The sequence below is a fragment of the Sinocyclocheilus anshuiensis genome, unplaced genomic scaffold (assembly GCF_001515605.1).
Source record: "Sinocyclocheilus anshuiensis isolate Anshui unplaced genomic scaffold, SAMN03320099.WGS_v1.1 scaffold1552, whole genome shotgun sequence".
In the NCBI taxonomy this organism is placed as follows: Eukaryota; Metazoa; Chordata; class Actinopteri; order Cypriniformes; family Cyprinidae; genus Sinocyclocheilus; species Sinocyclocheilus anshuiensis.
The window spans coordinates 61619-126137 of NW_015554178.1; the positions used below are offsets into that span (position 1 = coordinate 61619).

General features: G+C 37.1%; 5 protein-coding genes across 5 annotated transcripts in view; 1 reads left to right on the plus strand and 4 right to left on the minus strand.

Moving 5' to 3' along the window:
• Window positions 1-4185: 4185 nt before the first annotated feature.
• LOC107670954 (D(2)-like dopamine receptor) lies at window positions 4186-18009 on the plus strand. The gene is made up of 8 exons (XM_016463769.1): window positions 4186-4452; window positions 6936-7240; window positions 11307-11416; window positions 11886-12022; window positions 13929-14128; window positions 15152-15235; window positions 15554-15902; window positions 16845-18009. Exons 2-8 carry the CDS (start codon window positions 6962-6964, stop codon window positions 17030-17032), a joined length of 1347 nt encoding a protein of 448 aa, XP_016319255.1. The 5' UTR covers window positions 4186-4452; window positions 6936-6961; the 3' UTR covers window positions 17033-18009.
• A 2159-nt stretch (window positions 18010-20168) lies between these two features.
• On the minus strand, window positions 20169-26613 carry LOC107670957 (ankyrin repeat and protein kinase domain-containing protein 1-like). The gene is made up of 8 exons (XM_016463772.1): window positions 25984-26613; window positions 25441-25720; window positions 25057-25208; window positions 24899-24948; window positions 24163-24318; window positions 23471-23562; window positions 21927-21951; window positions 20169-21797 (listed from the first exon to the last, which is right to left on the minus strand). The coding sequence occupies exons 1-8, from the start codon at window positions 26175-26177 to the stop codon at window positions 20542-20544; spliced, it is 2205 nt and encodes a 734-aa protein (XP_016319258.1). The 5' UTR covers window positions 26178-26613; the 3' UTR covers window positions 20169-20541.
• A 1934-nt stretch (window positions 26614-28547) lies between these two features.
• LOC107670949 (uncharacterized) lies at window positions 28548-39729 on the minus strand. The gene is given in 6 exon segments (XM_074186950.1): window positions 28548-29017; window positions 29112-29241; window positions 29556-29712; window positions 31848-32081; window positions 33368-36554; window positions 39690-39729. Coding segments are annotated over 6 exon segments (3894 nt in total). The 3' UTR covers window positions 28548-28871.
• A 3790-nt stretch (window positions 39730-43519) lies between these two features.
• Window positions 43520-57768, minus strand: ttc12 (tetratricopeptide repeat domain 12). Its single transcript, XM_016463771.1, has 21 exons — window positions 57711-57768; window positions 57365-57528; window positions 57150-57180; window positions 56859-56936; window positions 56640-56761; window positions 56457-56516; window positions 55353-55424; window positions 55173-55233; window positions 54582-54770; window positions 52756-52825; window positions 51628-51716; window positions 51059-51227; window positions 49344-49433; window positions 48570-48633; window positions 47395-47529; window positions 47056-47148; window positions 46794-46862; window positions 46060-46161; window positions 44729-44828; window positions 44406-44631; window positions 43520-43599 (listed from the first exon to the last, which is right to left on the minus strand). Exons 1-21 carry the CDS (start codon window positions 57766-57768, stop codon window positions 43530-43532), a joined length of 2112 nt encoding a protein of 703 aa, XP_016319257.1. The 3' UTR covers window positions 43520-43529.
• Window positions 57769-61690: 3922 nt separating this feature from the next.
• LOC107670965 (uncharacterized) overlaps window positions 61691-64519 on the minus strand; it is a 22952-nt gene continuing 20123 nt past the window's right edge. Inside the window, 4 exon segments of the mRNA XM_016463780.1 lie at window positions 61691-62682; window positions 62843-62992; window positions 63096-63242; window positions 63507-63593. Coding sequence (XP_016319266.1) covers window positions 62524-62682; window positions 62843-62992; window positions 63096-63242; window positions 63507-63593 — 543 coding nt within the window. The 3' untranslated portion in view covers window positions 61691-62523.

Below are 64519 nucleotides of genomic sequence, written 5' to 3' on the forward strand. Positions count from 1 at the left end.
GTGGTTGCCGCAAGCCCGCCGGCCGCTCCTTCGTCGAATCCACTGGCCGCCATTCACTCTAGCCGCAGGCCTCCGCTCACTCTAGCCGCCTGCCTCCGCTCAATCAAGGCCGCCGTGTGTGACGCTGTGTGTTTTGTTGTGAAAGCGATGGGTGAACAAACCCTTTAAATACTGTATATGAATATGTAATAAATTAGATTCATTTAAAGTGCTTTTGCTGGTGTGCTGTTTAGCACAGATTTGTGTGAATCGCATAATAGTGCTTTAAAGTTCCATTCACAGATAAACTAGACGGAGAGTTTGCTCAGACAGGCGGGGAAAGCAATCATGCTTCAGTGCACCTTTTCCAAAGACATCTTGGCCAAAAGCTCATTGCATCAACTTGCCAGATAGACAGCTCTCAAGTTCTGCATGTGCCATTGTCAAGTCTTCACATCCACTGAGTCAGAAAATACAATTTTTTATACCATCTGTTCTGAGAACTCCAGCCTCATGCAGCCAGACTCTCTTCTCGCAGCTTTTCACCATCGAGAACATGCAGCATCAACACAGGTCTGTGTATTAAAGAAGTCTTTTCATAGCGCTCTCTGGTTGTCAATAGTTCGACATAAAGTTTAAAGTCACATTTCATAGTGGCTGCTATTTGAAGTCGGCGTGATTTGTTTTGCATTCTATATAAGCCTGCTCATCAGCAGGAGTTAATAGAGGCCATTCAGTCTGAGCTGGGTTATAATGGTAGCCCTGTGGCTCTCTCTCTCTCCCACGATTTGCCGGAACCCAGGGTCAGTTATTTAAATAGAGAAGTTTCATTGTTATAGTACAGACCTTAAAGTGGAGGAAATGTTCCTGATCAGACTGTACTGTATTCTCCTGAGGGATGGCAGCAAGTCGTTTGGGTAATGTAAGGCCGTCCCTCGTAAACTTTAAAGGACATTAGTCTCTGAAAGTTTTGCTGCTTTGTGTTGTGCATGGTGATTTATCATCATTGTGGGATGGCATTTTCAGATTTGACTCCCCAAAACAATCCACTGGAAAGTTTTTAAACAAGCTGACCTTTAAAAATTACCCAAGAATTCACTGTTACATTTGTGATGGAGCCCTGCATATCCAGGTGATTTTCCTTACATATATCAGCATAAAAACTACCACAAAAAAAAGAAAGAAAAAGAAAACGAGCTATGTTTTCATGAACCAGTGTTTACCCTTGGCAGTATATGCCAAGTAAATTGTATTGCCAAATGACTCCTATTATTTATATTAACTTATTATGAGGATTTTAGGAGTTAGTCAACCAAAAATTTAAATTCTGTGATCATTTATTCTCCCTCATGTTGTTACAAACTCTTTTGTAGAAAAGAAGGTATTTTGAAAAATGTCTAAGCTGCTCTGTTCCGAAAAAAAAGTAGATGGGGGTGAGGCACTGTCTAACTTTTTTTTTTTTAAAAGAAAGAGTATCACAAAGAATCACAAAAGTATCATAAAAGTACCAAGAAAGTAATCCATATAACTTAAGTTTAAATTGACAGGGTGAGAAAATGTTGGCAGTATTCTCCTCATTTTCAGCGAGCTGTTCCTTTAATTTGTACACAAACTTGTGACATTTTGGCCTTACAAGAAGCGTCCTTTCATTTACAACATGAATTTATGCATAGAGTTCCAAGTAAGCCAATCAAAAGAAGGCTTTTCCTTCACACCTACTCTATTTACTTGAATAACGAGAAGGGTCTGGCTGCAGCTGGCGCTTGCACTCTCAGACACTTGCACTTCCGCTAGCGACGTCACTTGCAGTCTTTTTTCTTTTTTATTTTGTTCTATTTATTGATTACTTTTTGTTTGAATCTCTCAACATTTTACAACAGTATAGCCAGGTGGTGAAGACAAGAAAAAAGAAACTAAATTACGAAGTCACTTGCAATCGCCACTTGCACTCTCCGCTACCTGCGACGTCACTTGCAATCGACACAAATCGTGCGTGTTGCCAATGGAGACGAGACGCTGTGGTGGTGATTTAATGATTACAACTAATTTATTACCGTAACCTACAGGGTCCTGCAAGAAAAATACAAGACCCGCAAATCCGTGGCCACAGAACAGCAGAATATGAACGCAATGCACAAAGTCTCTCGTTAAGCGCTTTCCTCCTGAATAACTGACAGATTTTTGGTCTGAATCACCTTGTTGGAAGGAAAGAGCATGCCGACAGCAGAGACAAGAAGTTACTTTAACATTTGACTTTCAGAGCCAAATGAATGCTGACTCCTACATTTTCCACCAGGCTATTTGAGTGCTGAACTTTTCAACTTGAAAGCTGTAAGCCGCTTTCTGAATAGTTTACGATATAGAGCTTTGGTATAAACAAACTGTAACCACAGTGCAGGTTGAACTGTGTTCAACCATGTGTAGTTTTTTTTTTTTTTCAACTGTGCTTAAAGGGATAGTTCACTCAAAAATACCATTCTGTCATTATTTACACACCTTCATGTGATTCCAAACCTGTATGAGCTTATTTCTTCTGCAGAACCCAAAAGGAGATATTTTTTGAGAGTGAATGTTTTTGTTTTTGTCCATATAATGAAAGTCAGTGGAGTCCACAGAGGAAGGAAAGTAAGGGTTGGAACGACATAACAGAATTTTAATTTTTTATGTTTTTGGGTGAATCAATCTGATTTCTGAGAAATATAAAAAAACCAAAGGGCATTTGTTGTTGCTAAGGCAACAGGGTTGTTTGATTTATCCACATCTTATCATCATTCTCTAAGGAGAGTAATATCTTATCCACTGGCTGACTATAAGTGAGGCACTGGCAATGTAGTGCACATACAGTACATGACCTACTACAAATCTGAAACATGATTAAAAATCCATCTTCATTCATGCAAGTATATATTTGTAGTTCCCTATAGTTGTTAAAGCCATATCAGTGCTGCACACAGTATTTGCACTTATAACCTCGCTATGGTTTCATTGCATTGGCCTTATAGTCTCATAGCCCTAACACACATGGTTGAGACCACACATTGGCACCAAATCCATTTTTCTGTCTACCATGTCTAAAGTCCATGCACTCAGATCCAGTCCTCAAATCCGCTTTCTGTTGCTGGAGGGGAAGTGGGGGCTTGGTTTTTTTTGTGTCCAAAGTCTTGAAGACCATTTGAAGGCATCTAATGCAATCCTTGCCCCCAAGACAAGACTCACAACTAATCTTCTGTGGGTACCAGTGATGTTTGCGCATATCTGGCTGTAATGTGCAATGTAATCTAGTTTTAGAACATTTGTCACTAACAGCTGTTAGTAAGAATCAGGAGATTGAGCTATGACAGATAAAGGCCATTTAAAGTCACATGAAATGAAAACTGTGATCATCTTTTCTTCCCTGTTGTGATGTACATTCCAGCGAAATGGCTTCTCAAATGGGAAAAGAATGAGGGCGTGACTTGAATTTGTCCTTTGGGAATTGATTGAATAGTTGTTGTTTGCTAAATGCTGTAATTTTATGAGTGACATGATGCTGGAGCAAAGGTTTGCCTAGACCTTGTGCCAGTTGGCAAAAGAATTGATGCTGCAAGGGATTGTTTTTTTTGTGTTTTTTTTTTTTTTTTTTTTTGGGGGCACATGATTTAAGAACTGACAATTTTGATAATGGTGAAAATAAAAGAAATGTATTGGATTTAAGAACTGACAATTTTGATAATGGTGAAAATAAAAGAAATGTATTGATATAAATCATAATATCTGGAGGTCCATTGGAGATTAAACAAAAAGATAGATCCAAATGCCATCCCTCATCGCCAACCTCAATTAATTATAACCATTTTAATTACAAACAAATATTTAATAAAAACAAAAATATAAAATAAGTAGCCTAATTATATACTAATAGATAAACTTTCCAGTTTGAAATGGGAATCACGTATTATTCATTGCCTTAAAAAAGATACAGGGAAGCAATACTATCAATCACTCAGATCAATTACAGGGTTTTGAAAAGAAGGAGATTGTGATTAAAATACAGCACTTGTATTTTATTCTTGCTGATGTTTATGTAACAGCCCCGCCTCGTTTCCAACCTTCTCAATCTCTGTTGGAGGAATTGAGATTGTCCCTCAGTGGATGCTGAAGGTTACCGCTCAGATGCTGCGCTTGCTCACACTCCGCTTGGACTCGATATGGGTTGCTCATGCTAAGTGTAGTTTAACACCTCCACAAAACCAGGAAAAGCATATTTACATCAAGTTCAGGTTCTTTTAATCGCCAAAATGAAATTTCCTCGTGGAAGTAGTCGTGTTTGCCGGTTTACATCGGTTGTATTCACCCGTGGAGCTGTAATTGAGACAGAAGAGGAATACAGTTACAGTCGCTCGGATGGACAAGTGTATCCGATGGAGAAAAGTGGATTTAAAATCTAAGAAACGGGATACTTCCGGTCTTTGGATGAAAGTTGCGGTTTTGAAGGTACAGCACGGCATTTTCTCTCGTTTGTGAACTAGTTTTTTTCTGCTCATGAATAATTAGAAAGCATAGTAGAGCTGCTAATTAACAGATATTCGCTAATGCTGAGACTTTCAGAGAAACTTTATTCCACTGCGTGAGGAAAAACAAGCATTTGTTTTAGACGAGTGTGTGAACTGCTGGTTGTAATCTTTTCCAATTAATTCAACCGCCTTTCAAAGTGACAAAATTGCTGTAATTTCTCTATGCGCACGATTATGTATGAGCGTGCGTTTGACAGAGAGAGAACGAGAGAGAGGGAAAAAGAGGGTAAGGGAAAGGAAACAGGGTTGTAACCCATGTCTTTTATAGACATTGTCACTGTAGTTTTCAATAAATCTGAACTTTGAATAGTTTAATTTTATAGTTTTAGTCTTGGTGTTTAGGGTCTCACATTATATTAGAATATTAGAATTTAACTACTCTTTGTATAAATTTTTAATTGCATCGGTTATAGGTCAAACTGCACATATGCAATTATGTTAATCAAATGTCTAATTATACATACCTGCGTTAAAGTCTATCACAATATAAATAGTATGCAGTATATAATATACATATACCGTGTAATTGTAAAAGATAGATAGATAGATAGATAGATAGGCCTAGATAGATAGATAGATAGACAGACGTCTGTATTGATGGAGACAGTAAAGACAGGAAACAATGGGGAGAAGAGTGGGACAGTGGGTGGCTGATATTTATACACTACACTGTTTATTTGGAGTCGCGCAGTAACCATAACCATACTGTTAACCCTAACCTTTGCAGCAGATGCAAATCTCAAGTTTCACATAACAGCATGTATGTACACAATAATTACACTGTATCAAATGCTTTACATTTTAATCTAAATAGGACACCTAACAAAATATAAGTTGGGACTTGTGTTTGTTCCTTTAGACATTTTTTTCTTCTAATGAACAAAAACAAACTAATCTAAAGATGCATGCACATCCTGAATTGTTCTGATTGAAAATCCCATTACAAACCCAACAAACAAACACAATCACAAATGATTGATATGAGAAATAATGAAAAGGCATCATTCAGTTGAGCTGTGATGCCTATTTCTTCCTCTGCAGGGAGTGTCCACTCTGAGACAGCTTTCATGATCAAAACTGACACTGAGAAGGCTAAAGAGGCAATTATGTGGAAAAACCAATAAGTGGTGGTCCCTTTACACAAGAGTGGGTTATATCTGTGATGATGGTGTTTTGTATGGGTTTTTTTCCCCAACAGAATGCATTTTACTATCATATTGAACGGTTTAAGTGATGACATATTGCTATTGCAAATTTGTTCATTTATGTGGCACATCTGCCAACAAGGCGCTGCTCAGACCCTGATTGATGTTACATTCGAGGTGCGGCAAGGTTCAAGCGTTCTTGCCTCTGTCTTTTTCCCTTATGTATCTTTCTTATTTACATAACATGAGTCAAAGCAGTGTAAAATAATGTCCAATATGATGTGTTCAAATAGAATTTCCAATTTGATGTATAGTCAGGCATTTATAAAACTTTTATGGTAAATACAGTCCACCCAAAAATGAAAAATTTGTAATCTCTAGGATGTCGTTCCAAACCTGTGTGAATTTCTTTCTTCAGAGGAACACAAAATAAGATATTTTTTCTGTGTAATGTAAGTCCATGGGGTTCAGTGTTGTTTTGGAACTCATTTGCATTTATTGCATGCTGGGGAAAAAACCCCGAAATCCTCTCAAAGCCATAAGAATTGATCTATTCATGACATACAAAATTATTTGAGAAGACAAGTAGACCTTTGCTCTGAGTTTGATATCATTTATATGGCCAGAATGGCTTCATTTGTCATGAAATGCAAATTAATTTTATCCATTTCCACATTAGGGCTATAATAAATGTCGTGCTGAGCTCAGGCAAATTTTTCAAAATCTGCTAAAATATGGAGCGAAAAGCAACTGCTCACTGTGCAGTTTCCTTTTTTCTCAATTTGCAGAGACAGTATATACTACAAGCCAGTTTGTTTTGATATTTTGTGAAACGCTCTCACCTCCCCGCGTCCACTTATTATTTAGCTGATACTGCTTATGTTTCTGTCTGTTTTCTTGAACATCGTACAAGTGAAACAGTAGGGAGGGAGGAGACTTCTGTCCTAGTTAGTCAAGTCACATCCAGAGTTCAAACACAGGCTTTTCAGGACAGCTGTGCGAACAATCACCCATAAATAAAGGATAGACTTTACACAGTGTACCATGCAGCGCAAGGCCACGGCCCTGTGCTTTGTAGTGAAAGCTTCTGCTCAGGTGTTCCAATAAGAAATTGATTTTTCATGCCAAAACTTAGTGGCACATACTGTGCAATCTGGTTGATATGATAAGACACACACTGGGATACAAAACACGTGACTTAAAAAAAAAATTATTCTGGATAAAAAAAAACTAAAAAAACTTTCGTCTTTGGTTGTAGGGTCTCAGCTTGGCTTCAACCATCTGATGGAAGTCTTCACGGAGTATGCCTATAATGAAAGCTTCTTTGAAAATGGATCCCGGGGCTTCAATGACACGGGACAAGGGAGGCGGCACCAGTACAATTATTATGCCATGCTTCTCACACTGCTCATTTTTGTCATTGTCTTTGGCAACGTGCTTGTGTGTATGGCCGTCTCGAGGGAGAAAGCCCTGCAGACCACTACCAACTACTTGATAGTCAGCCTGGCTGTGGCTGATCTGCTAGTTGCCACACTCGTAATGCCATGGGTGGTTTACCTCGAGGTAGGTATCAGCGTGATTGGATGCTAAAATGGTTTAACAACCAGCCATCTGTGCAAGGACAGGTTATTGAATTATTCTCACATGATAAGACTGTAATTTTTTTCGCCATCTTCTTCATAACTCATTAGAGTCAATCTGGGCATGAATTAACTAAGAAAAGCTGCAGGCACCGTCTTAAACCTAATTCTAGCCAATCAATTTGCAGTAGCCACCAGCAAATGTCTAATTCTAGAAAATCTGATCCTAGCCACGGGTTAGTAGTTATTTTCAACCAAGAGAAGCCTCCCTGGTGTATGTCACTGAGCCATACATATTAGCAAAGCTATCAAATATCAAGCAAAATCCATAGGTTTGTAATGTACATGCAGAAAATAATGTTCTTCAGAGAATAATGCAAGCAGGTTGATTGTGTGATTTTAAACTGAGCTCTGAACAATGGGTCAAAAGTGACACTTCAGATGCAACACATCAAATTTACAGCATTATTATAACTCGCTGTATTAAATTAGCCTTTTGATATCTTGTGATGTGTTGTTTTTCTCCTAAAGGGCAGCACCGAGTAACTGCGTTAGCTCAGGTCATCATTTATTTAGTTTGAATCATTTATATGCATGAACAGAACATTAAGGAGCGCTATTGTGAGATGGTTGAAATGTTTATTGGCTAAATAAAAATTGCTGAAAGTCCTCAATATTATTATTAGGGCTGATGAGATCATCATTCCAAATTTCCATAAACAACTTCAAAATATCTTCAGAAGTGAATGAAAATGAGTCATGAATATAACCTAATTATACTAGCAAGAAATGACCAATAAAATCAAGTGCTTTAGCTTAGCTGCAGGGTTGGGCCAAACTGACAATTTAAGAAATGTTCTCCTTTCAGTTCATTAATATGAGTTTGAATTGAATTGTCCATGCCTCACAGTGTGTTGAATTAGAACTGATTCAATGCCACACTCATAAAAACAGTCCTTCATCACCAACTACTGACATAACAATGTAACTGGTAAAAAGAGTCACTGCCACTAACAAAATTCAAGATTTCAAAAATTATTCAAATTCAATTCAAAACTTATTTGTCACATACACAGATAACTGTTCAACTAGAATGAAATGTCAACTTGCATTCTAACATAGTTCATTCTTATAGCAGTGGAATACATTTCCATCCATCCATTCTTCACAACGTTTGTCCTCAGAATACATTTAATTCTATTTAAATCTTTTTTCCTTAATTCAGGATTCAAATAGAAATTTAAATGCATTCTCAGGCCAGTTCTGAATGCCACACAGCTCTGATTTATGGTAGCACGTTTCCGTTACGAAATAAAAAACAGCATTTAAACAATAAATAAAATTGTAAGTTAATGTCTCTCAATTCGGACTTTTCTTTTTTGAATTGTGAAAAGCAGAGTCCAAATTGCGAGAAAAAAAGTTAGGTAAAAAGTTGCAATTTTTAATCTGTGGTGGAAAGAAGCTTCCATACTGATTAGCTCTTTCTGTGCACAGCAATTTTATAAAGTTTCTGTTTCTCTACATGCTTGTTCTACAGACCTCCCTCTCTTTTTCTCCCTCTATTAGCGCAAGGACATGTTTTGATCGCTACCGATGTCTGAGAATGATAGCGGTGAGGCTCATTGCATCTGAGTTTAGAGATATGGTGATGAACTGATTCAGGCAACTCACAGACGCTTTCATTAGAGGTGTCAAATAATTCTTTAATCATTGACAGCGATGCAAACTCTAGGCGGGGACCTAAGACCATCAAGAGGTTTCTGAGTCCCTCGGCTTGCCTAAGGACACACATTAATCAGAGGCAGCTCAGAAAGCTCTGCCAGCCAACTCAGGAGATGCGAACTGTGGATGAGGCTGACCTGTGCTATATTGCTTCTTTCTGCCAGTTTTATTGCATAAACCAGAGAAAATGCCAATATTTTATTGGTTTAAACATTATTATAGTGGCTAAAGCTGTTGCAAATTGAATCCCACAGACTTGCAGACGAGAAAGACAGGTGGTTGTGGTGTTACTATGGATATTTAGAATCTAAAGATATTAGTAATATGCAATGCTTGCCAGAGTGCTTCTGGCAAGTAACTAACTATTGCACATTTGCAAGCAAACATTGTAGGTTTGCATTCACAGGGTTCCCACACTTCTTGAAAGTACTTGAATTTCAGACATATGGATTCAAGGCCTGGAAAGTACTTGAAAACAGACATCAGTCCTTGAAAGTGCTTGAATTAAATTTGAAATGAAGTTTGTTTATGGCGCTATTTAAAAAATTCTCCTATATGTTCTGTCAAAGACAACGAAACGGCACTAATGATTGGGGGTGGAGATGGGGTAGCGCGAAAAAAAACTTGTGTGTTGATGCGCAGCCTAGAGCCCTGAGTGGGACAGTTTTCTTAAGCCCGCTCCCGCTGAATTTCCACGCTTATAACACGATGACAGATGACGGAACGTATCATTTGCACGTGCTTTTGAGTCTTGAGAACTCACTCACTCCCACGCTCTAATTTTCTGTGTGCCCACAGATTGCGATAAGGAGAGTGACAACTTTTAATCGTTATTAAGGGAGTTTGCAAATATGATATTGATTTAATACAACAGTTCAATAAACAAGTACTGCCTGATTTTGCTCTATTTCATCAACGAAAATAGTTCCAAATAAAGTAACAGCTCAGCTGCTGTGCGTCTCTAAAAGCAAACACAGCGGTGTTTCATTCATGAATTAAATTGCGTTTTTGAACGAATCTAGTGAGTCAGTGATTCATGATTACCCATTCATAAAGACTTGTTTCATTCCTGAATGAATCAGCCGATCAAACGAATCAATTGAATGAATGATTCAGTGATAATATCAGTGACTTGCCACCACCTGCTGGCGGCTTCAGTTTCATTTTTAGGTATAATTTTAGTTATTTAAATCATTTAATATTTCTGTATTCAAAATGTTATATTTAAAACATTAATCTCCACATGAATTTAATTGCACGTATGCCACCTCTGAGCCCCATTAAACGTCTGAAAATGTACTTTCAAGCCACTTTTGTGTTCTTATGTGCACCCTCTAGTACAAATAAATTTTTGTTAATACTAATTTCATATGATTGGTAACTTATTTGTCTCATTCTAATTCTTATTATATTGTTTTAAATAGAAATTTTAAAAAGCTTATAGACATACATTTTGGAATTTGACAGATGAAAATGATGCCATTGCAAAGGTAAAAAGAAACCGCCCCTGTAGTGCATGACGGATGACCCCTAGAATAAAATTCTGAAGTGTTATGAAATACATGAAGACTATTTTTATAGGCTTTATGGACAGAGACGGCTTAGTAAAAAGCATTTACAGTTTAAAAGCAAATAGAAAGAAATTTTTTTAAATTTATTTTCTTTATATTTTTTGCAGATTTGCGCATGTACAAGGTTTAAAATGTTCATGAAATATTTTCAAAAAATATTGACGCTTTGAGCAGCTGCATTCCTCTAAATCAAAGATGAAAAAATGGGATTTACAATAAAGTCATTTACAAAATTATTTTGACTTGAGTTTATTTATGAATGAGTAACGTAATTTGAGTGAATGTGCAAATTTGTAATGGTAAGAGGTTTTACCATGTTATTACAACATTTAACCACTTTTTATTAATTTAAACATTTAGAAATTCTTTCAAATTTAAATCTTGTACAAGAACTACAGCAAAGATCAGTTTGATGCATATTTTAATCAATATTTTAGAAATTGAATTTGAATATTACCAGTACTGACTTCAGTGGATTTCATTAAATTCCTTTGAACACAACTGCTCAAAACGGTCAAAGTTTATGAAACCTACACATTCAAAACATTATTACTCTGACATTTTTAATGTAAATGTTAAGTGTAAGTGAAATGTTAAGTACTGTAAGGTCTTTCATGACACTACATATGCTGGGGTGTGAATTTGATAGGTGCTTGATAAAATAAATGGTGCTTTTAAAAGAGTGGGAACCCTGCATTCAAGATGCATTGTTCTACAATTAGCAGAGCGTTTAGTTGTCCATGTCTGTCCTCCCAGGTGGTGGGAGAGTGGCGGTTCAGCACAATCCATTGTGACATCTTTGTCACCCTGGACGTGATGATGTGTACAGCGAGCATACTCAATCTATGCGCCATCAGTATCGACAGGTAGGTGTTTCTACACTGCCATTATAAGAGTAGTCTAATGCTGACCAAGACATAATTTGGTGGCTCAGCTCAAAAGAGGGACCAACTCAGCTTCCGCACACCTGAAATTAAACCAGATTTGGTGCTGAGGTTGTTGTTATATATAGACGACAACAATTTCATTGTACATTGTCACTTACAATGTCACATGAGCTCAGAATAGTTAGAAATACTTGTGAGATCAATAGCGGCTCATACTAAACGTCTCCTCTATTTATATAGTAAGTAATCAGATACTAGAAAAAAAGTCTTAAAAGGATTACAGAGGTCATGGGAAGCACCGATATGTGGTTCTATACTGTTCATCATAGGTCACATGATTGCAGGTATATTTGGAAAATTGTGTGCAGAGGCATGTAGGAATATGATACAGGTCATATAAAGCCTGTAAGATAACAACAAATCCATTTTTGTCTTGTATCTCCCACAGGTACACAGCTGTAGCCATGCCTATGTTGTACAACACACGCTACAGCTCCAAGAGGAGGGTCACAGTCATGATTTCTGTTGTCTGGATTCTGTCTTTTGCAATATCATGTCCACTGCTGTTTGGACTCAATAATACTGGTAAATATGGGTGAAAATATATTCACTAACTAGATTGCCAGGCCAACACTATTCGATAGTTCAGGGTCAGTACGAATTTATTTATTAATTATAATTTTGTTTTATTACTCTTTTTTTATTTTTTAGAAAAGGAATGCATGCTTCTTTTCAACAAGGATGCATTGAATTGATCAAAAGTGACAGTAAAGACATTTACAGTATAATGGTACCAAAGATTTCTATGTCAAATAAATGCTGTTCTTTGGAACTTTGTATTAATCAAAGAATCCTGAAAAAATATATCACGGTTTTTACAAAACCACAACTGTTTTCAACACTGAAAATAAGTCTTGAGCATTAAATCAGCATATTACTATGATTTCTGTGGATAATTTGACACTGAAGACTGGAGTAATTGCTGCTGAAAATTCAGCTTTGCTATCAAGTGAATAAATTACATTTTAAAACATATTCACATAGAAAACAGTTGTTTTAAATTGTAATAATATTTTATAATATTTACTTTATTTTTTGATCAAACAAATGCAGCCTTGGTGATGAGAGACTTTAAAAAAATCTTGCCGACCCCAAACATTTGAACAGCAATGTTTTTAGTAGAGCTGTCAATCAATTACACTTTGTAATCCAATGATATTCTGATTAATTAATCAAATTAAAGGCAATTCACTGCATGTATTTGTGGAGAAATGCCCTTGAATTAAAATAAAGACATTAAATTATTGTGGCAGACATTATGAAAGAAGCATTAAAAGCCAATATACTGTTTTATATCTGTAAGCTTATCTCTGACCTACTGTCCGCTACTGTGCACTTTGTCTCACCTTATATGCATTATTCTGCATGTGAATTAATAACTATAAGGAATATGATAGCTAAACTCTGTGTAAGTGGATCCTCTTGTCTTAAACTTGAACAAATGGCTTCTGCTTATTAATATTATTATAGCACAACAGCTTGCACTTTAAGAGCTGAATTTACAGAGTATTAGTGTCAATAACTTGCATGCACACTGGTGTTAGGGGCAGCTAAAATTAAGTTAGGTCGCCACTTAATTTAAAAGTTATATTAGAGGAAGTCATTTAATCAGCATTCTTCTGCTTGAATGCTCGTGCTGGGAGGATGAGGTCAGGGATTTGTAGGCATTAACAAAACAAATTATAATAGACTGGGAAGTTGAGTGTTATATTCCACAGTATTTAATACAAGTATTATGTCAGCTGCTACATTGATACCTTTTTTAATATATAAGTACGTATTTAGGAGAGAATTTTGAGAATTTTTTCCACTAAATTTTTCGTTATTAAAAAACGATACACAGTGATTTAAATACACTTCAAAGATGAGCATGTTTTTCATTTCTGAATTCATTTAGATTTTTTTTCCCAGGGGAAAAATTAATTATCGAATGATCTTGTTAAAAATATTTTAACTCCATTCATTTTTGAATAACTTTGTCTCCTGAGGTCGTGTGGTACAACCAACATTCAATAAATAAATAAAACAAACGAACAAACATAAAATAGGAAATGATATCACAAGAAGGACCCCTGCAGAAGTTTGAATGTGAATACATTTTTAAAAATATTATAAATTCAAAGTGCAAAGAAATACGTGTTTACTTTTTACTTGGGTACACTACGTGACCAATTTGTTTTTTCTTTTTTTTTTTTTGAAAATGATGCATTAAAAAAATCAAAACCACATTAAACCAATATCAATACAATACAATCAATACAATACAAAGTATATTTAATAAGTGTTTAAGTTTTTCACTTTCTGTAACATGTACAGTCATATATGTTATTGACCCAGACATCTGTTTTACCTATCCAGTCAGTAAACTCCATTTTGTTTATATAATACATGACAAAATGTCACTAATTTCCACTCTATTTTTTCATTGCAGTCACTCATGACGATGCTCTGTGTGTGATCGCAAACCCTGCCTTTGTAGTGTACTCCTCTATTGTATCATTCTACGTTCCTTTCATCATAACACTGCTAGTATACGTGCAGATCTACGTGGTACTGCGAAAGAGACGGAAACGTGTCAACACCAAACGCACATGCCCAGTTACGGACATGGATATGAGCTTGACTTTAAAGGTGAGAACAGCTGCAGGATGATGAAAGTTTCTACTTACTTGGCACTCCAGTAGAGTTTAGTGAATTGGGATTGTTAAAAACTGCAGTGTCAATGAATTGCAAAGTAATTAATCAGCACTGCCATTCCCATTAGCTGTATATCAGTAATATAGCAGTAGCAGTATATCTCTAATGAACAGTTGGATAGTAGTAAATAATCTGTGATCATAGCGTGTCTAGAATTACCTTTTCCTCTTTTTTTGCTTGTATTGATTCTGCCGACATACAGCAAATGGCCGCTGCTTCATATGACTGTTATTATAATACATGGCTAGTCTTTGCATTGTTTTACACGGAGCAACGACATCCAGGCTTCTCCATGGAGTGCATGCCGCAGCAGAATAAATTCAATATAGCATTATTCAAAGAAACTGATAGCTTATCTACCCATCCTAAGCTTCTGCAAGGGCATCAGTGCATTATTGAGAGCCATTTGTGGTTAGGGAGTTCTCATACTGTGTCCTGACGGCATAAGTAAACATAGCATCTCCTATCAGTGGTTTGTGTCACTGCTGTGTCTCCTCCAAAGCATTCTGATGTGAAAACAGGCTCAGATCAACATCATGTTTATTTCAGGAACGCTTTCATTTTGATGTGCAAAACTCGTCCTTATCCTTCTATACAGCAAGTGTCTTGTTTTCAAAATGCTGAAGTTTTGGATTTAGATCTGAAATGGTCTTTAGATTGGCCACTTGTGCATCCAAAACGTATGCTTTGGAGATTGAGAATGCAAAGCTTTGGCAATCTTCAGCTAATTTAAAATGTTAAAGGATTTGGAAACTTTTCCTAGCACATTACCTATAAACATGATCTATAAGCTGACATTTGCATAAAATATCACTGTGACTGAACGGAATTACCAACCTTCCAGTTGCATGTTTCTATAATTGCTAATAAATTTAAACCGAACCTAGGGCAGGACAACTAATTCCTTTCTGGTCTAAATCTGTCGAAACAGTCTGGTGTTTCTCCCATGTGTTTCAGAAATGCACCCACCCTGATGATGTGAAACTCTGCACTGTGATCGTCAAGTCCAGTGGGAATTTTCCTGTGAACAACAAAAACATGGTACAGCCAGATTCACCTTTTCTTTCCAAATATTGCTCTTGACAGGATTCTTGAGCTTCTAACCGCTTGTCATATGTACCAGAAGCAATAACGACAGATGACATTTGAGAAATGACAGTGTGTCAGCAAATATTAAATGTTAGTCTCTGCATCCAGTGTAGACTTCATATAAAGTTATGTTGACTGAAACAATACACTGTTCTGTTATTAAATGGGCTGTTTGTTTGATAAAGTGAACCAATTCATTTCATTATCAAAGCCTGAGCACTTCAGCACTAATTTTAACCAAAATGACTTATTTTTCATCTTTTTTGTTAGATCTTCATAAAGGAGGTGGTGAACAATGGCGATGACATACAAATGGATGAAATGACAAACTTAAACCCTGCGAGACAGAGGAAGCAGGATCAGTCTGGTACAAGTCAACAACACAGCAGGCTGGTTAACGCTAATCTAAGAGAGACTGACATATCACCCCCATCGCCTGAAGCTGGTGTCAAACCTGAAAGAAATGGCAACACCAGCAATATCACAAAAGGGGCCAAAGCATTTGAGATCCAGGTCTCCCCCACCGGCAAAACACAGACATCGGTCAAGACTCTTAACAAACGCAAAATCTCCCAGCAGAAGGAGAAGAAGGCTACTCAAATGTTAGCTATTGTCCTTGGTAAGTGTTGCTTTAAAGTACTTTAATGGTGAAGTATGTGATTTTTTTTTACGTTAAAATACTTGAAGTTAAACATTTTTGGTTGATTTGTAAACACTGTGGCACTTTCAAAACATTGCTTTGTATTTCATCATCACAACCAGCAGGGTTGCCAGATCTGCGTAACAAAACTAGTCCAATGGCCAATCAGAAATAGCCCAAAACTAGGTCAATGACCCTAGCCCAAATATCAAAACTCAACATATGCTACTCCCATACCTAAAATGTATATTTTACAGTCACTGTTATGCATTTGTAGATCACACAGTTAGTCTTTGTAAAGGACCTCAAGTTCCCTAACCTCAAGTTAAGCTCTAGCACAGTTAAATAATCTGTCAAACCTTTAACCAGCAGAGAAAAAACAGTATCCCACAGCAACAGTTGAAAAGTAGCCCAATTTTGAGGGAAGACTCTAGACTTAGCGACCCCAAAAACCGGCCTGACAACAGCAACACTGGTACAGCCAATGGTGTGACTTTCGGGGCAGGACTATCTGTTTGTCCAACCAATAGCATACAGCATACAGCTTATTGTGTTTGATTTTTGCAGTTTCATTTGGTGATGCTAATGGTGTGAAAATTACCCACTTCAGCTTTAACAATACTGTTTGATTTCATTTAACTGAATATTGGTCATTATGTACATACAGTGGGTACGGAAAGTATTCAGACCCCCTTACATTTTTCACTCTTTGTTATATTGCAGCCATTTGCTAAAATCATTTAAGTTAATTTTTTTTCCTCATTAATGTACACACAGCACCCCATATTGACAGAAAAACACAGAATTGTTGACATTTTTGCAGATTTATTACCCCTGAACGAAATATTTTATATAGGTTTTCAAGTTTCTTAACATTTCCCACCCAAACTGAATTATTACCTCTGTGTGCTTTATTTTCAGGTGTATTTATCATCTGCTGGCTGCCGTTCTTCATCACGCACATTGTGAACACCTACTGCCAAGTCCCTCCTGAACTCTACACTGCCTTTACGTGGCTGGGCTACGTGAACAGTGCCGTAAATCCCATCATATACACCACTTTCAACATTGAGTTTCGCAAAGCTTTCATTAAGATTTTACACTGTTGAAAGAGAACTCACTTCACCGGAGCAGAAGGGATACAAATGATACCTCATCTGCAGTGGACACACTGTAAAACTTCAAATAAAGATTTTAAATTGGATCCCAAGTGGACTATGGCTTGGGGGCTACATCTCTTGCATTTCACAGAGATTAAAACTAAAGGAATGTATATAAATTGTCTGTATTATAAACATTATTTTGTTCCAAGATCATATCGCCCAGAAAAGAAAAGAAAAACACATATAAAATCCCTGGGGGAAATGGGGCTTAAAGCAATATTTTCAGCACAGACAAAAACTCTTGTTTGGAATTGCTTCAAGCAATGCCTTTGCTTATCTGTTTGTCAGTATTATAATATTATTTTGATTATTTGCTCAAAACCTAAATGTAATTAGGTGGAAACAGTGTTTTAAATCATAGTAGTACATACTGTGATACAAACAGATGCTTTGTAGTAACCAATAGGCCATGCATTGCATGGAGGTTGTAATTTATTTGCTGAAAAGCTTATTTATGCCATTCATGTCTGCAATGTTATGTCCCACATTTATAATGTTTGTTAGATGTTCTCTCAGAAAACTAACAGCAGGCAGAAACCTTAAATAATACATTCAGCAAATCTGTAATCAGCTGTAATTTTTTTGTACCAATATTAAAGCATTTGTGCCACGTCTACTGTAAAGTGGATTTACCATAAAAAAGCAGAGAAAACAAATACAGTTTCACTAAAATGCTGTGATTTTCAAACAAAAAACGTCATTTGTCAGCCTTCCTGGTGGAAGCATTAACCATTGCAGCTCTTTGTTTTGGCCTTGAGGAGGTAAAGATAATACTGATGGAGTGAAAGGGGAGGATAAGGACGAACTGCATACAGTAACTGTGGTAATGAGTGTAAATTGAAATTTTGCTTTTTTTACTATTTATTATGTTTATATATGTAGCTTTTCATGCTTTATATGACACACTTTGAATGTGATGGGCCTGCCGTTGCATTGTAATGCATGTTCTCATAAGATGTATGTTGCACAATGATATAAGCTTATGAATAAAGCAATTGTGCACTGACGGTTTGCCGTATCATGACAGATATTTTTAGTGATACAACCCAACAAAATCTGCTATCTGAAATCAATCTCTTGGTTTATCACTGTAAACTCTGAAAGACCTATAGAAACAGACTTTCCTCCAAACTTCATGGAGCAAAAGAACACTGGAGCCATAAAAGAGTTATCAGTCCATGGCCTGAGGGCTGATTCAACTGATGTGGCACAGAGCGTTTGTTATGAATGCATGTTCTGTGGACAACACAATGACTTTAGCCCCATGGCAACCATCTGTGGACACAGCTGATGATCAACACACTGCTTTTTGCTGGCTACGCATAACTACAAACTCCTGCACACACACTGCTAAACTCTTGGCTACACAATGGTTGTGTAGTTTAGATGTAGTTTTTGTTTTCAGAATCCATATAAGAGTTCAAAATCCCTGGAAAAAATCTTTAAGGGATAGTTCACCCAAAAAATTCCTCAGTCATAAATGAATATAACTTTTTCTTCAGATGAACACAGGGATTTTTAGACAAATAATCATATATATATATATATATATATATATATATATAAATGCATCACAAATGAAATTACAGTGTGTAAGGTAAAGTGACACATTATAAATCATCAGCCTGTGTTGATTGTGAAGCACAGATCACTGTCAAAACTCTCAGGGCCAGGCAGTGACAGCCTTAAGATTAGATTAAACCTGTGGTGTTCAACCCTCAACACCAGGGATGTGTAGGGCACTACTCATTTATTTCACATTTGTTAATCAAATCTGTCAAGAACATTTTTCACCACTTGTCTGCATTGCAATCACAAATGCGGGTGGATGTGAAAGTGCTGCATGTGGATAATGATTTTGCCCTAAAAAAATGAGAGACACTTGAGCAAAGTAAACTTTGCACTTGGCTTTTCAATAGAAACAGATTAAGAACTTCAAGTTCTTCAAGCTTCATTAGCCGACTAAATTACCTGTTAAAAATAACTTGTTAGCATGGCCGCTAACAACATAGAGCAGCCTGGTAATTTGCACTAAAAATTCCTGAATGCAAAGTATGACATTGCGTGTAAGAAACGTCATGAACTTGGGACAGTTTCTAATTAACTCAATTGCTCCTTTGATACCCAGCAATCAAGGTTATTTTTCTTGCGAGTCAACAGAAGGACAGATGCTACGGGAGGTTTCATCGTCAGACACGGCGTTCAACAGCCCTTGATTGCTGTCGGCACTTAACAGAACCTGAAAGGGGTCCCGTGAGTGGGATATTAAGTCATTTTGGAGATGTGACAGGTGACAGAACGTAACAAGGGAGGAAGGGTATCATTTACGAATCATTTGATGCTATTTGAGTTTAAAACAGATGAAAATTTCAAATTTACTCATTCACTTTACTTATTCAAGCATGTACAGCATGTTTTTGTCTCCTCAAAACACAGTATCCTGTTTTCCTTAAAGACTTTGGGACTTAAATCTCTGGGCTGGAGATGTTGGGCTGAGAATGAGTTGTGCATGCAAGTAGATAGAGAGAGAGAGGGGGGCCAGCTGAGCCACAGGCAGGTGCTGTGTTTGTTTTTCTGATGTGTTAATAAGAGTGCTCCTGCTGCCCACTGGACCGTCCTCCACCAGTGTTGGGGAGTAACTAGTTACATGTAACGGCGTTACGTAATTTAATTACAAAATAAATATAACTGTAATCGCATTCATTTTATAGTTTTTTTTTTTTGCCCTTTGTGTTTAGGACAGAGCTGTCAAACGTGAGCGGAAGTCTGCTGGGAAGCGATAAGCATGTTGTCAAACAGGTTTATTGGCTTTTGTTTGTGAAAGTTACATGCCATTTGAATGCCATGAATGGTTATAATTTTTTCACCATGGCATGTGCATGTCTGACAGTAGTGGAATTCATCAAAGTATGAATGTATTGAATCATGTTAAATACATGATTAGGTATCATGGCAATTTTGTCAACATGAATTACCATTAATAGGTTATTGTACTCCTCTAATATGATGTGTTTTTAAATGCCTGTGCGACCTAAGTGACTAAACAGATATAGAAAGTCGTTTCATTATTTCATTATTTTTTTATTAAATATTACAAAAACAAACAATTGTCTTCTTAGGAATAACATGCTATGATAAATTATTCAAGATAATTAATAGTTAATAAATAAACTAACTTCATTTCAATTTTATGCTGACTTCCACTACATACTGCTAGTCATAAAATCCTTCATTCATAACACTTCCATTCTGAGAACACACCTGAGCTCTTAACCAAACCCAAACAAAGGTGTTCAATTCTAGGAATCTAAATCACAAACAACAGCAAGACTGTTTATAAGAACAGGCTTTGCAGGAGGAAGGAAATCGATAGCAGAAATCAATGCTGCACTCCCTCTAATGGTGGAGTTGTCACCAAACATGGCTCGCTTTCCGCCAGGATCTCCACCGGTGTGCTAGCTGTTCAGTAGCTCCACGGCTTCTGTATTGTTGCACCGTTGAGCCAAGGTTAAGGTGGTATATCCTTTCGAGTCCTGCATATCCCGCTGTGCATTATTCATCAGCAGGGCTTTGATGATTGGGATGCTGCTGAGCTGGACGGCTAAATGCAATGGCGTTGACTGGCTGTTATTTTGGGCGTTCACATTGGCTTGGTGAGATATCAGCTGCAGAACGCTAGGGAAGCAGCTACTGTTACAGGCTAAGTGAAGGGGTGTCCAGCCATTATCCTCGGCCAGGTTTGGGTCGGCACCTGCTGTTAGCAGCACCGTCACCACCTCCTCCTGCCCATGATGGCAAGCAAGGTGCAGAGGAGTCCAGCCGTCTTTCCCTTGGACGCTGACTGAGCCATGGTGCTCCTCCAACATGAGGACAGTCTCTGGATGGCCTTTTAGGGCTGCAAGGTGCATGGCTGTCCAATTCTGATAGGTTCTGATATCGGGGTCGACTCCTTTACTCAACAGGAGTCTGCAGATACCTGTGTAACCCTTTAGAGCGGCAAAATGTAGGGGACTGTAGCTTTGCTCATCGACTGTTTTCACATCAGCCCCATTATTAACCAGCAAACGGACCACCCTGAAGTGCCCCTCGTCTGCCGCCAAGTGTAGGGAAGTGGATTGAAGGTTATCTGGTTTGTTAACGTCAGCTCCGTTTTTGAGCAAGAGGTTGACGATGTTCACGTGACCGTAAATGGAAGCCACATGAAGCGGCGTACGGCCAGACTGGCACTCCTGCTCATCCACGGCATCCAGACGCCGGAGCAGGATTCTCACGATGTGCTCATGGCCGTTCTGAGCAGCGAGATGCAAAGGCGTCCACCCGTCCTTCTCCTTGGCATCGGCTCTCGCCTTATTGTCTAACAAAAGGCGAACGGCTCTGTCGTCGCCAGCCTGTACGGCAAAATGCAGCGCGGTCCACTGGTCGCCATCGCTGAGATTGACGTCAGCCCCACAGTCTGTCAGCAAGCTGCAAATCTCGTAAAACTTGTGCAGAACTGCGACGATGAGTGGGGTGTAGCCTTTTTCACTCTGGCAGTTCACCGAGGCTCCCAGATTCAGGACCATCTGCACGCTTTCTGTTTCCCCGCTTGCCACGGCGTGATGAAGGAGAGAGTTGTTGTCTCGGAAGACCATAGACACGTGCTCTTTTCGCAGAACTTTCTTAAAGCTCTCAAAGTCTTTCTTTACAAGGAGAGAGTGAATGCTAGAATCATCTGTGGGGAAGAAAATTGGATGGATACTCCAATTATTTATATATGTTTTATATAAAGTAAGAGTGTGGAGAGTTTGTACAGACAAAACAAAAAGAGGTTGAATTGCGAGGACTTGGACAAAATACTTGCCTGAGGAGTCAGCTGCTTTCTTTGGCTAATGGAGAGAAACCAAAATGTTATTTCTATTTTGTGACTAATAACACATTTTGCTGACATTAATTACTGTCATGGATTTTAAAAAGTTTGTGTGCATTTTTTGTTCACTGTCATGGTTTTCACAAACTTGCTACACAGAGATGATAAGAGCATTGTTTTCAAAAACTTGCACTTTCGAAACCTGTTTTCAAAAGTTTGCATTTTCAGGCCCCCAAAAATACTGTTGTTGTGTAAATGAAAGGACATAACACATAAAAAGTTCTCCATTTTTAGCTGAAAACAGTGATGTGTAAATGCCTCCTGAAGCCAACTGAAGAGTCGTGCTGCAATTGACCGTTCGCAAAAACCCGCCCTCCTTAATTACTCTTGTTATGTCCGACAAGCAATGCCGATCTCACGCCACACACCATGTTCTCACACAGTAAAAATACATTGTTGAGCAAAGAGGAAACTGACAACACACCGACAGATAAGACAGAGCAGGTTACTTCTGGTATGAAACAAGGTCTAAGCTTTCAAATTTTGTCTTTTTTTAAAGAAATTCAATCAATAAATACCGTTTTGTGGCTCTTTAATGTGTCGTGATAGATCACTGTATTGCCTCCGATCGGCTTTTCATATTTACTTAAAGCACAAAATAAACATGAATGAACATCAGAACGTGTTTTATTTCAACCGCGGAAAGACGTTATTACACACAATTAAAGTTAATCTACTCTCCTGTATGATTTGTTTGTCGGGCAAGATGCCGGATTCAGCGTTATGATTGGTCAGATCACCTGTCAACCAAGCTCTTTGTGAATGGTCAATTGCATCACACCTTCAGTCAGACTAAAGTGCTTATAATTGAGCCATATTGTAGTCTTCATTAAACAGAAACATGAACAAAAATGAGTTTTGTTACCATAGAAAGCAGGTTTTAAGCTGTAGTCTTGATAGTCAAGCTAATCTTCATGTTTAAAAACATGTTGCGCATCATCAAGCAAGTGTTCAACATTGCCGCCAATTGTAGTCCGACTAACATGTATAAATACTGGACCAAGCTAAGCCGCAATCTATTTTTCTTGGTCTATTAATCTGAACGGGGCTGAAAAAACAGCATATGCTGGTTAGGTTGAAGCATGACTGCTAGTTTGAGCTGTTTTAAGCTGGTCCTGAGCAGGAGCTATTTGCTTAGGACCAGCACATTACCAGCTTAAACCAGCTCAAACTAGCAGTCATGCTTCAAAACATACCTAACCAGCATATGCTGTTTTTTTCAACAGGGTGGTACAATTTCAAGTGTTTATGAAATTTAAAAAAGATGAATTACTCTTTAGTCTAGAAAAAAACAGTTTGGTATAAATTGTTTTGTGCATTGAGTATTTTACCATGTTCGAATCTTTCCTTTCCAAAGTTAGAGGAGAAAATAGTGGAATGTGTTCACAGATCCCTGAGTATTACTCAAATTAACACCTTATGTGCTGACAGTGTACTGTGTCTAAACATGCACTGGAAGAGTCACTTACATTCCATACCTGTTCAGGTAGACGCTTTCTTATCTCACACCTTGCATTCGTGTCTGGGATTTTTAGGACTTCACTAAGGACTTCAGTCAACCGAACGGTTTCTGCAGAGAAATGGAGATGATACAGCTGAATGTCACTTTGGGGAGCAGTTTTGCTCTAGCTCTTTATCAGGCCTTCTTAAACAAGAGTGATCATTTGGATAAAAATGTGCAAACGGCCAGCCAATGATTGACAGCCTTTTAGCCGCTTTAATAGAGGAGCAACTTAATTGGGCAGTGTATGAGATAAAATCATAACGCATGGGATATAACTGTGCTAATCACACTGCATTTTTAGCAATCTGATGTACGAGATTAATTGTATTCGACTCATTATACAATACGACACTGCAATAGAATTAGCAGAAGCTTATTAAACTACTTTAATGCTTGAACACAAACAGTGAATATTAAAATTCATTATCGCAGTCACTAAATCAAATAATTTAATTAGAACTTTTACTGAAGGTGACCTGAGGAAGAAACAGTCACAGAGGAACTGGGAGGCTGATAAAAGATGCAACAATGTTGGTTCGTTGCTCATTGCTATTTCAGAAGAGTAAACGTCTGCTGGGACTTTTCGAATGCATTTTGTCTGTATATAATCAAGCCCTATAATAGTCTTCATTAAACAGAAACAAGAACAAAAATTAGGTTTGTTACCAGAGAAAGCCGGTCTCCGGCTGCAGTCTTGGTGCCAACATTGCTGCATGACACCAATCATGTCCTCGCACTCAGGGGGCTTGTCTTCAGGGATCTTCTCTACACCAGGCCTTTTGCCAGATGACACTCTGATTAATATTTCTGTCATATTCAGACCTGTGACAAGGAGAATAGAACAAATTGCTTGGAGTGTTATTTTTGTACTATACAAACTACAAATAATGCACTTGTAAACAAACACTTGTGCTTCTAGCACTCTCAAAACAAACAGAGAGGAAAAGGAACTCGCTATGAACTAATTTTCTTCAATAAACAGTGAGTGGAAGATGGTTCGGAAATGTTGACTGGTAACCTTTAGGTGGTTAAAAAGGAATATTATAAGCTGTTTTGTTCTGTATTCTTTCATATGTTCGTTTTATGTATACTTTTATATGTATATGTATGTTTTGTTTTTTGTTGTTTTTGCAGTCAACATTTATTACCAAAATGCAGGATGTTTAAATATAGTTTAAAAGTTAGTTTTTTAACTATAAAAAAAATCTAAATTAAATATACAAAACTTATCAATAAATAAATAAATATATATATATATATATACACACAGTATATATAAGAAATAATTTTTGCACATTTAACCTAAAAAATTTTTTAAATAAATAATAATAATCTAATGATTGCAAAACTACAATTTGTGTAAAAATCTGTGGAAAGTGCCAAAATTAGGAACAATATATACCTTGATATGCACGCTGCTGAGTTAGAATTTCCCACATAATAATAGAAATGCTGCAAAGTGAGAATGTTTAGATGTTTACTTCATGGCATATCATAACTCACTGTCAAAATGTCAATTTCTGCACATACTGTAAAGTTCTTTAAGTTATGAACTCTCACCTGTAAACATCATACTTTGTTCCAGGTGGTTCAGGATTCTGGGTAAAGGTCTCTGGAGGCACATAGTTTATGTTCCCTCGAGCTGTCAGGTGTTCAATAAACTCTGTCTTACCAGAAAACTCCTCCCATTTAATGAGGCCAAAATCTGAAATCTTTATAGATAAAATAAGTCTGAAACTGCGACAATACTGTGAGGTTGTATATTTAAACTAAACAAGGCATATACTGTATGTAGAAAGTAACATTCAAGACTGATAAAAGCGCAACTTATACAACTGTATTATAAGGGTTTCCAAAACCACTTTTTCTTTCTTGTAAAGTCTTTTTGGAGTTTATTTTTACCAGAAATAAATTCAGAATCATTTTCAGTAGTATCTGACTCACCTTCACGTGCAGATGATCATCAAGAAGAATGTTGGCTGGTTTCAAGTTCAGATGAAGAATGGGTGGTTTCATGCTGTGCAGAAAATTCATGCCCATCGTCATCTCGTGGATCATTTGGAACTTCTTAGGCCACATTAAGAAATGACTGCTGAGGAGGTTGTCCAAGGATCCCTTTCTCATATATTCCATCACTAAACCAGGTGGATCTTTGCTTATTCCATAAATGGAGATTAAATAATTGAACTTGAGTCTTCCGATTTTGGACATCTGTGTCATATTCCTGAGCCACAAAATATAAAATCATAGTATATATAAAATTATAGTATGTATAAAATCATACACACACACACAAACACACTATATACACACAAAATATACAGAATAAAAAAATACAAACATAATACACAGTATATTTTTCATATTTATTTTAGTTAACTTTCAATAAGTCAGATATAATACATTTTAACAACTACCAACTGCTTTCAATCTCATAGTTTTAACAGTAACATAGTTTTAATCTTCTACTTTCTTGCATACTTGTACCTGTAATCATTGGTCGTTGTCTTTAGGGCACATGTTTCCCGCCAGACTTTAACCTTCACCTTATAGACACGACCAAACTTGCGCTCAGCCAGTTTCTCCCAGTCACTTTCAAACTCATCTTTTTTAAAATGAGTAAATCTCTCCAGGCTGCCATCTCTGAAAGAATCCTGTACACTGGAATTAGCTGCTGTCATTTTGTTTTCCAGTCTCAGGAAATGAAGATGCTGCCCTTCGACATTTCTTCTTGGCACACAGAAACCAGGTCAAGGAAACACATATTAAACAAAAAGCTCTGCTGGTTTTGGTGGGAGGAGTCAGAGCCCTGATTATTAGAATAGAAATGTAACAAAGCCAGTTTTGAATGAGGTACACAGGTGAGGCTGAGAGATTTGTGCGGGACACCTGATAACCGGATATACCAGCTTCATGTTTTTACATAACAGTAGGAATGGCCTCATAAGGCATGTGTGCATGTTTGCAGTTTGTTGTTAGAGAAGCAGTTTCATTTTATTTAATATATTTCAGCGGAATGTCCAAAGATATTTGATGCTAAATATTTAATTGAAGGTTAATTGTCTTACAGTTCAACAGATACATAAAGTGCATGTCACATTTTCATTATAATTACTGTTGTTCTCTGGAAGTTTTCCCATTGTTCATTAATCACTCAAGCGCAATGTCTTGAATTTCTTGGCACATCAGCAAAAAGCTGTGGAGCGAATGTTATTCTAAGCCAAACTGTGATGCAAATGACTGTAACCTTCAATGACGGGCTTTCAAAGAATAAAGTAATAATACTAATAACAGTAATTAACAATCAAGCAGTGAGCAGCACTTTTAGGTGACGATGCTCTTGTAACGCTTTGAAGGAGAGGCTTGGCATTCAGTCGCTGCGATTCAGTCTTTGTCGGCCACCGAAGAGACACTTCATCCTTTAAGAAGTGCACAAAGAGCCAGCCACTGCATTTCAACACGAATACGGGCTTTGTTGATTTTCTGCTTGGGTATATATTGATGCAAGAACTAGATTTACAGTCAAAACGTGTCATAATGTTCTGCTTTGTAATGATGCAGTGAAGGTGGCAGTAATTTTCAGTGTGTACTAGTGCGCAAAGCAATTGAAACGGTTGTAAATTACCTTTTACAACATATGATAACGGAATCAATAAGCTAATGACCTTAATTACTGAAGGAGTAATTACGCAACAAGCAACCACAAGTGTTTCTAATAGTCTATTTCTCTACTTTCAAAGATTTAATATCAAAGTTTGCTTCTTTTCAGTTCTGTGACATATTCGCTTCATTGCCCGTTGGGCCCATTTTGATTGTACTTTCAATTACAAGAAGCCACTATGTTTTTTATTAAGTGATCTTCAAGCCAGTAAATCTGCTGTGCCCCTAGGTTTCCCAGCCTGGTGGTGGGATTTACAAAGAGATGCATCTCAAAGGCAGTGTGCTTGTTACTACTTAATTGCTTCTTTTTTTCCTCCAACGGCGATTATTTGAAAGGGAAACACATAACGTGAAACCTAATAAGTAGCTGAACAACATGTCTAATCTTCGAGAGCGCTGGGGTAGTGATACATAAAGGGAAGCATTCATGTATATCTTTGCATTCATGTATATCTTTGACATCAGTACATCCTACATTAAAGAATGGTACATCTCAAAGCAGCAAAGAAACTAGGGAATGTTAGGATGAGCAACCCAAAACCCAAGAATGAAAATTCTGTCATTGTTTAATAACCCTCATGTTGCTCCAAACCTGAATTACTTTTCTTCTTCTGTGAAACACCAAAGAGGATATTTTGAGAAATATCTTATTTTTCTTGTTTATCCATACAATGAATCTTGTTTTGGACTCCATTAACTTTCACAATTATTCTTCAAAATGTATTTTGTTTTACCTAGTTGATTGATTACATTAGGAATTACAAAGTTTTTTTGTATTACATGTCTTCTGAAATGGTATGTTTAATTATGCAAAGGAGGACATAAAACATAAAATGTTGTATAAAACCAGGCAAATTATTTATGAACAAACCCCTCTGTAAAAACCTATAAAATATAGATGGTGTATGTAAGTGATTTTTGACTCAGAGAAAAATCACATTTTGAGAAAACGGCCTTTAAAGATATGATTTGTGCCTGAAATCTACAAACACAAAGAGATAAAGTTCTATAAAAGAAGCACTTAAAAGTGTATTTAGGATGTTTTCCTTCTACTAGTCTGAAAAAAGTACTTTTGAGATATTTTGAGAAATACCAAAATCTCAAAATAGTGTTGCCTGTATGAGTGTTTTTGCCTGTAGTGTCTACTGTCACAGTAAACTGTCAATAGTGTGGCAATGTATACAGTACAACTCACACAGAAGTCACTTTCAAACCAAGCTTACTATTAGACAGTCTGTGTGACCAACTTGAACCCATTGCGAAAACTTTTACTCTCACATGGAATTCACAGAAATTATAGAATTTTTTTGGTGAAAATTTGCGGAACCAAGGTAAATCTGACTGCACCTTTACGCAGAGGAAAGAAAGGTTTTGGAACAACATGAGGGCAAGCTGTTGTATGAATTATTCCTTTAAACAGCTGTCTTTTTACATTATTTACACATTTACTTAGCATGTATAAGTGTTCACAATGAAATGGCTGACTGGCTTGCATTTTTTACATCTCTATTGTAACATTCAAAGCATGGCACTATGATAGAATAATCGCGTACTCAAGAGCACTTTGGGCCTCTTTTAACAATGTTAAGTTTCATCAGCTTCCCAGTGCAGCTAACTAAACATAATGATGAGCAATTCAAAAACTGTCAGATAATGATTGAATGCTCAATGCAGATTTCAGTCCGGTTGGCTCGTTTGCAGTGAGCTCTGTTCTGTTAGCATTCACAAAGGGCCCTGGACAAGCAGTAGGCAGACCTTTGCAGACAACGTCTGTTTGCCATCCAGACAAGAAAGAGAGCCAAACACGCCAGCAAACAGCCGGCCACTGAGCTGATAATCACCACCACGGCTTCAGTGTCATCTGTACAGCATTAACAAACCAAATCAGTTCGGCTGAAATATTTTTCCATAAGTTTGTTTTATTATCCCACCAGAACAACTTGGTAACAAGTTACCTGCTGTTTCAGAGAATGGTGAATTGTCTGCTTCTTTCAAAACAGGGCCGAAAGAAATGCGGTTTCCTGTGCTGCTGAAGATGGCCCCTGCTTCCTCTCTGGGATGCGCATTTCGACTCTGAACGCACTGCTGAGATGATAAATGGATAACCAATAATATCATCATCCTGAAATCAAGCCATTATACGGGGACAAAATAAATCCCCTGAACTTCTGCATACTTTCAACTTGTTTACAGGCTCGACGAGTTATTCTGTTATCCTACGAATCGCAGCAACAGAGTAACAAGCCGGGGAAGATCATTTATTTAAAAACTGCAGACGCTGTCATCAAACGAGGGAGAGTAATGAAAAGTAGAAAATCTTTCAGGGGAAATATTGAGACCTCTTCAACGGTGATAAATGATCCCCAAGTTTTCAACTGTGAGGCCAGGTTCAGACTCACCTTCTCGCACTCAGAATGGTTCCTCAAACACACGCTCAGGTCACAGTGCAGGTAAGCGGTGGAGTAATTGATCATCTGGAAGAGACTGATGGTGAAGCTGGCCCTCTTTGACAGGACGCTAGGAAGCAGTCTAATGCCATGAGGGTCTATAGGCAGCCTGAGGGAGTTCACATCAAAGAGACGCATTAGCTCTGATAGTGCAAACAAATCTAGAATAATGAACTTGCCGGACGATGCAAACAGAGGTGAATCGTCTGGTGCTGAAAAGCATGAAAATTAAATCCTGTGGATGGAGTGCTATATGCAAATATCTGATGGTTTTTTAATTATAATAACAACGAGAGCAGTGGTTTGATTTAATCCAATGTGAGATAGATACAGTTTCTGGGTTATTTTAACATTATTTAACATAAAAAAGGCTTTTTTTTATCTTATACTATCATTGGCATACAGCAAATAGTATATTTTTGTACATCACCATTTATCAATGTCTGCATAACTCTATCTATTTTCTAAATTTATCTTATTGATGTTATTGTGAAAATTCAGCCATGAATATGTTTCATAAAAAAGAGCTTAAAATCTAAATTTCTGTGTTGCCGTACAGTATGCTGGGCTTCTCCAATCATTACTCCACTAAAATTAAATCATTTTTTTAAACACGTTTTTACACAGCTCAAAAACTACCACAATACAATAAAGAACACATTTAGTGTTGCTTTTTTAAAGTTGACATATCATGAAAATCTGACTTTTCCAGGTTTTAAGTGCTATAATCAGGTCCCCAGTGCATCTACCAACCAAGGAAACATTATCAGGAAAGATTAACCCAGTAACTTTGTTTTGGGAAACCTTTTTCTGCAAGCGTCTGAGAAAACTAGCGCGTCTGATTTCGCTCCCTTGGTGACGTGGCAAAGGGATCTCATTATAATATTACAGCCCCTTAATCTGTAAGTTTGTTTTTAACGTAAACTTGTGTGTGAATGAGAACTTAATTAAGTACTCACATGCTGTGTGGTCGCCGCTTTCTGTACGTGTGCTTCGGATGTGTGCTCTCAGAAAACTGTATATCAGAAGTTTAAACTCATATGGTTTAAATTTAGCAGGTACGAGCTGTAATGGCACAGCTCTATTCTGGAAAAGGGGACGGGGAGCAGCAGCTCATTTGCATTTAAAGAGAGAGGCCCAAAAACAGCGTGTTTCTGCTTCCACTCAAATTAGGCATTTTCAAAATGATATAATAAATGATCTGTGGAGTATTTTGAGCTGAAACTTCACAGAGACATTCTGGGGACACCAGAGACTTATATTACATATTGTAAAAAGGAGCATAATATGTCTCCTTTAAGTTTTTTTTTTACTAAGTTAAGTACTTTGTGTAATTGTCTGTAATGTACATCCATTGGTCTGACCCATTTATGCAGATCTGCAGACCACCTGTCAATCGGCCAATCATAACGATGTGGCTGCACAACCACCCCCATGTGACTTTTCACCTGTATGATGTTAAAGAGTCCTAACTAGGATTAAATCAAATAAAATAAGTATCTAATCTAAAATGCTTAGATACTATTTGTACTTTTTACGCAATAAATGGCATAGAATATATGCAAAATGGGTCCCTCTGAACTTCCATCTGCTGTTTTCCAGTGTAATTTGCAAAAATTACTTCCATATCAATTTCATTTGATGAAACAAACCTCCCATGTCTCCCCTGATTGAAAAACAATTTTGTTAAACAAGAGTACATTACTGTACTTTCAAAATACTGAATTTTGAAAGAATTTACCTCCCAGAAGTTTTATTTTGATAAAAGGTTTAGTACATAAATTTGCTGAAAGTACACATAGTGCTGTCTCTGGATATTTTGGCAATGTGCTATTGGCAACAGAGCCGAGAGACTCACATTAAGTGAATACTTCACACACCAGCAGGGACACAGACATCAGCAGTTTACTGTACTGCTCTAACAGCTCGATATAGGGACACGCTTTGCCCAGGATATTTATAGCTTTCTCAAGTTAAACAGTTTGAGGGAATGTTTCTTAGCCAATCATTATAATGCTGTTGCCCTGTGATAAGGTGACCAGTTAAAACGTAGCTGAGTCATATAAACAAGAACTAATGCTGATGTATTAAACTTCCACATAAAAATATGGGAGACGGGATCTGTATAATCCTGCCATGCTCTGACCATATAGCTGATTTGGTACCATAATGTGAAATGTGGCCTGGTTCAAGGGCACCATGTGATTTCAGTTAATCTAAAATAACCTGAGAGGTGCACATTACCTGGAAAAAATGCAGCAGGTGGTGTTAAATTCATCAAGTCTGACGGTGGGCGAGAGGCAGCAGGATTTTATCTCTAGGTTCACCTGGCTGTTATTTGTTTTGAGGCTGATGACGACACGTAGGTTTCCGAGGGCAGGGATGAGATCTCCGGGCATGATATCTCTCTCCAAGTTCAGACTCATCTCTGCTGTGTAGTTGCCAGTGCCGCAGATATCATCTGAGATTTGCGCCAGACTGGAAGAAGACAATCAGACGGTCAAAATCCAATTGGGTGCGGTGAAAATTAATCATGTTGACTACAGTTTATCACCATACTGGCATCTCTATAGATTGCATCTGTACTTGTGGAGCTAAAGTTTATTCAGTAAAGTAACATTCCATCCACAACAACAGCAGACTACATACTTCTTTATTGATATCACTAAACTGAAATAAAAATTAGTGTAATTTTCTAAACAAACATATAAATGTTTTGTTTTTCAATTACAAATAGTACATCAGACAGTTTCAGATTTTGTTTTGTTTTTGTTTTAAATTACAGTTTTAGTTTAAATTGTGTATTTATTCAAAGCAAATCAAATGTATTCATAAAGTACTTTTACAAAAATAAAGTTACAGTAATGGAACAAAAATAATACAGCATATTAGACAAGGAGATAAAAAGATTAAAATAAACACCACAGATACATCTGCTCAAACCTAATGGTTTTAAATGGGTTTTATTGATTTTAGGCAGCTTTTATTGATATTGTATTTCGGTATTGATATGAAAAAAAAAAGCTTTTATTTAAAGAAACTTTATTTTTACTTTGCTTTTAATTTTAATTAAATTTGTTGCATGAATTTAAATTGTGTATTTTTTATTTTGTTTGCATTTGATCTATCTATCTATCTATCTATCTATCTATCTATCTATCTACCTATCTACAGTATCAGTTATTACAAATAATTTAAATCGTGTGAAAGTTTGAGAATGCCGTTTTATAGATGATCCGTTACTTTTTAAGAATATTCACGGATGTATTATTTTCATTGGCGCCATCACAACAACATGTCAAAAATAGTATATAATATAGTTTTTGTAGTAGTAGAAGCGCACAAAAATGCAGTTATTTTCAATAGTCTGTATTTGGAATGCTTGCAAGAAAACTACGTAATTCCACACAAAAGACGTTATATTGCTAAACAAAAATGGCTCTGTATGTCTTTAAGAGACAGCATGGCATGAGAGAACTCTGCACCAATCACGTAATAGAACGTACATAGTGATCTACTACGTCCCCCAGTCAGAGCAGCAGAACAATGAAGAGAGCTGAAGAGAGAGGGAGGTAGCTTCACATGCCGGTATGAAGTCGATTACAACATAACGGACACCTACAGTGGATTGTATTACCTCGACTATCTATCTATCTATCTATCTATCTATCCTGTGCTGCTGACTGATCTAGCACTACACAAATGCTAATTTTTTTTTGTTTGTTTTCCACATTAAAAGTGATTTAAGGGTTGTGTGTCATTACCCACTGAGAGAATCGGGTGATATAATCCTGCTCTTCCTGTTTATCACTGGCAGGTCTGACATTAACTCAGCAGACACCCCTGAGTCACTTTCAGCAAATGGAGTGGTGCCTTGTGAAATATCTTCACTCCCTTCCCTGGACTGTAATGAACCTTTGGGGAGCGATTGTGTCTCTGTACTTGAGAAACTCAAATCCGTGTGGACAATAGGAGAGAACTTTTCCCCAGTAACAGCAGACAGCGAAGTCCACCCAAGGTGTTTTTGGACATCTTCTGTTGCGTCTGAACTGGACATTTCGTCAGAAGGAAAGTTCGATTGCGTCGTTTGTGAATGCTCATTTACTGTTGAGAAAAATTCAGTCTGGTTTTCAGCTAAGGTCACATGCTCTTTATGCAACACATTCTGCATATGAATAAGATCCAAAGGGAAAGTTGGTGAAGTTGTTCCAGTGAATGATTCAAGGGGTGACGTGTTTAAGGCCCCTTCTGGTCATGCTGCAGCTGTTGTGTGCCTACTGATGCCAGAAATTGGGCTGGATGTCATGTTCTTAGGATGCTCTTTAACATCTGATAAATTGACGAACATATTAAGTGAATCTTTGTGGTTGTCAAGTCCATTTATCTGCGCCATTGTCTGCTCAATAGATACTGACGGAAAAGCAGAGAAGGTCAAATGTTGTTTAAACTCTGTATTTGAGAGAGCAACAGGGGAAACAGTAGTGTGAATTGGACTTGAAACAATCCTGTGCGAAATTGACGTGAACGAGGTTTGATTCATGCCAGCAACGGAATGACTGCTCTGATCATGGTGTTTCAGAGTTGTTGGTTTAACCGTGCCATCTCTCTTTGAGTATGACTCAATCTGAAGTCCAGATTTTGATTGTGGTGTTTCTGTGACGAATTTCTCTCCAGGGTGAGCTTTAACGAGCTGCTGGACTGATGGGATACTGCTAACTGTGTAGCTGCCCAAAAAAAGCGTCACAGTCCCTCTTGGGTTTTTAAGATGTTGTTTGTCGTCTAATGGCAAACCAATGTTTCCAGTTGTCATCGAGTGATTTAAAAAGGCATACTCACTATTTCGTTTCTTAGAGATGGACAAAACTGTTGTCACTGTATTTTGTGATTTACCGAAAGTTGTTGGTAGCAGAAATGACTTCTTTTGTGGAACTGCATGAGAGAACAGGGAGATGTTGGCAAAAGACTCCCGGGGTTTTAAAAAAATTGTTGTTGTAATGAAGGACTTTGTTGTGGATATGTAGCTGTTAGGAGTCTGATGTGTTGGGGGAACGCGAAAATGTGATATGTTTTTGTTGATTGTGGCTGTGTTTACCATTTCGTGTCTTGTTAATCTGTTTGAGATCATGTTTGGCCTCTCCGATATGTCAGATGGGGCTTTTTGGTTTTGGTTCGTAGAGTCAAGTTTAGTAAAGTCTTCCATATTTGTGAATCTCCTCACAGTTGCATATGTAAACGAAGGTGGAATCGATTGAGGAGCTTGAACCGATACAAAAGGCTTTAATCTCTCTGAGGGAAAATGATTTAGAGGCTGTAGAGGCTGATGATCGTTCACTTTGAAGACATGAAACACATTCTTAAGCTTTGTCAGAGGTGGAAGAGGCGCCGCTGTAGATAATTCGTCAAACTGATCGAGCTGTTTTGAAGCATCTTCTTGAGGTGAAAGGGTTCGGGGAGCAGCAAGTGAACTTTGAGTCTGTTTCATGAACATTCGCTTATCACTCGCTGTAGTTGCTTCCTCAACGTTGGTTAATGAGGCAGTACTAAAGGCCATCAATTCACTCAGCCAAACTGGAAAATGATCCATTCTGTTACGTTTCTCCATCACAGAGATATTAGATGTTCTGGCTCCTTTGGTACAAAGATGGGACGTTTTGAGTAAAGATGAAAAGTTTTGAGCGGCCAAAGAAAGGTCACTTTTATTCAGATGATGAAGGAAACTTGTTGGTGAGGTTTGGAACGTTGGTTTAATTTGACGCTCTTTACTTGATTTGGTGTGAAAAATTGATTTGCTTTCTAGTCCGTCCCTCGCTGAGACAATTCTATGCACGGAGTCAGATATCAACCGCGAGGCCACAAATTGTTTTGTCATGTGCATTTTAAGAGCAGCTGTTACCATGTTTGAAAAATAATTCAGTGTGGTTGCGTCTGGATTCTTTGCAGGGGTCAGCTTTGAAGCGGAGAATAAAAACATTGAGTCTGGTTGCTTTAGTGACACCCATTTGTCACAGGGTTTTGGTCCATTGGTGCTGGGATTTTTGCTGCTTTCTGCCATTTTATTAAGTATTACTTGGCTGGTTGATTTCACTTGTAATGGAGTATCAAGGATGAGTGAACTTGGTGAAAGCAGATCCTTCTGTTCTTTTGGCTCATGCTCAGATCCATTTCTTGGAATTTGACCAAGCTCAGTGGTTAAAAGCCCTGTACCCTGCAAAACTGTAAAATGCACAATGGTTGAATGGTTCTTATTCAAAGAAACCTCTTCAGTAAGATTCAGAGGGTCATCAGCTCCAAACGACTCCGGAGTCCAATTTTCAGTCTTGTTTTCGCACCATGTTTCCACACTCTCGTTTGACTCCCCAAGGCTATCAATTACTGCCGGATCAGTGGCCGATACCATGGGAATGCCATTTGCGGGCGAAGGAGTAATAGACTCCAAGACTCTTTGATTCTCGCTTTCCAGCGAAGCGTGAAAAAAAGCAGAGATCTTTCCCCTGCCTCTGGACAGATGAGCAGCAGGCGTCATGGTGTCATTCATCATTGACTTAAATTCAGCCTCAGCTGAGGGATGAAGCCTCTCCTCATCATTGGAGATCAATAAGAGTTCTCCGTCAGACTGTAACGGCCTCGCTGCCGTGCCATCCTCACCCGTGGAACGTGAACCTGTACCATAAGCTAAGACAAAGCTCGGCCCATTTGAGGTAACTGCGTCTTTATCAGTGGTTGTGGTTGCATTTACTGTACTTGAGTGCTGCCTCTCATGTGGCGTATGGAACAAATCTGTCCCCGGAGAACTGATTACAACCATAGTCAGGCGAGCAGGGCTTTCAGTGGAAACTTTTCCACCGTTGTCACTGGAGCTGTTTTGCTCTTCTGATGGCATAGTTGTTATGAAGTTCGCGCTCTCAGTTTGTAAGGAGTGAAAGCCTTGCAGGTCATCCTCCTTAGCACTCACTGAAAAAAGCAGAGTTGCAATTTTGCTTGTGAGATGCCTCATAAAATACACATAAATACCTATAGTATAAACAGTTCGAGAGCCATTAAAATTTTACGACTGAATACACAAAATATAGATGGTTGCAGTTAAAATTATTGCATGCATAAGGATTGTTCCGTAACATAATACAGATAAGCAAGTTGCAACATTTGCCCTAATTAATAATTCAGTACTCTTTGTACTGTGTCTCAGTGCTGTCACTGGGGAAGCACCCTTTCAAAAGGTACTAATATGCCATCAAAGAATACTTCAGAATGACCATGGGACTCTTGTGAATTAAAAAGCCTTTATCAAATGGCTACATCCAAGAAATCTAAAAACTCTCCAACGTGTTTCGGCACAAGCCTTCTTCAGGGAGAGCAAACAATAAGCTTGGTAGGGATGTGCACATCGATGCTGCAGTATCGATATATCGATACTCAGAGGCTACTATTGTGGTATCGATATTTTCTGCAAAGTATCGATACTTAATTATATTAATAATTTCAGCATAACTAAATGTTTTTAGCAGTGTGTGCAGGCCGATCGGGGACGGTATGTGTATGATATAAAAAAAAGAAAAGCTCTCGCGGACGCGGTGGTAAGACGTTACACACCGATCGGTCTGCGGCTGCGCGGTGCGACGTGCCATTCACAATCTCAACACGCACGCACGGTCGCACGCAAATTGGCACGATGGCAGAAAGCAGGAAGAGTAGCGTGGTGTGGTGCTACTTCTCAACAGCGGAAAAAAATATTGCACAATGCAATATTTGTGATAAGAGAGTCACACACAGCAACAATACAAGCAACCTTTTTAAACATTTACAAACAACACACCCTGAAACGTATAAAGAGGCTGAACAAAAACAAGCTGCCCAGTCTTCCTCTGCCCAGTCTCCCTCTGTCCGACAAAAGACGTTACAGGAGAGTTTTCAGGGAGGCAAACCCTATCCAGGTACAAAGAGCACAGTCATTAGTTAACTTATTTACTGTACTCCCTGCCTCTTTCGTAACCATTAGGCGAATAAGAATAAATATAAAGTGTGTGTGTTTGTGTGTGCGTTTGTGTGGGGTGTCCTGGTATTCCTTACGTTATAGGGACAAAACGTTACCACAAGTATAGTAATACCAATACATTTAGACTTCCTGAGGACATTTGAGGGAAAGTTGAAGATGAAGAAAAAATGGTCTGTTCAAAATTAAGAAATAAGTAAAAGTATGCACAGTTTATGTTGTTGGTATTTTTGTTTATTTTATTAAGATTTATGGTATTTAATCAATATTTTTGTAAGAAGGTTGTTTAAACATTTTTATTTGTTGTTAAATTAGCTTTTCTAATAAATGAGTTATTAATGGCCAGTACGTGTATGTAATTTGCCTTTAAGAGTAATAATAATAATATATATATTTAAATTAACATTATTTTGAAAAATCACATACACATTTAAAATTATAAGCGGTATCGGTATCGTTAAAATTGTAACAAAAAGTATCGGTATCGTATCGCATGAAAAAAATGTGGTATAGCCCATCCCTAAAGCTTAGCACAGGTGAAGGCAGTGTCATTCATTAAGTCATCTGATCATAGTCATGTGACCAACAACTCTTTATAGCTTTACACATTCACAAAGACAGCAATTTTCACACTGAAAATATACAGCTAATACTAATAGAGCTAATATGCATTTGCTAATATGCAATAATATGGTACTAATATGCATTTAGGGAAAAGCAAAAAGAAGTGTATCGTCCTTGTGACAGCTTTTGTGTGTGTGTGTGTTTATATATTAGAGGTGGAACGACACATGTATTCGTACCGAACCGTCACGGTATGGACATCTCGGTTTGGTGCATGAGGCCTTACAACGAATACAGGAAATTCACCCCCAATCCAGAAGGGGGCGCCCGCAGCAATGCAACGCTGTTTGATAACCGGCCGCCAGCAGAAGAACAGCGAATGCCATGAGTAATACGCACTTGAAAACAAAGCCCACTAGACAGTGACCATGTGCTGATTCTGAATGCGTCTCTCACAGACTGACAAAGGAGTATACTTTAAAGGCTTGTGCACTCAACTGTTTGCGAAATGGAGCTTTGTGCTCGTGTATCCTACCTGAAATGGAGCTTTGTGCTTGTGTATCCTACCTCTCTCATTCTGCACAAATCCAAATATTCCATAATATTTCCATATTTGCGACGTAACGTATCTGAATGCTAAACTATTATTATGTAAATTATAGGCTTTGTACTTCAGTCACGTTCCAACGGTGACACTGAGGCGGGCGCGCTGATGTTTGGTTCACTGTATTTTATTTTGATAAAGTACCAACTTAGCAATGCTGGAACTGATGTGTGTGTGCGCGCGCTGGCGCGATCACTTCAACTGTTTCCTTATACCAGCAGAATCAACTTTGTTTTTTTTCCCTGTTGTACTGAAATCGTATCGAACAGTGACCCCCGAACCGAGGTACGTACCGAACCGTGACATCTGTGTACCGTTCCACCCCTAATATATACAGTATATATTTATTTTATTTTTTTTGCTGATTTTTTGTAAGTTGCTACCACAGAACAGAAAATTTACAGTACTGAACTGCACACATAAAGATGGGCCCACTGTAAAAACAACTGATTTGAAACATTTACTCTGCATCTAAGCAATATTGCTCTTATATCACAATTAAATATATTATTATAACACATTTAATGTATTATTATAATACAAATATATTATTATATTAAATGTAAATATTGTTTAAAAGCTCATTGGTGGGTGTAATGTGTCAAAAAGTAATATATTTTTAATTATGTGAAAATATAAACAAAAATTATATATGAAATATAAATTACATAATGTAGAATTATATACAAAAATTGTATGATTTTATATAATTTTAAATTCTAATTTCATTATTTCCCTTAAAAATTAATTATATTATAATTTTAATTGTAATTATATATATATATATCATTAATATCACAACTATAGTTTATAAACTTTAATATCTTTAATCAATCATGTCTTATGATATTTGCTGCTGCAAAATCACTTAATTGTGCTATCGGTAGTTACTGAGGAAAAACTGTGTACATTCAAAAAGTGTACATACCTGCGAGTCCAAAAATGAAAAATATGAAACCAATCCCCATACTTAATCTTCTCTCTTGGTTTCTTTTAAGCTACACATACATAACACCATAATGAAGTTCTATTGAGATGCACTACACAGGATACTATCCAACAGAGCTCACACTACACTCTCTGCAGGAGCCTACTGAGAGCTTTACCTTGCTCTCTAGTCATTTATAAGTAGATTAGATTACTGACACGTGAACAAAAGCAAGCTGAGAAAAATAAAACGAATTTCTGCGTCAGTAGAATCCCTCATCACCCTCATTGTGTTTGACTGAGTATAATTTTTCATGCGCGCCTCGGCTTGTGTGAGCTGCTATGATAAGGTAGTATTCGAGTCATCCATTATTAAAGGGGTCATATGATGCTTTTTTAAAGATCATTATTTTGTGTATTTGGTGTAACAGAATGAGAAAGGAAAACTTGAAATCGCATCATATGACCCCTTTAAACAGATTCAGATAAGACTTAAATACAGTGTAGAGAGCTTGTAGTTTTCATGTCAATTCATCTTCAGGTGAGTTAACACATTTCCTTCACCAGAAAGATTAAAGCTGAGTCTAATCCACTCATGGTCAATAACGTATATGTGTGCCAAGAACTACAGTTGGGTAGAAATTTTATTTATCTGAACCACTGTTCACTTGCTGGAAAGTTCAAAGACAGATGTCTCTGGGGGCCTGGTTCTGTCTTTAATATAAGAATATATGAATGTAGTTTATAAGGCTAAAATCTCATCTCTTCTGTAAGCACTTGACCGTATCCTGCTAACTCTTAAAAAAAGTCTTATATGGTTTCACTATTTCTTAAAACCCTTCTTGTTCTAGAAAGTACTACTCTAGACAATGTTTGAAACTTTGTATTGTTAGCACTTCTCCTGTTATTGCTCCTTATGATGAATCATCTTGTTGTCTTACTCAGTAAGTTGCTTAGGATAAGTGAATAAATGTAAAATGTAGAAATATGATATTAAAGGCACTGTAAGCGATTCTTTACATTTTCCCTACTACATGACAGATATCACTGAAATAGTGAAATGGGTGTCTTGAGAAGTCACACCTGTCTCTTGGCTCTGTAAACAGCAAAAACTGACCAACCTAAATGTATTTTGTAAATATAAACAATTTTTAATTTTTGATGGCTGCAACACACTCCACAAAAGTTGGGACAGAGGCATAATAAAAGTGAAAAGGTTATAGAATATCCCAGTTAAACTGATTTGAAACAGTCCACAATAAGCAGGTGAATTGGTCAGTGTATTATGATTGGGTTTATATACGGAGCATTCTGTCTTTGCCAGCAATCCTGGATCGTGGCTCACCACTTTGATTCAGGGAATCCAGAGAAATCTTAGGACGCATAGGCCAAGGCAGGACACCTCAGGTGAATGTGTGTGACCTCTGAGCCCTCAGATGGCATTGCATGAGAAACTGTCATGCTGCTGTGTGAAATATAGCCACATGGGCTCCGGAGTACTATGGAAAACTGTTGTCACTTAACAGTCTGCAGCTGCATCAAGAAATGCAACTTGAATGTCTGTTACTCAAGGAGAAATCTGCCATCAATTCTAGGCAGAGATGCCAGCGAATTTCTCTGGGCCCGAGCTCATCTTAGACTGTCCAAAAGACAGTGAAAATGTGTGCTGTGGTCAGATGAGTCCACATTTCAGCTAGTATTTGGGGAATACAGACATCAAATTGACAGTCCCAAAGACGAAATGGACCATTCAGAATTTAATAAGTAACAGGTGCAAAAGCAAACGTCTGTCATGGTTTGAGGGTGCATCAGTGCAAACGGCATGAGTGACTTGCATATGTGTAAAGGTACCATTGACATGGAGGCATATATTGGGATTGTACAGAGACATATACCGCCATCAAGATGACATCTTTCATGGGAAGTCCATGGTTATTAGATCAAGACAATGCTAGGTTTCATTCTGCATGTGCTACAACAGCGTGGTTTCGTAGACACATGTGGATGTGACTGACTGGCCAGCAGATCTGTCTCCTATTGAAAATGTATGGCCCATCATGAAAAGGAGAATCAGATAACAACGACAATGGACTGTTGAGCAGCTGAAGTCTTGTATCAAAAATGCTGCTAGCAAAACTTTGAAAATCATCATCCTTAATCCCAGATGATCAAAATGTGTAATTAAAAGGAAACACACACACACACACACACAGACACACACACACATATATATATATATATATATATATATATATAAATTTAAAACATTAGCAATATGCTTAGAAAAAGTATTTTGTCAGAAGACATGGTAACTTTTGAATGGACGTCAATGTTGGTTAATCAACCAAAATTCGGGTGGTTTAATTAAAGGAATAGTTCACCCAAAAACTACCCTTATCCTATCCCTTTAAACATGTTCTGGGACAAAGCTGAAGTGTTGATGTTCCATATTGCAGTCTGTTTGTGAAATTCAGTCCCAAACCCTGGATTACACTGTCAGACTCATATCTGCTAAACCCTTTTGAATTGCAACAATATTTCTTTTTCTTATTACATCATCAAATACTTTCTAAAGCTATCAAGTCTGCAAAGATGAGCAGGCTTTAACCATAATTATCTTCAAATGCAGTTTTATTAATCTTTTCCATTTAACACATGAAAACTAGGGATGCACCGATACCGATTCTGGGCTCTTGTACTCGTACTCGTACTCGTACTCGTTAAAATGCCCAGATACCAAACGCCGATACCACACAGCATGTGATAAGCGCCATATTCAGACAAAGAAACACCGACAACAGACAGCAGAATGGAGTTATTAGAGATTAAGGATGTATACGAAGTATATGTATGCAATGAATATAATGTTAAACATTCAGTATTAATGCCTGTATAGCTGATGTGCGCGAGCTGATAAACAAATTGAGCGCGCGTGAGTGGATTGAGCGCACAGCGGCGCAGATGTGCGAGCTTGTCGAGTGAATATACCTTTCTCACAGACATCACTGGAAAGCTTGTAGTTCGGTCGGATATGTCATAAACAAGTAAGTAAAACAATGCACAAGTTACTTAACGGGAGAGAGAGACAGAGAGAGAGAGAGAGAGAGCGCGCACATTTTAATGGCCATAATTAAGTGTGAAAATAACCGAAGGATATACAGTCAAACCAAAAATGATTCAGAGACCAGATATAATTTTAGATTTTTTTTTTTAGTGGGTGCAGGACACTATAGTTCATTTATGTAAGTGAGGACAGCAAAATAAAGTAAACTGTGATAAATTATACCCAAAAATTCTTCATACAGTGGACTACCAGTAAAACTGATAAAAAATTTGGGACCAAAAATTATTCAGACCGAGTTTGGGAAAAAAACTGAAGTTGAGGTTTGCATGAAGCTGGGTGACAGCATGCCCAGGAGACTACACTAATATTAATCCATTTATCAACAAACAGAGCAAAATGTAATCAAGGCAACACACTCCCCAAGCGAGTCATTTGGGATGAAAGGAAATTGAAACGTTTCAAATATCGTCCCAGGGCAACATGTTCTCAACAACAGCAGATAACAGAGTCACATGTCAATGTGAATTCTCTCTAATTAAAACGAACACAGGAAACAGCTGCATAATCAAGATAGGCCTTAAGGCATGACAGTAATTTGTGGCCTCACTTAAGATGAGCATCTTAAGCTGTGAAGCAAAGGACAGCATTCATCTCTATGTGTGAGTGTGTGTGTGTGTGTGTGTGTGTGTGTGTGTGTGTGTATGTGTGTGCGTGTGTTTTCATGCCTGTCCTGAGTTATGGGGTCATTTATTGAGGAACCGAATGAGTGGTAGTGGCTCACGTGATCAATCTCACACAGGAGTGAAGGATTTCTAAACCATGGAGCTCCCTGAGTTTCTCCATGTGCCTGAAAAAATCAAAACAGAGATATATCAAACCAACAGAATTAGGTTCTTTCTCATTTTGACCACACAATGAACTCTAAAGTGTCAAATATAAAACCAGAGCTAAGAATATGAAATGCAAACAAGCATGAAAACGTCAGCAACTTTGCCCTGCATACAAAGTAGGTTCATCGGTAATGTGTACGATTTTTGGCAGTGTCTGTACCTTCCACTGTTTTCTGTCTAAAATGTCTTTGTTAGGCTGCACTCTGATCTCAGAGGTTTGAAATCTCACTGTAAAGACTCATGCTCTGAGCAGCATTACCTCTAAAAAGTTGAAAGCTCGTCAAAGTTGAATGCTGTAAGATTTTGACTCCTCTTTGTTGGATTGTCCTTGTTTGATGCTGACTGGGAAAATAAGACGCCTCAAGAACACTTAACTAACAGAGTTGCTACTTTTTCTCAGACCTGAGCTTGTGGACGCTTCATACATTAAAGATGAAGGGGAAAAAACTCAATAGTTCTCTAGGTCAATAAATGTCAATCTGTAAAAGATCTCGTTAACAGCCCTAAAATGAGACGAGAAATGAGAATATAAACAAATTTCAAATGCAACAAACAAACACGCTAATATCTGAATCAAATCAAAAACTGTAGATCTGAGGTGTTTTAATTCATTATGCATTCTTGTTAAGGTTAATTATAAGGAGGCATCAACTTTTCACCTTCATGTTTCCCAGAGTATCACTGCTGTGTATAAGTACATTAGCATGAATGTTAATCAGTATAATACAGGTGACTGCAAGAGGCAAGTCAGACTTAATTATACCTGGGCTCTATTTTGCACAGCTTCCCAAGAGTAATGGCTGCATTATGTCGAACGGCTGCTCTTTTGGCGTCTCCAGCAGCGTGGTGTAGCAGCAACTGCACGCAGTCTGTGCCTAGGAGGCCACCGGCAGCTCCATCCACTTCTAAGCAATGGCCCATACACAAAGCTGCGTTCCCTACCACCAACTCATCAATACCACCCAGGAGTTTTCTCAAAGTGCGCAGCCCTGAATGAATAAATGTGGGTAGCACACACACACATACACAAAGTCACCGTAAGGCCACAAAATCCAATCCTCTGCCTCCCTGACCCTCAGAACTCACGTTTGTCAAGCTTAACCATCTCCTCACAGGCCTGTGGGATTGAGGCAGTACAGACTGTCAGGGCTTTAATGGAGTATCTGGAGCTCATCTCTCCTCCTACCTGACAGGACAGAAAGACAGACACACAAGCACATTTCAGTTAAATCTCTACGATTGCAACCGCAATACTCTACTGAGAAAAACCAACACACCAGGTCAACAGAATACAAGAATGTGTAATGGTGGAGACCCCCCAAAGTTAAGCTCCTTACCCTGTAAATTACCCCATAATTTTAAACAATATTTAGAAATAAATAAATGAATATTAAAATATTTATTGCAATTACGTTTTATGCATTATATTTGATACAGAATTGGTTTGATATGATCAGGCTATTATGGGGATTTATAGATCACAAAAAAAATGAATTTGTTTATTGTAAAAAAACAAAACAAATGATATTGATCTAATTTCATAAAGCCTTTTTGTTTTGATTTGTGGTTGTTAAAAACAGTTTCAATGTCATCAAATGATAGAGAGACTCATGATATTTTCTCTAAATCCTATTTAATAATCCAGGCTTTACAGGAATAAAGCATTTGAACCATTACACATTGTTGTATTTTGTTGAACAAACAAACAAACAGACAGACAGACAGACAGGTAAACAGACAGATAAGATCATTATGAATAATACAGTAAATAAATAATGGTAGCAAACAATGCCAACAAAGGATGAACCTTTGTTTATTTATAAACAATTATTATTATTTATGGTAAAATAATTAAACAAATAATGCAGCAAAATTGTACATATGGCTTTAAATGGATTTCAATGGCAACAAAGGATGAAACTAACTAGCTAAATAAATAAAGGCAGAAAAATTATACATATGGCTTTACATGGCTTTCAGTTTCACCAAAAGATGAAACCAGGTCATAAACAAATATACAAATTAATACGCAAATAAATAAAGGTAGCTTTACATTACTTTCAATTCCAAGAAAAATAAATAAATAATGCTAGCAAAATATGATACATATGTCTTAAATGATGGCTTAAAAAGTAATTATTTAAATTAACTGAGGAAATGTGGGTTCTGGGCTGATTTAAGACATTTTTAAGTAAAAATGTATAATCCACCGATTATGAAAAAAGAGCAATGTAAACTTTCTCAAACAAAAAACTTCCCACACTGATCTAAGATGGTCTTTTCAGTAGTGACTTACATTACCAATTTAATGCAAAGGGCATAATCTTTACCATCTTCAATATCTTTTATCTCATTTAATTCGACTTTCTTTCCTTACAGACACTATACTGAATTCTAAAACCTGATATAAGCTCTACCTTCAGAGTCTTCAGCAACTTCTTCACTATTCCATTCTGCACAACTTCTTGAGTGGCATCAGAAGACAACGGGAGCAGAACGCTCAGCAAACCTGCAGCTCTCTGAAGCCCAAATAAAACAAGATAACGTGTTTAATACCACAACAGGATGGGTAGGACATTTCAAAAGGATTAGGCTATAACTCCAAAGTATTTTGTGGCGGCTTGTCAAAATTGCAGTTCAAGCTGTATCACAGCAAAAGTCAGTTCCATTATATATAAAGGGAGACAAAGGCAAAGTTTCTTCACCTTAATTGTACTCTGAGAAACAGCCTGACTGGAAAGACATGAAGCGCCAAGGCAGCAAAACCCAAGCAAACAACCTGGAACCTGATTTACATAGTCAGAGAAAATAGTCCCCTGGCTAGGGCCTGCGGCTGCCACAGTAATCATTATGTAAATACTTCCGTGCATGCAAAATCCTTCTCTTGGGGATGTTAGCCATCTAAGAACATCCATATATTTAAACTCTGAACTTCCATTTTTGATCCCGTAGAAGCCATATGTGTAAATGTTTTGTAGAGATGCTCTAGAGATGCTAATAATACGCTGGGCTCCACAACAACCCACATCCTGCAGGATGAACATTTCAATAATTAATGTGCAGAAATCTACAGTTCAAACGTTCTGGCGGCTCCAGTCATCAGGGGTTGGTTAAAGCTTGCCTTGGCCTTGCTAAAACAAATTCAACTCACTGTGATGACGCCTCCAGAGGAATCGCTCAGCAGGTGCAAGCACCTGCTGCTGGCCAGAACAGCGTGCTCCTGTATGTTAAAAGAGAGCCAAAAAAACATTCTCTCCAATTTTCCTTTGGTGTTTCAGACATGATTGCAACATATGGAGAGGAAAGGCGCTAACAGAACATTCTGCCTATCCAAGGCCCTTTGGCTACAAAAGTGCTTGATGTTTCCGATGAGGGCTGGCCCAGAGCCCACCGTATTAAACTTCCTGCTTTACCTGGACAACTTGAGAGGGATTTGAGGCTAAGTTGATCATCAAACCCAGGAGGGGATAGAGGACACTTCTACATTCGCAGCCGACACTCCGCTCCTGCAACCAAAACAGAGCTTTATCTTGACAGTGCCGGAAATTTAATTCATGTCCTTTTGCAGTTTTAGCGTCTGTGGGAAATGGCTGTTTCACAGCTCATGCAACAAGATAGCACAAGGAGCTTAGAAACAAACCCTCCGAATCAAAATTCACAGTGCAAGACATCATACATAATTCAGCAATGCTCAAGGACAGAGTATTTGGGAGCTCGGTTGTGATGTAAAGGGTTATCATCTCCAAGCTTACCATTGCTTGGAGAGAGCATCTCCAAAATTCGTTACGTCCCGCTAGCTTTTTACTGATGGCATCATCTAGAGACATGGTCCCAATCACAGAAATCACAGAAGCCAGTGTCTTGTGGTCAGCTGTCATGATATTTGACTACAAGCGCATCGGAAAAACAGTATTAGCTGAAAAGTGGACGTTTTTAATTATATACAGTACACTACCATTCAAAAGTCTGAGTCAATATGATCTTTTTGTTTGTTTTTGAAAGAAATTAATATATTGTTATTCATAAAAGATGCTTTAAATTTATCAAAAGTGGCAGTAAAGACTTTGATAATGTTACAAAATTTCTATTTCAAATAAATGCTGTTCATTTTAACTTTATATTCATCATAGAATCCAGAAAAATGTAACATGGTTTGCGCAACAAAATTACTGTTTTTAACACAGATAGTAATAAGAAATGTTTCTTGAGAAGCAAATCAGCATTTTGGAATGATTTCTGACAGATCATGTGACACTGAAGACTGGAATAATGACGGCTAAAAAAAGCTTTGTCATCACAGCTGTCACAAAGTCACACATTACAATAGAAAAGTTATTTAAATTGTAATAATATTACACAATATTATTGTTTTTAATTGTTCTTCAAATATATGCAGCCGTGATGAGTGACTTAATACAGAAATATTTTAAAAAGTTTACCAACCCCATGTAAAGCTAATTATGTAATAAGTAAGTATTTTAATAATTATGAATTCTAATTATAAATTTAAAAAAAAAGACAGAAGAAAGTTTTTGTCTGTTACCATTCATGAAAAGACATAATAAGAAACAGCTCTCATCATACTAGCATTAATATGATAAGTACATTTACTAATCATTTGATTTAATTGGGGGTCTATATGGACTGTAATCTATGTTGCACTGAAATGCAGCAACATATTTGCTTTCTCTGAAGACTGGGGTCTTTTGCTGCCAGAAGACAAACTCTACATTATTCTATCATGCAGTACAGTAAAATAATAAAATCCAAATTAATGATCGATAATGATGGCCAAGTACAATCCGAAAATGTCTGAGAAAATCAAATCAATTAAAGTATTATTGATGAGAATATCATACGCTATTATAATTTAGATTATTATAAATATTAAGAGGATGACTATGAATGATGTTTCATAATACATCACCAGCAGATGTTCAAGAGCAAGGGCAAACACTGCTGTGAAGATCTCCCTTGACTGAATCTTAAATCTGAAAAAGACAAACAACAACAACAAATTATTAAATAAAGAAACTAACTACTGACTAAAAAAGCTCAACAGACTTAAATCCTCAGATAACCCTGGCGCAGTAATGCACAAAAAGCCAGAGGAGCAAAAGATAAAAAGGCGTCATAATGTGGTGGGCAAAATGATGGTTTCAAATCTCACGTTGCTGACGCTCAGAGTAAAACACAAGACAAGACCAATATGCCTAACCATCCTTATCTAGAATCAAGAGAGCGGCTTGAATTCACTGGACACTTTTCATTGACTATCTATCAAACTGTTACGCCATTCTCATTTCCCTCTGTGCATGAAGTGGCTGTTTAATTCCGTCTCCTGGTCACTGGGAGCACCTTATTCTATCTGTAAGGTGGTGAATGACTAGAAACGGCGAGAGGCTGATCTCTTTCACAGAGATAAATGGAGGGAATTGTGAATGTGATGGATTGTTTTGTCTTAAATGTGTTCACTTTGCGTTCTCAAGGGACCTGGGCTGTTGAGCTGAATGAATTTGAATGTGTCTCGATTTAATACGTGCGACTATGATGTATGGGAATCTAATGGACTCTCGGGTGGGTCGTGCCCAAGATTTCGTAAAAAGGGGCAGTTTCACTGTCTCTGTTTCAGGCATTCATCAACTTCACATGAAAACAGGGCATGGTATATGGTAAGGGCAAATATATTGATTGTGCATACTTATTTTCTGCAGCCAAGTTCTCCAGAACTGTAAGCGCCAATGCAGAGCTTGTATCCCGGCAAACACAGCTCATCAGGTTCCCCGCCATTCTAAAGGGGACAGATCGCATTCATTATGGGCTCATTAAAAGGACCTTAATAAAACATGCTATAACAGTAGGAGGTCGTCTGCATGCTAGCTAATGAGATGAATCACAGATATCATAGGAGCACCACACTTAAATATGCTCTGCTTTATAAACAGCACAGGAAGTTGAGAAGAATTTGACATCAAAGTGGATTCAAATAAATATTAGTAAATATTATAAAAGCAATATAAATAATTATTTATTAAACATACTTATATAATAAATTAATCATGCTGCTTAAAGCTGCAGTCCATAAGTTTTGCCTCTTTGTCGCCATCTCTGTTTGAAAACCTGCAATTGCAGCTGTTTGCGGAATTATCTTCCTTGCGTGGGTTGTGCTCCGGCAGGGCTCCAGCGCAAATTAATCTAATGTTTTGAGGAGTATGTGTGGCAGTCACATAGTCACCTCACCGGTGTGGATATTCACTGTACTTCAGAATCACAGATTCTAGCCTACGTCTTGGAATATATGAGCCAAATAAGAATTTTCACCGGATATTGTCATCTGAACAAGTAAGTAACAAGTCTGCCACGTTTGTTCTGACCAACTGAGGAAAAAAGCATTACAATAAATCGCGCTACCAATGGTGATTTAATCTAAATTAGCTCATATCACATCAAACCGTGCAAATTATTATTATTATTATACTTTATTCTCAAATTGTTAATGTTAACAACATCAGCATTACGTGACTATGTGAATATAGTGTGTATACGCGAGTAGATTTCAATTTCTGTAGTCTACCACTCAAATTTCATATTAAGAAATTCTTTTAACCCAAAAAGCTAATTATGCTCCCTTCGAACTGGTTGTCTTTAAAAGTAACAACATCAGCATTGCGTGACTATGAGTATAGTGTGTATAAGCCAGTAGATTTCAATTTCTGTACAGTCTAATCTCTAATTGTTTTACCACTCAAATTTCATATTAAGAAATTCCTTTAACCAAAAAGTAAATTATGCTCCCTTCGAACTGGTGGTCTTTAAAATACAAATCTTGTGTAATCCCAGGCTATCTGTAATCAGAAGCACATTTAAAACTGGAATATAATTTAATTTCATTCACATGTGTTTCATAAACACATAATACTTTCTGTATTACAATCCGCCATCAAAATGATAAATTTAATTTTTCCAGATGCTGTGAGAAAAGGCTATAAACGATCGGCCACCTGCAGGATCCTCACATGAGATAGCCTACTAGCCGGGACAACTTCTTTATGTTTACAGACATGACGTAATGACGCAGCGGCATTCTCGAATTTCCCGCGAAAACCTACCCGTACCACTCAAATTAGAAAACATTATTATAAGCTAACCGTTGTGAATTGGGCTAAAGTAAGGCGATAGTTTTGAACACTGGCTGGTTATGTACTTGCTCAAATATTGATTTCGGATCATTTTTAACCCCAAAAAAACCCTATCTATATTTATATATTTAATTGGTCTATATATCTATATTTAATTTAATCCATTTTGTCATGTCTAAATGGCTCCTCATGTGTTATGTTGTAAATAATTAATTCAATGAACATCATTTTGTAAACTACAATGCAATGCATTCAATATGACACAAAAAATACATACTGGGTTAAATTCAGGTTGTCGATGAGCACGTCTCTTCCGTATTGAGTTTGTGAGTACATGCTGAGCAATTCCAGGCTTTCCCTCTGTATTTCACGTACCGGTGATGCCAACAGCTGAACCATGTGTTGTCTAGTACTGGGACACTCCATCAACAGCTGCTGGTTCTGCTCTGGGAGGAACACAGTTATGGAGAAGGTTTAATAAAGACGGATGCAGACGTAGTTGACCAGTTAATGAGATTATAACTGAAGGGCACAAACTACTTACTAAAGAGACTTTTAATGTGGGAGGCAATAACAATTTCACTGCTAGCAGGCAAGAACAGGATAAATTGATATCGCTTTGGATTTAGTCAATTTCACGAATGCTCATTACTTTAAAAGAAGCGGGGAAAAGCTGAACCAGATTAAGTGCTGTCAATACATTTAAAGTTTTCCAAACAGAGACAGTTTGAAAGTATAAAAAAGAAATGTGCAAATGGGGCTGATATTTTTCCTCAGCAATTGCTTCTTTCATTTTCAAGGTCTCTGAATAAGATTCATATGCTCACATGCTGCATTTCATCTTACCGTTTCCACTGCAAACTGTCCTCCATAATTTGACGACGGACATACATAGATCAACCGCATATGGATCTTTTGAATTCTGTGAGAGACAGCTAAATACAGAATAGGAAAAATTGAAATACAGTAAATACATTTCAGTCATGCACTGTAGATCAAATGTTAAAGCGATAGTTCACCCAAAAACAAAATAATCTGCTTTTGGATTCTTTTTAAAGCTTGAAAGCTCCGTTCCTCATGCATGTAAATGTATATTGGCACATTCTTCAAAAACTGTTCCATGGGAGAAATAGTTGGTTCAGTGTTGTTATTGTTAACTAAAACTATTAAAAACAGTGTTTGTTAATTGAAATAAAGCTAAAATAAAAAAATAAAATCTAAAAATTAAATGAAAAACTTTACAGATTTTAAAGAAAATCAGAAAAGCCTTAACAAATACCTACACTAAAATATGTTTACGTACTAACATTACAACAAAAAAAAAAAAAATATATATATATATATATATTAAGAACTAACAAAAGAAGAAAAATCACATAACAAAATTACTCAAATATAATCTAAATTGAAAATGAAAATTGAAAACAAAGTTCAAAATAATAATAAATATTATAAAAGTACATAAATAATACTAAAATAATTCGGGTTTGGAATGACATGAGGTGGCATAAATGACAGAATGAACTATCCCTTTAAACAGACATGTTTTAAAGATGAGAGACCACATGTGTGCAAACTGTATGAAACAAACAGCGAATCTCCCAAACAAACCAATCCATCATTGTCAAACACAGATAAACCCTTTCATTTTCATTCTGGTGGTGGAAAGGTAAATATGACATGATCATACAGCAGAGCCAGATTACACATCTGTTGTTAAAATTGCATTCAAATTAGTCAATTAATTTTAATAGCATACTTGGTTAGAAAAAGACAACCGATAAGAGGAGAGAAAGCTGAAGATGCAATCATACGTGGATTATGAATGCAAACTTTATGATACTACAGTAAGATCTTCTCATTCAATTAAAATTAAGCAACTTCTAGAGACCTTTACACCACATCAGCCGTTTTCAAATGTGCAAAGTACATTCTGACCACAAACTGTCAGGTTCACTTCTTTAGCAACCTTACCTTCTTACAGTGTTATTGCCATTGATGATACTGAAGCCATTGTTTAATCTGAATAATGTCTGCCCAGTACCTGTGAGGGACACCAGATAAGGTCAGTGTTGGTAGGTGTGTAGTGAGAGCCATATATCAACACTAAATCACAGTAGCCAGACTTAGACACACAATACGGTCCGTTCAAGGGCAAAAGAGAGTGCAAGGAGAATAATAAACAAAAGGTCATCAAGAATAAGAGAGCGCTGGCTTATCTACACAAAGGCAGTGTTCATTCTGTGGAAATACTAGAAATTAGTTTACAAAGACCTATTCAGGTTTCAGGAGTGCTTTCAATATTTTGCTACACAATATGCAGACCCATATTTTACCCTTGTAGAATATTTCTGACACTTGAAATACTTTTTAATGGAGGATATCTGCTGGAAAGGACTGCAACATTAAATAAATGTGTTTTCTCTAGCAATAGTTTTTTGATTTCTAGTTAGAAAAAAGTCAAAATAGTCTTTGTAATATCACATTTGTATACATTACCGTTCAAATGTTCTGAGCCAGTAAAAGGATGCATTAAATTGAGCAAAAGTGACAGCAAATATTTATAATCTTACAAACGATTACTTTTTTAAATAAATGCTGCTCTTCTGAACTTTCTATTTATCAAAGAATCCTGAGAAATATGTATCAAGGTTTCCACAAAAATATGAAGCAGTACAACTGCTTTCAACATTGATAACAAAGAGAAATGTTTCTTTCACCAAATAAGCATATTAGAATGAATTCTGAAGGATCATGTGACACTGAAGAATGGAGTAAAGGCTGCTGAAAATTCAGCTTTGCCATCACAGGAATAAATTACATTTTAAAATATATTAAATTAGAAAACAGAATTTTAAATTCTAATATTTCAAAATAATAGTGTTTTTACTATATTTTTGATCAAATAAATGCAGCCTTGGTGAGCAGAAGAGGCTTCTTTCATAAACATAAAAATCATAAAAATCTTACAGACCCAAACTTTTGAACACTGTTGTACATTAAGACAAGAGCCATTTGTATAATAAAGGTAGATTTAAATTGAAATTTAATAACATTTTATAAATGCATACAATTTATTACTAAACAACGGTTTGATATTTTGTGTGACCTTTTGCATTTGATTTCATAATAAATATACTTTTACAATTTTGCTGTAGGCAGTACTTTAAGGTTTGTGTTTGTACAGAAACTGAGTTTCAAACACAAACATTCACTAGGGTAAAGTGAATTTCGATAAATATTCACTTTACCCCTGTTGTGAAGTGTGGTAACAAGCCCTGGTTCTCCCTTGTATATAGTATATTTTATCACAATCTAAATGGTCAAAAGGGTCTGCTGCACTGATCTGTGCAGTGATATATTGGCACAGGATCAGAATTGAGCAAACAAAAACTGAAAGGTAATGCACGCATTCACTAACAAAGTCTAAAAGCCTTGAGCTTGTACTTATGATAGGACTGTGTCTGTCCTCTGTGGCTGATCATGAGGATTAGTTTCCTCATCATGAACTGCAAATGAACCGCAGAGCAGAATCAATGAGCCCTCTGCACAAAATTCCTCACTCCTCTCCTCTCCGTATCGATCCCGAGTGCAAGAAATATCACCCTGGTTGCTGGAACAACACCGGGTAAACCGAACGCATATTTCACACAAATCTGAGGTTCAAAACTGGGCGTAAACATTTGTTCATCCTACAAAAACCGCTGGAGTTCAGTGAAAATTAAAGGAATAAATAAGAAAAAACAACAGCATCTGATTAAAAAAAAACAAAGGATTCTGAACTAATCATGCGTACTTACAGTCTTTAATAGCCTGTGAGAGCAGCTCCAATCCACCACAGTAGTAAAGATTGATCTCATTGGGTCTGTCGAGCTTCTTCAGCAGCTCTGGTACTGCCATGGCCTGCTCCGTTCCCTCCTGTAGCTCTTCCCAAGCTGTCTTTTCCTGGAGAGATGCCTTCTCTTCCAAATCCACTTGTCTCAGATAAGCTATTGTAATGCAAAGTCATGTGACTGCTTCACGAACATATTTCTTTTTTTGCAAATTCATGTGGAAATATTCTATTAAAATGCATAGAATGGGAATCCATAATGCCATTATTCCTCTTGATATGTTCAAAATCAATTTAAATGAGCAACTAATGTTCTAAAAACTGCTGGTGTAAGCATCAAAGCAAGAGAAAGATGGAGCGTTTGAGAGAGACTCATGTAAAAACTACAAGTGAATACAGTTTATTCTGAGAGATGCTTGACAAAAAGGTACATATCCAGACAGAGTGGATGCTAAAATAATAGTTATGCTAATCCTACTGTGGTGCTAAAGCATGGATCTAAAGTATATTGACCTTGCCTTCCCTTGCGTCAGATCCTCACAGCATTTTTGGATCATACCTTTGACCATGGTCTCACGCTGTGGCTCCATCTCCAAAATTTTTCGATAGCAAATCCTGGACTGAAAGTGAAGCAAAAGCAGCAGGATGAAAGGAGAGAGGCCAGATAAGTTGAGAAATGTAAGTGTAATCCAGATTTAGACTTGAAAGGACAGAAGGACTTCTATTGAACGAAACTTACCTGTTTGAAATCCTTGAGTGCTAGGTGAGATTTTCCCATGTGTACATATGCTTTAATACACTTCTCATTGCACTGTGAACAAAAGTGTTATATATTCATTAGCCACTTGAAAACAACAGAAAATTGCATTGAAGTAATCAAGTACAATCAGTAATGGGATTTATTTTGTCCCAGTCTATTACTTTATTGGGCAAATTATTACTTTAGTCAATCTATTACAACTTTTATATAATGAAACATTTTAATATCTCAATTAAAGCTAATTTGGATATCTTTTAGGGGGCATAAAAATTCATCCTATTTAAAAGGATGAAATATGTGAAAAGAAAACATATTAGGTAGCTTGGAAAAATAATTGTATTATTATGTAATAGAAAAAATATTAAAAAGTAAACTATTTTTTTACTTAAAATATTACATTTGAATACATTTGGTCTGCTAAATCACAGTCATATGGTGTGACCAAAATGGAGAATCACATGGGGAAAAATATAAAACAGGAAATGATATCATAGATAGAACCCCTGAAGACCATCATGACTGTGTCAAGGTCAATAAGTCTCAAAATATCAAATAATTTGAGCTTTTTATTGCAAAGTTAGTTTTTGTAAATATTTCTGTTTGAAATGGTTTTGCAAATTTCAAATTTCTGTTTGAAATGGTATAATGAAATGGTATAAAAGTTTTTTTTTTAAACATATGAAACATGAATGCAAAAGATTACATTAAGAACACTGCACTACACTGGCATTTTAAACTAGACCTTTATTTTTTTTAATCCTAGACACTCTTATTTGTCACTGACCCAATAGACAATATGTTGGATTTTCCTTAGACTATAGGGATGTATTTATATATATATATATATATATATATATAAATAACACTTTCTAAAAGTTTTCCAAAAGCAAAAACTATTTGGCACAGCTCAGAAGGAACTTCAACCCAATTTTCTAATGCTGCACAACTATCCAGTTCAATAGACACCGCACTATGTAGCCTGCTGTTCTCACCAGACAAGGTAGGATGAGAAATTCTCTGCTTCGGCTGACACTGAAAAATGAGAGGGCACTTCTCTGACCTCTTTCCCAGTGTTTTACTCACCCTCAGAGCCCACTCACAGTCACTTATGGCCTCCTTATATCTCTTCAACTTGATAAAGGCCTACATAATACATGGATGTAAGAGACAATAAAATCACAAGAGGAGCAGTCTCACAGGAATAGCAGTTATGATACTGATTTATCAGATTATTGTACAAGAACTCATTCTGAAACATCGAAGTACCTGTGCTCTGTTTGTGTAGAGAGCCTGCATGTCACGCAGCTGCTCCAAGCCTTCAGTATAAAGCCGGACAGCCGTTTCGTAGTCACCTTGAGTGAAAGCCTCATTCCCCTGCTCCCTTAACGCTGCGGGTCAAACGAGGACAAAGCAAATCTAGACGTTGCAAACTGACAACCCAAAACACAAACTGCCCATTTCGCTCTCAGGCTTCAGAGTACCCACCATTGGCTTTTTCTTCCTTCATCTTTCTTCTCTGTCTTCTCTCCTCGGCATCTTTTTCTAACATCCTCAAGAAATTCTCTGACGAATCGAAGGGTACAACAAACCATTGCAAGATTTATAATAAAAAGACAAGAAGTGAAGATGAAGGTGAGCTATTGACTTATGAATCATTTACAAGACTTCAGGCAGACATTCAAGTTTTATTCTTGAAACCAAATTATTCAACAGAGACAGAAGTCTTGTCAACTGCCGAACCAAGAACTGATAGGAGACTCCAATACACAAACCTACCTGGATTTTGCCTTGATTCATACTGGATGTTCTGAAAAGAAGACAACAGCGTTGTTACTCGCTTTTTGAAAGATTAGGCATTAATATAAAGCATGCAACAGTCACTTCTTTTATTACTGATAATCATACAGTACTCTAACATTTAATTAAAATGCTATAAAAGTGTGTTTTATTAATTCTTATGATAGTTCTAATGCAGACTGTAAATACTGTACCGGTGGCCTATTTTCAGATGAAGGATTTTTGTTTATAACAGTCTTATTGATTTTGGTTTTACATGGTTCCTTCTGCTCCAGGGATGAGATGAATTGATCTGCCATAGCAATTGCTTTCTCTTGGCACGACACATCGCTGGAATTGAACTGTTTTACCAACTCATCTGCAAATAGAAAGCACCAAATTCACATTTTTCAAACTCAGATTACATTTATCTCATGACTGAATAAATATGTGCGCCACGTTCATTTAAAAAAAAAACTGAAAGCGCAACGTTGTATAATTATATTCCCTTATAACGGCAGCGTCGAGGCGGAATATGGTTTATAAACAAACAGCACTTACTCATCTGGTCAACATTTCTCAAAAACCTTTCGAGGTCGTCGTTATCTGGCAAATTCATTCTTAGAAGCGGGTTTACAAAGCACACCAACCGAAATTTTACCTAAAGATTAAAGAAGTAAGGCAGTTTTGTTTATGGAAGTGTACCCGTGACCATAGCAACAGCAGCCACGTGCAAAAGGAATAGTTTGCTCCTACTTGTAAGCACAGATATGTATATGTCTGTACATATTTATGCTTGTAACTTCATGACTACGCGGTCAAACTTCTTCTTTGTTGACCATTCAAACATCTTTTTTCATTTTAAACTTACTTTATTTGGTTATATCCCATGTTTTCTCAACTTGTAACCTGAAGACTGTCTGAAATTCATCACCATGCCCTTGTGCAAGGACAGAACCCACTCATTCTCTCAGAAAACATAACTTTGAATAACTGTTGAAATGTATAAAGCCAGAGCTCTAGTTATGTTTGAGGGTTTATGGGGAAATTAAGGTGCTCCAGTTTATTCATGAATATGAACAACGTCTGAGATGTAATCCAAAAGCAGGCATAACTTACTTAGATAAAAATGTTTTATTGTTCCTTTCCTTCGCTTGTTGTTACTCCAGATAAACATACTTTATTGATCCCTAGAGGTACATTCAGGCACGAAAAAGCAGCTGCATCAAATGTGAATATCAGAAAAACACCACTATAAATTTATAGTTTGATTATAGTTATATAAATTTAAATTTATAGTTTTTAAATTATAGTACATAATTTATATGAATATATACATAAATGCAATCAAACAAGACAGTGCAAAACAATACAATGAGTACAATGGCATATATGCGTATAAGTATTTGATAAGCAAGATTGTTAAAGTTGCACTCAGACACCCAAGAAGTGTAGATGGACTGTCTTGTACTGCTTTATAGTATACAAAACAAGGCAGAGATGGTTTATGTGTTGCTGCTTTAAAACATCATCACTAGAATTCTGCACTGAGCATTTTGCTGTTAAATCTATTTTAAAATCAAAGTTCAGGCCATTATTTCACTATATATTCCGTAAATGCTTGTCTTTCTTTTTATTTTAGTCATAATCGAATACCATAAGTCTTAACTACTGGGTCATGACCCTAAAATTGGTCAAGAGGTCTGTGTTGAGATGGTCATGGACAGCAGGAAATGATGGTTCTACATCTAAACACAAATAAATTAAATGCAATAAATCATTGATTACATGGTCCCATTTCACAGAATTTCCACAGTTATTAACTTCGTAAATCTAGCAAGGTTTTATTATATATATGTTCACATTTACAAAATGTAAAGATACATTTATAACATTACCCTGGCATTAAATTACAACAAAACTAGTTAACTGCTGCTGTTTCTAATACAACGGCTGACAGGAACTGTAAATTTTACATCTTTCTCTCTTCTTTGGGAATGGCGTGGAAACGCTATCTTGGATTTTTTCTTTTGCTACTTGAGCAAATTTATAATCATAAATTTATAGTAAATAAATTAATTAATAAATTTAAAGGGATAGTTCACCCAAAAATGAAAATTACCCCATGGTTTACTCACCCTCAAGCCATTCTAGGTCTATATGACTTTTTTCTTTCAGACAAATACAATCAGTTATATTATAAAAAATATCCTGGCTCTTCCAAGCTTTATAATGGCAATGAATGGTGGTCCTGAAGCAAAATAAAGTGCATCCATTCATCATAAGTACTCCACGTGGCTCCGGGGGGTTAATAAAGACCTTCTGAAGCGAATTGATGTGTTTGTGTAAGAAAAATATCTATATTTAAAACTGTATGAACCATAATCTCTAGCTTCCACTAACTTTTGTACGCACGCTCATGAGAGTGTCGTTCCAGTAGATGATGTAGGACGTATGTGTAGCATAAGCTCCGGTGAGAAGTAACGAACATGTGAGTGCAGCAGAGAGAGCAAAACAAAAAACCACGAATTAGAAGTACAAAGCGAAGATTGTAAAGAAGAATGTTGGAGGATTTCGATATAAGCCAAGAGGAGACTGGTTTGCCTTTGCTGTAAACAAAACTTGGTTCTCGCGACCGGAGCGTCCGCTGGAACGTCACTCTCTCGTGAATGCACATACAACAGTTAGCGGAAGCTAGAAATTACGGTTTATAACGTTTTAAATATGAACATTTTTCTTACACAAACACATCACTTCACTTTAGAAGGCCTTTATTAACCCTCTGGAGCTGTGTTGAGCACATTTTATGATGGATGCACTTTATTGGACTTCAAAATCTCAACACCCATTCACTGCCATTATAAAGCTTGGAAGAGCCAGCACATTTTTAATATAACTCTGACTGAATTCGTCTGAAAGAAGAAAGTCATCAGGGATGCAAAGCAAACCCATCATGGGTGAAAAAAGTGACAAAAATAAATTGGGGGAAAGACATCTCCCCCAATTTAAACAAATTTTTTAAACACATAATACTTTACACTGTTTATTATTTTTTTTAACTCTATAGTTGTGCAGTAAAATTCACTTTAAAGATTCACATTTCATTCATGAAGATGAGATTAAATAAATTTGTCTCCTGGTGGAAAACAAAGACTGATGAAAATGACATGAAATTACCTTTAATATCCAGTTGATGGCAGCAGATGATCACTCATTAGCTCTGTTGCCATTTCCACTCCCCTTTTTTTTTTTTTTCTCACGACTTGCTTTTGGATTTATTACAAAATGACTATGAAATATAGCCAGAGCAGGAGGTCAAAGTTTAAAGTCTCATGTCATTTAAAAAATAAGTAAACAAATAAGCCCAGACACCAACAGCAGAAGGGTTAATTATTTAAATACTTAACTATTTAAATACTAAATTAAGTTCATTTTAATGGTAATAATGCATTAAATATTTAGACATTTTTAAGATTTAATTCACGATAACCTCCCTGTGCTGAGTTGCGGCGTATCATGTGTCAACTATTGCCAGAGATATTGTCAAAAGCATCAAATATTGGCAATATTAAGAGGACTTAACAGGCCTATAATTAAAATGATTAACACTGCTGTCATCATTGAAAATTAAGAGCAGCTGTTTCATGCACCGATTTTCAAGAACAGCATGTTTAACGCAAAATAGTACGTTTCTTCTCATGTTTTTCAATATATACGGGCCACAAGAGAAATATTCAGGGAATAATTTAAGACCGTTATATACCGTTATCAGCATATGTTGAAGTAGATTCGTCTCTCATAATCTTAGAGAATATGCGCCATTAATGCAGCGTTAGAAAGCTCTGTCAGTTTTTTACTTATTGACTGAGGTTAAGACGTTCACCGGCATAACTATTCTGGTGCAAATTTGTCATTTGGTGGAAGCTAGTCAGATTAGGTAGATACCAACATGGTCAAATTCTGTAACATGCCCTTATCCTCCAAAATTACATTAAAACTGCATTAAACAGAGGCCTGCTTGTTGGACCTATGCAGTTTTATGACCCTTATAATGTGTTTTCTTAATGCCCTTTTTTTTTTTTGTACAAGAAAGTAGATATCTAGCTGTGCTGGGTCATCACCGGAAGCAAAACTAGATGCTCTAACCCAGTCCAGGAACTGTTACCATCCAAGACGATAAGGCCATCCGCTGCCTCACAGCACATAACATGCCTTTGAAAGCTGGATTTATCACTGTCAGAAAGGCAACAAAGACTGATGAAAATGACATGAAATTACCTTTAATATCCAGTTGATGGCAGCAGATGATCACTCATTAGCTCTGTTGCCATTTCCACTCCCCTTTTTTTTTTTTTTCTCACGACTTGCTTTTGGATTTATTACAAAATGACTATGAAATATAGCCAGAGCAGGAGGTCAAAGTTTAAAGTCTCATGTCATTTAAAAAATAAGTAAACAAATAAGCCCAGACACCAACAGCAGAAGGGTTAATTATTTAAATACTTAACTATTTAAATACTAAATTAAGTTCATTTTAATGGTAATAATGCATTAAATATTTAGACATTTTTAAGATTTAATTCACGATAACCTCCCTGTGCTGAGTTGCGGCGTATCATGTGTCAACTATTGCCAGAGATATTGTCAAAAGCATCAAATATTGGCAATATTAAGAGGACTTAACAGGCCTATAATTAAAATGATTAACACTGCTGTCATCATTGAAAATTAAGAGCAGCTGTTTCATGCACCGATTTTCAAGAACAGCATGTTTAACGCAAAATAGTACGTTTCTTCTCATGTTTTTCAATATATACGGGCCACAAGAGAAATATTCAGGGAATAATTTAAGACCGTTATATACCGTTATCAGCATATGTTGAAGTAGATTCGTCTCTCATAATCTTAGAGAATATGCGCCATTAATGCAGCGTTAGAAAGCTCTGTCAGTTTTTTACTTATTGACTGAGGTTAAGACGTTCACCGGCATAACTATTCTGGTGCAAATTTGTCATTTGGTGGAAGCTAGTCAGATTAGGTAGATACCAACATGGTCAAATTCTGTAACATGCCCTTATCCTCCAAAATTACATTAAAACTGCATTAAACAGAGGCCTGCTTGTTGGACCTATGCAGTTTTATGACCCTTATAATGTGTTTTCTTAATGCCCTTTTTTTTTTTTGTACAAGAAAGTAGATATCTAGCTGTGCTGGGTCATCACCGGAAGCAAAACTAGATGCTCTAACCCAGTCCAGGAACTGTTACCATCCAAGACGATAAGGCCATCCGCTGCCTCACAGCACATAACATGCCTTTGAAAGCTGGATTTATCACTGTCAGAAAGGCAGCACTGTTCAAAGTTAAATTGTCAGTTCATGGAGGAGCGGCATCTTGGCTGTCTGGGCCATCGCTGAGTGACGGGTCAGTGTTGAGGTGCTTGATCTCCAGGCTCTTAGGAGACACTTTTAGGAGACTCTCGACCTGGCGGAACACTGAAGCCTCTCTGTATTTGCGCAGACATCCCAAAACATCCTGCCCAAAGAACAGCACACATTCGAAATCTCACACTCCGACAAGTATTACTTCTGCCACATCAGTCTGATCCTACGGCATCTGTTACATCCCTGTGAATTACTTGGCAACAGCTACTGAGAACACGAGGGGCGAATATGGTGAAATAAATCAAACTTACATCCTCGGAGAAAACCCCAGGACTTGGTTTCTGCACTCTTTCCAGCAGAAGACCGTTGAGAGCTCCGTCAGACGCCAAATCTTTTGTCCTCTCATCATCAGTTTGTCCCAGTCTGGCATGGAACAGCTCACTTAGGCCCAACTGTAAAACCTGCAAAATGGGACAGGGCATGACGTCTACAACAAAGACTCATTAGCACATTCTTTCTTGGTTTGTTCAGGCTGTGCTGATGTAGGGCAGTTGCTAATAACACCTTGAAAAAGGCCCTTTGGAAGGTGGGAGTGGAGCCTGGCCTCATCTGACTGGTGGAAATGTGTGCAGCACAGTGCATAAGCAGCAGAGAGAGGCCACCCACTGACTGCAACCTCTGACAGCGAACAAACAGGGTCTTCTGTCCCTCCTGAAGACATAGGAAGTGCTAAGTGCACAGGGGTTTGTATGACAGAGCACTAAGTGTGCTTAACATGAATTAATTATCGCTCACCCGGTGACTGACAAATGAGGGCATTTAACCTTAGTGCAACCGAACTAGCCATGAGACCAATTATATCACAGAGAAAATTGTGCTAATTATCACTTCTCAAAGTTTGGTAAATTATTAATAACTTTTCATATGTTCTTTATATAGCTGGTGCAGTACATGCATGCCTAAGTGTAGAAATACCTGATAATAGAAAGAGTTGCGGAAAGCATTGTTAGGGTAGTCGTTGAATGGAAGAGTAGAAGCCAGTTGAAGGGTTACTGCTGGTATCTAGGATGAAAAAAATCAAAGCTGTGAACAAACTTCAGGCTCTTTGCAAACTTGAGGTCAGTAAGATTAAAAAAATGTAAGAAAAACCAAAGAAATTAATACTTTTGTTCAGCAAGGACACATTAAACTGATCAAAAGTTACAGTACATACATATATAATATTACAAAAGATTAAAATAAATGCTGTTCATTTCAACTTTCTATTCATCAAAGAATCCTAAATGTAAGGAATAAAATATATCACAGTTTCAACAAAATTATTAAGCAGCACACCTGTTTTCAACATTGATAATAGGAAATCAGCATCAGTATTTATCTGCCACAAAAACACTTACGGATCTCAATAAAATTGACAGAATTTGATGAACATTAATGAACCAAATATTATATTATTTTATAAATTTGCTGTAAAAAATACTTTATATAATATTATTTTGTTGTGTATCGCTATAGAAAAATAAACTGTAAAATGTCACATGACTATCAATGCAGGAACTCAAATTATTTTTTCAAATGGTACATTTAAATGATCTAACCTATTAAAGATAAGCTACATTTGCAGCCATCAACTTGTTAACAGAACGTCTCGGTTACGTATGGTAACCCTCGTTCCCTGAAGGAGGGAACGGAGACGTCACGTCGGATGACCGACGAATTGGGATCTCGCTTAGAGAGACCAATCTACTTCGAGTGTAAACTAAACGAGCCAATGCACATTGGCATGCGATTATTGCATCCAGCTGCCGCTGATCACAGCGTGAGTATAAGTAGGCAGCAGATGCAGCGCATATTCAGGTTTTCGCTGAGGAGCCGAGCCGGTGACCTGGCCATTCAGCGGTGGTACAGGAGCTATGGCGACGGGACGTGACGTCTCCGTTCCCTCCTTCAGGGAACGAGGGTTACCATACGTAACCGAGATGTTCCCT

Coding starts and splice junctions, on each gene's coding strand:
- LOC107670954 (XM_016463769.1), top strand. CDS start 6,962: ATGGAAGTCTTCACGGAGTATGCCTATAATGAAAGCTTCTTTGAAAAT. Junction 11,417..11,885: donor TGCGCCATCAGTATCGACAG/GTAGGTGTTTCT, acceptor TATCTCCCACAG/GTACACAGCTGTAGCCATGC. Junction 15,236..15,553: donor CTGTGAACAACAAAAACATG/GTACAGCCAGAT, acceptor CTTTTTTGTTAG/ATCTTCATAAAGGAGGTGGT.
- LOC107670957 (XM_016463772.1), bottom strand. CDS start 26,177: ATGACAGCAGCTAATTCCAGTGTACAGGATTCTTTCAGAGATGGCAGC. Junction 25,209..25,440: donor ATGATCATCTGCACGTGAAG/GTGAGTCAGATA, acceptor TTATCTATAAAG/ATTTCAGATTTTGGCCTCAT. Junction 24,319..24,898: donor TCAGCAGCGTGCATATCAAG/GTATATATTGTT, acceptor TCCTTGTCACAG/GTCTGAATATGACAGAAATA.
- ttc12 (XM_016463771.1), bottom strand. CDS start 57,768: ATGAATTTGCCAGATAACGACGACCTCGAAAGGTTTTTGAGAAATGTT. Junction 57,181..57,364: donor CATCTGAAAATAGGCCACCG/GTACAGTATTTA, acceptor TCTTCTTTTCAG/AACATCCAGTATGAATCAAG. Junction 48,634..49,343: donor AACTTGGCTGCAGAAAATAA/GTATGCACAATC, acceptor TGTCTTTTTCAG/ATTTAAGATTCAGTCAAGGG.